Below are 72089 nucleotides of genomic sequence, written 5' to 3'. Positions count from 1 at the left end.
AGAATATAGAATAAGAACTCTTATGCTATTGAAGCTATATCAAATTATAGTCCGATTCGGACCATAAATGAATGCTGAACATTGTAGAAGTCGTTGTGTAATATTTCGGTTCATTCAGATAAGAATTGCGTCTTGTAGGGGCTCAAGAACAAAATCGGGAGATAGGTTTATATGGGAGCTGTATCAAGCTATTGATGGATTCAGACCCTATTAGACACGTGTGTTGAAGATCATGCCGTCAAGATCCCAGAATGGTTTATATGGCAGCTATATCAGGTTATTTATCGATTTACGCCATACTTCGCACAGTTATTGGATCTCATAACTTTGCGCGCTCTATTGGCTCAAGAAGTCAAGATCTAAGATCGGTTTATATGACAGCTTTACCAGATTATGAACCGATTTCGTACATGGCACGGTTGTTGGAAGTGATACCAAAACACCACGTGCAAAATTTCATTCAAATCAGACGAGAATTGCGCCATCTAGAGGTTCAAAATGTCAAGAACCCAGATCGGTTTATATGGCAGCTATATCAAAACATGGACCGAAACCATACTTAACTAAGTTGTTGGAAGTGACAACAACACACCACGTGCAAATTTCTGTCAAATCGGATAAGAATTGCGCCTTCTAGAGAGTCAAGAAGTCAAGACCCAAGATCGGTTTATATGGCAGCTATATCAAAACATGGACCGATATGGCCCATTTACAATACCAACCGACCTACACTAATAAGAAGTATTTGTGCAAAATTTCAAGCGGCTAGCTTTACTCCTTCGAAAGTTAGCGTGCTTTTGACAGACAGACGGGCGGACGGACTTTATAGGGTCTCAGACGCATATTTCGAGGTGTAACAAACAGAATGACGAAATTAGTATAACCCCATCCTATGGTGGAGGGTATGAAAATGTATATTCAATTAAAAAAAAATATTGAAATTTTTTGACATTTCCAAATAATGTTTTATTTGATCCAATTAAAAAAATTCAATAATTTTTTAATTAGATCAATCAAAAATTTTGTTGAAAATATTAAATTTTTGCTAAAGAAATGGAACGGTTTTTATTGTTCTCCGAATTATAAAAGAAAGAATAGCGAGGCAGTAACTTCACGAATTATATGCATTGGGGAAGTAAACTCCACAGAAAAACTATTTGGGGATAATTTTTTATATGACCATGCATGGCATGGTACCTCGCAAATGTCACCAGCATTAAGAGGGATAACCACCGCTTTAAATGTTGTCTGATGTTCTCACCAGGATTCGAAAGCAGGCGATCAGAGTCATAGGAGGCTACAGAGGTACGAATTCGATTTTCACATTCACAGATTTAAAGAAGACGAAGCGAAGCGGGCCCGGTTCAGCAAGTTTTAAATAAAATTAAAATTTTAAAAATTTGAATTTAAAATAAATGGGATTTTTCATAAAGTCGGCGTTGACAAATTTTTTCACAGCTTGTGACTCTGTAATTGCATTCTTTCTACTGTCAGTTATCAGCTGTTACTTTTAGCTTGCTTTAGAAAAAAAGTGTAAAAAAAGTATATTTGATTAAAGTTCATTCTAAGTTTTATTAAAAATACATTTACTTTCTTTTAAAAAATCCGCAATTACTTTTTGGGCAACCCAATAAATTCAGCATTCTTTTGACATTTAAAGTTATAAAATCTACTCTGTTTCCAATAAAGGATTATTTTAAATTTAGATTAAATTAAAATCCACTTTTACAGACAATTCCTACAATAATCAATTTGGAACCTAATTTTATAATAAACTAAAATTGAAATAAACTTTATAACCATCTAGAAAAATAAATGCACACAAAATTTATCTTAACTACATTTGTGTAAATTGCAGTTCACACATAACGTCCTTTGGTTAGATGCCAAAAACAAATAGTCTAAGCCATTTATGCAACCCTAATAGCGTGGCTAAAAAATTGCAATGAAAAAAAAAAAAAAAACAAACCAAACGCAAAACGCCAACTGTTAAGACCTTCTATGGTTGGCAAAAATTAAAATAAATTCACCACACCATCCTGTGGTCTCTATTATGGCTGCTCGGGTCAATAGGATAGCAGGGTGGGGGGGGGTTGAAAAATCAACTAAAAAATAACCCCAAATCGACTATTCTGGCTTTCACCATACAAATAGAGAAAACAAAGCACAATTGGCAATTTACAATTGAATTGGCTCGTAAAGTTTAAATTTTTTTATGTCCTTTGAATTGCAAATAGCAATGTGTGTAAACACTCACACACTGTATGTGAATGCGAGAGTCTTTTGGGTTTGCAAAAATTTTCGTTTATTGCATGTTTGCTGACTTTCTACCATTCCATACTTTTGCTTTATTTATTTTGATTTTATTTACAATAAAAATGAAGCGAAATCAATACGACCATCATTTTTCATCACAATCTGGATCCCATATGTTTTAATTGAAACTTCTGTATTGGTGCCAGCAGCAAGACAACAATTTATGTGGACATGATTTCCAAGGCCCCATGAGTAAAGGGGAAGACGAAAAGCTCTTATACACCCCAAAAAATGGGAAAATATTTAAGATAAGGATCGGAAACGGATTAAAGGCTGTGAGAACATATCTGTAGGCAAAGATGGGTAGGGAAAACCATTCTATCTATCCTTCTCCTGTTACTGTACTATCACAATGGACGATCACATATAAGTGAGTATGATGGCAGACTGCCACGTTAACCTAACCTAACCTATGCTACCTATTGAGGGTACAATTCTCCGTACATATTACGGGCTTCAACCATGGTCCACGGCTTAACTTCGCAATCGCCTTTTTAGCCTAAAATTCTCGAAGTTCACTTTAAAATTTAAATTCCATCATGAACATTGGATTAAGGAACATAACAATGAACGCTGTCCTTTTCAAGTTTTAGTTTAATGATAAGGGGCCTACTTTTTATAAACCGAAAGGCTTGCTGGACCGTACCATGTAGAGTAGCTCTCCTTCAGTAGTTAATCCCTCGAGTCAAAAGTCAAGCTATGCCATCTGAGGATCAAATTCAAGAATTAATTAATTTTTTTGGCTATTACTTCCCTAGGTTAGGTTAGGTTGAAGAGAGGGTTCAGAATCCACCCCATGACACTATGGGCATTCACGTAAGCCAGTAGTCGGCTTGTTGTGTACCCTAAGTACTATAAAGTAACCACTAAAAAGAAAATTTTAAGTTAGGAATTCCGTGCTACTTACAAAATCCTTAATTGTTTACAATACCACTCCCCTAAGTTGGTTCATGGCGGTATCTGTAAGACGCGAAAGCCGGGCAATCACAAAGAAGATGCTCCAAATGCTCCATCATCTTCCCCGCATGCCCAACACATGCTATCACTTGCCACACCGATGTTACATACGTGAGCTTGTAGTCCTATGTGTCCTATTATGATACCGAAATCTATACTGAACTCCTTCCTACTTCCTTTCAGTAATAGCCTTGTCTTCTCACGATCCGGATCCCCCCATAGGATTTTCGCCGTCCTACCGACCGTTTCGCTGTTCCAGTTTCAGTTTGGACATGGGTTTTTTAGAGAAACTTTCGGCGGCATCATTAACGCTGTCGACGCGTTCACAGAAAAGCTTACAGGCCGCTCCTGTAATCTTATTGTACTCCTTGAGTCGTGTGTAATACTCATCCCAAAAAACTTCCTCTTTCTTACGACGTGCTCTGTTAAAAAGTCTGCGAACCTCTTTCCCAATAATGCAAATCTCCCCGGTCATCCAGGATTTTTCTCTGGGCTGATTTCCTTTCCCGAAGAGGACAACTATCCTCGAGGGATCCCACCACTGCATTCGTAATCCTGTTGACATTTTCGTCAATGTCTTCTATGCTTGGACAGTCAAAATTTTCTTGCCCAAGTCTTTTTCTGAGTAGTCTTCCGAATTTTGTCCGGTTGGTTTTCAACTAATTCCGGAAACTTATCGGACTTGGCGCTGGCCGTGCTATTCTAAACCTAATGTAGTGATGGCCAGAGAAAGAGTGTTCCATGGAGACCCGGTCTGAACTTCATCGATTAGATTTTGCGAACATATCGTCACATGTAATACCTCCTCCCTTATCCCATGAACAAAGGTAGCGGTGTTACCAATATTAAGTGTTATTAGGTCGTTAGTATTCAAGATCTCTGCCAGAGCTTGGCCCCGCTTATTAGTGTTGGTACTACCCCACGAAATGTGGTTAGAGTTAGCATTGTACCCTATTAGTAGCTCGTTTCCTGTCTGTTTTGCTTTCCTCACCAGCCGTTGCAGCTCCGACGTGGGTGACGGTGTCGAAAGGCAGATAAAGTGATACCAGGTATGCTTCACCGTCTCCCTGTCTCACCACTGTTGCATCCGACGTTGACAACTCTGGCAGTTTTTATGACATATAATGCAGGTCCTCAGCCGAGTACCAGTGTTAGCATAGAATAATTGGTAGTTGATATGGTTCGGTAGTTGATATGGTTCAGTCCAGAAACTTTGAATCTTGCCCTAGCTGATTTTCTCCATCAGAGCATGTGTAGCAGTCTCGCTCCGGTAGAGGTTTATCTGGATTACCTCAATCATTGGTCCTCCATTATTTCCTTAACTAAATTGAAATTTTTTAATCAAATTTTTCTGAGTGTAACAGTATCATAATGGAATGATGCCAAAATACCAAATAGATATGCACCAGATAAATTCTGATATTCGCTGACAGACATGGCTGCAAGCAAGCACAAGTAGCTGGTCATTCAGCCAGCCAGTCAGCCATAAAGGGGGCCGGCCAACACCACATTCACTCACTCACTCGCATGTGCCAGTGAGTATGTCTGTAATGTGCCATGTAATGTACAAATTGTTGAAATACATAAAATCCTTGCAAATGTTTGTATTGTCCCTTTGGATAATTGTGTGAGTGGGTCTGCAATGAATGCATTGTGCTGTGCTTTGCTATTTAGTCTGTCTGTTTGTCCGTCCATACCACGCTGTCATTGTATTGAGTCTTTTGTTCATATTTTAAGCCATTTAGATAACCACATTCATTTGCAATTAAAATACATATCCTTACAAACACACACACACATATACACTCTCTTTCGCTCTCCCTCTTTCACTGAAAATTGCATCCTTTAAACGCGAATGCATCCGGGCACAAATTGTGGTGAGATGGCAGCAGCAACAACAGCAAAAAAAAAAGACCACCATGAACTTTTCTATAAAGCTGTCCATGAATGTCCATAATCTCTTCGGCTTGTTTTTTATTGTTCACTGGATTTTGTTTTTGACATCCTACAGCTGAACAACTCCCCTTCCATCCTCCTACTCCCATATTGATGCCAATGCCACATAGCTCCCCCCCATTTACCAAACAACCACCAGCGGCGGTTTTACTCCTTCTCTTTGGCCTTTTGTGAACGTGAATGCAATGGCATGAAGCCTGCGCTTATCTTGGAGCTCGGCTGTGCGCTTTTATTAATTAAACATTTTAATGGCAAAAGTTTTTCGCTTGTCGCTGCTGCCGTACTACCTACCCATCGAGCCCTCTCTATGCCAAAAATGTGGGGTTTCTTTCAATCGTCCTTGCAAAAACACAATCACTGAGGGTAGCACGCAGCACAGGAAAGTTGACTTGGAAAATTCTGCCAAAACTCATTTAAATTAAAAATTTATTTAACATTTGGTGACTTTCGAGAGATTCCATTTTTTTTTTGAGTGGCACTAACACCGGTGTAGTTGTGTGAAATGATTTGCGAAATTTTATGCTTTAATTAGCCTTTTATTATTCACTCAACTTTGGAATTATTATGATCACGTAATTGCTCTATTGCCAGGACATTTTCTTCGTCATATTAAAATTATTATTGACCAAGTTAGTTTATTTGCTGTGAAAATTAAAAAAATTGTTAAAGAATTTCAAGAGAGCAAGCAAAAGAGGTACTAAGATAAAATGTTACGTGACCAAAGTTGGAAAATTCCAAATAGCCTAAAAGGGTATGGTTTCATACTTTAAACGAAAAAAAAACTGAAGCGATTTGGCTAACATTTTGCGTATTGACTTCTGATACGTCTTCTTATATACAAGACAAGAATAATCCAAATCGGTCCATGAACTGCTGTAGATGGCATGGATCAGACTATCAGACTCACTTAGACGTTTTGGTCCATTATGATAACACAGCAACAGGAGAAGGAAGATGCCTTCTAGTTCTTACCGTTGAACTATCCAGATCACTTCATAAAACCCCAAATTGCGAATGTTCACATCGGCCAAATCTTAGGTAAGTTCTCAAAGAAATGAGAACTAAAAACGTAACTCCTTCTGACTGCTAGTGTGAGACACACACAGCAGATGTTCTATAGTCTCTTCTTTCTCGATGTACTCACAGCTTCTTCAGAAGCCGTTACTTGCTACCATCATCAGTCTGTCAGCATGTTTTCCGATCCGCCAATGACCTATCATGACGGACACAATGAACAGACGAGCAACCAATCTCCAGATTTTAATGCATGAGACCTTGGAAATTCGACAGGACGATTTCTGATACGACTATCAATATCCTTGTTACCAATATCCTCAACATTGTGGGTCAATCTATCCATGTCGGTCCGTCCGTCGAAATCACGATAGCGGTCAAACTGGTAAAGCTAGCAGCTTGAAATGTTGCACTGATACTTACTATTGATGTAGGTCGTTGTGGATTGCAAATGAACCATATCGGTTCAGATTTGGATATAGCTTCCATATAACTCGATCTCCAGGTTTGACTTCTTGACCTCCTGGAAGCCGCAATTTTTTTCCGATTTGGCTAAAGCTTTGCAGATAGTGATCTGATAAGACTTGCAACAACTCAAATCGGACGAAAATTGCGGCTTTCAGGAACTCAATAAGTCAAATCGGGAGATCGGCTTATATGGGAGCTATATCTAAATCTGAGCCGATATGGGCCATTTGCAATCCCCAACGACCTACATCAATATTAAGTATCTGAGCAAAATTTCAAGCGGGTAGCTTCTAAACACAAATTCATTTTCATTCGTTCAATGTTCACTTCTAGAGCCACGATTTTCAATCTTGCCAAAATTTTGTACAAAGATCTCCTAGTCAACTACAACAATATTTAAGAAGTGCGCTCGAAATCGGTTCAGATTTAGATATAGCTGCCATATATATATTCGTCCGATTTTGAGAAATATTGAAATAAAGTGCTCATTTGTTAACCCATTCTCTCGAAATGTGACAGGAAGATTTTCTTACGACTTTTAATTTTACTGTTGAATTTCGGTCCAGATTTAGATATAGCTCTCAGATATGTATATTGCCCGATTTTCACTTCAAGAGCCACTGCAAGCGCATTTCAATCTTGCCAACATTTTGCACAACGATTTCCTCAAAGACTACCACAATATCTGAGAAGTTTGCTCGAAATCTGTTCAGATTAAGATATAGCTTCCATATATGTGTTCGTCAGATTTTGGGTAATTTGCACTAATATTATCATTTGCCAACCGTAGTTATTACAGTTTGAACATATTTGGGAAAACATCTGTCGAGATCCTTCAAAATAGATTCAGAATTGGATATAGCTCCCACATTGTACTTATAGAGTAGGTGTAGGGTATTATACAGTCGGTACCGCCCAACTTTTGCCCTTCCTTACTGGTTTTTTTTTTTTTTGAAAAAATTTCCTACAGCTCTTAAAAAATCACCCCTCATATACTCGTACTTTGAAAAAAGTCCTTGCTCATATTTATTTTAAGTTTTGCTATCAGGAAGCTTTTACGTATGCATGGATATGGTAAATGAGACGACATGTAGTCACACTAACATATACATACATGCATGTATGAATCTTACTAAGGGTATCTGTTTGGCGGGGACAAGAATATATCTGCAGTAAGTGTTCATCTGTACAAACATATCTATCAACATCAAATGCCACTACAATAAAGATGGTGATGAGATATTGTACTCACATCCGTTATATTTTATGCTTACAAAAGCAACAGCAAACATTCAGTCACTCAGTTATTCATTCATTCATTCATGTCCTGCCAATGGGGATGTCCGTAATGTGGAATGATATGGTGAACACCCGCACTGGCACACACACACATGAATACACTAAAACAAATGCATAACACTGTTAATATGAATGTTTGAGTAAGAATATGGTAATGTGTGTGTGTGTGGGGATGTATGTTTTTGTCATCCTTCCTTACCACGCGGATGATATTTGATTGTTGTTGGCTGCCTTCGTTTCGCATTACCACAACAGCCGCAGACAATGCTCAGTAACACCATTGGGGAGCACTATAGTGGGATCCCTTGTACCCCAAACTAATTTCATGTGGATGCCGCCTGGAGTCCCCACGAAGCGAAGATATCAACCAAGCAGCAATTCATACGAACACAAATAAATCACACTGTGTAATGAAATTAAAAAAGAGAGAAAGAAGATACATCAACTATGCATACGCCTTTTTAAGGATGAAACCATGGATGGAAACCGAAACTTGGTCATTTTTTATTAAAGAGCCAAAGGACATAAAACATTTTATTAAATATGTATTGCAAGAAATCCTTAGAGCATAAGTTGAAAAACTAAAAAAGAATTTTGAGGTATCTTTGGAATACCTCACTCTGCTCATCTTTTCACAAGAACAGCTGTCAAAATGCATATAAAAAAGTTTTGAAATGAAAAATGTTTGAAAAAATAAACGTTTATTTGAAGCTTAGGAAATAGAGCTGGCGAACTATCGATAATCGCAACATTCGATATTTTCGATAGTTTTAATAATAAATATCGATAGTATCGATACTATAGTTAATTTGCCATCACATATATTTCAAACGGAAATGAATGAAGTAAAAATCAAAAGATCGATTTATATAGAAGCAATATCACAGACCAAATAAAACCAAAGTTAATAAATTCAGTTGGAAGTCATGAGTGAAATCCTTGTACAAAATGTTAGTCTAATCGGATGAAAATTGCGCCCTCTATAGGGGCTGTGTATCTTACATTCAGTGTCGGATTGTTTATTTTTGTTTAGTTTTGCAAAAAATATTAATCGATAATTAAAAAAAAATTAAATATCGATAGTATCGGTAGTGCCATCGATATTTTGCCAGCTCTATTGGGAGAGCACAAATTATGTTATTTGCTGGATGCTTAAATGAACAAAGTTCTGATAAATCTTAAATATGTTGAAATGAAATTCGGTTTGAGCACATTCTACCAGTTTCTCCCACAGCCTTTTTTTATTTATGTCTTTAGGTAATAAATATCCTTACAGACTAAAAAATATATTTAACAAGTAAAAGCGTGCTAAGTTCGGCCGGGCCGAATCTTATATACCCTCCACCATGGATCGCATCTGTCGAGTTCTTTTCCCGGCTTCTCTTCTTAGGCAAAAAATCAAGATATGGTCCGGTTTGGACCACAATTAAATTATATGTTGGAGACCTGTGTAAAATGTCAGCCAATTTGAATAAGAATTGTGCCCTTTGGGGGCTCAAGAAGTAAAATAGAGAGATTAATTTATATGGGAGCTGTATCGGGCTATAGACCGATTCAGTCCATAATAAGCACACATGGTGATGGTCATGAGAGGATCTGTCGTACAAAATTTCAGGCAAATCGGATAATAATTGCGACTTCTAGAGGCTCAAGAAGTCATGACCCCAGATCGGTTTATATGGCAGCTATATCAGGTTATGAACCGAATTGAACCTTATTTGACACAGTTGTTGTTAAAATACGTCATGCAAAATTTCAGCCAAATCGGATAGGAATTGCGCCCTCTAGAGGCTCAGGAAGTCAAGTCCCAGATTTGTTTATATGGCAGCTATATCAGGTTATGAACCGATTTGCACCATACATGGCACAGTTGTTGGATATCATAACAAAACACGTCGTACAAAATTTCATTCCAATCGGATAAGAATTAGAAGCTCAAGCTAGAGGCTCAAGAAGTCAAGACCCAAGATCGGTTTATATGGCAGCTATATCAAAACATGGACCGATATGGCCCATTTACAATATCAACCGACCTACACTAATAAGAAGTATTTGTGCAAAATTTCAAGCGGCTGCCTTTACTCCTTCGGAAGTTAGCGTGCTTTCAACAGACAGATGGACGGACAGATGGACGGACGGACGGACAGATGGACGGACGGACGGACAGATGGACGGACGGACGGACAGATGGATGGACAGATGGACGGACATGGCTAGATCGACATAAAATGTCGCGATGATCAAGAATATATATACTTTATGGGTCATTATTGGCATAGTTGGTTCTAAAGGGTGATTTTTTTGAGGTTAGGATTTTCATGCATTAGTATTTGACAGATCACGTGGGATTTCAGACATGGTGTCAAAGAGAAAGATGCTCAGTATGCTTTGACATTTCATCATGAATAGACTTACTAACGAGCAACGCTTGCAAATCATTGAATTTTATTACCAAAATCAGTGTTCGGTTCGAAATGTGTTCATTCACCGTAACGTTGCGTCCAACAGCATCTTTGAAAAAATACGGTCCAATGATTCCACCAGCGTACAAACCACACCAAACAGTGCATTTTTCGGGATGCATGGGCAGTTCTTGAACGGCTTCTGGTTGCTCTTCACTCCAAATGCGGCAATTTTGCTTATTTACGTAGCCATTCAACCAGAAATGAGCCTCATCGCTGAACGGTGAATGAACACATTTCGAACCGAACACTGATTTTGGTAATAAAATTCAATGATTTGCAAGCGTTGCTCGTTAGTAAGTCTATTCATGATGAAATGTCAAAGCATACTGAGCATCTTTCTCTTTGACACCATGTCTGAAATCCCACGTGATCTGTCAAATACTAATGCATGAAAATCCTAACCTCAAAAAAATCACCCTTTATAATAAAAAATGTTTAAAATATAAAAATATCTGATAGGTCTGATAGGAACGTTAAAGAAAATTCAATTCAAAGGAAAGCAAGAATCTTTGACCATGAATTAATTTAGGAAAAAACTTAGTATTTAGCATGGTTCTACGACTTTTTAATGTAGGAAGCTTTGTAAGATTTAATCAGTACTCGTACGAAGGTAATGAACTTCTGTCTCACCCATTTCGACGGAGACCAAATAATTGAAATTGTTTTTGAACCGATTCTATCAAAGCGGAATGAATATTGTAGTACGGATCCCATACCACTGAACTATACTCGAGTTCACTTCTGACTAGCGACGTATATAGGTTTTTCGTCACAAAGAAATTATTAATTTCTTTACTCCAGCGTTTCATGAAGCCAAGAGCACCACCTGCTTTGTTTACAACTATTGGAACGGAAGTTTAAGCGTTGGTCTAGAAGAAATCCAAGGTATTTAAAGCTATAGACTTCTTCATGATGATTGGAACACAAAAAGTAGCTAGTTTTAAGAGAGGTTATTCTTGAAGTTCCATAAAGTTCTGGTTGCACCCTTCCTAAAGAGTATCAAGGTCATACTGAAGATAACGCTGTTCATCAGAGTTTCTCATCGATCTGAAGATCTTTACATCATCTGCATACATTAAAGTATTCGATTGTTTTAAAGTAAAATGGAGATCGTTTATGAACAAACAAAACAGCACAGGGCCAAGATGACTACCCTGTGGAACACCTTGGATTTGGAAACTGCAGTATCAAATTTAACTCTTTGAGTACGTCCAGTCAGATATGGTCTGATCCACTTTAGAAGAGAGAGACTGAAAGCAATAAGGTCTATTTTTCTTAACAGAAGGTTGTGGTTGACTTTATCAAATACTTTACTAAAATCGGTATAGATAGTAACCGTTTACTAGCCATCGTTAACCAAACAAGTGATTTCTAAAATATTTGTTATCTTCGATTTCTGGAACCCATGTTGATCGGGAGACAACATAGAAGAGACTTGATGTGAAATACTGTCAGTCAAAATTTTCTCTAATAGCTTCGGAATAGCATTCAAAATTGAAATGCCCCTGTAATTAGAAACCTCATTGCGATTTCCGTCTTTAAATAACGGTCTTATATAAGATTGCTTCCACAATTCCGGCAGATATCCATGCTTTAATGAACCGTTGAAAAGTGTACAAAGGGGATATGAAAGTTCAAGAGCGCAATGCTTTAAAATGTTCGATGGAATTCCATCTGGACCAGGATTAAAAGTTATCTTCAGTGGCCTTTAATTTTCGAGTACCACGTTTTTGCCAATCCCAGACACGTCTATAAAAGCTGAATTGTTGATTGTGGAACATATGCATCCACATAAATCATAACAATTATCTGAGTAAGTAGTGCTATTGGGTTGCCCAAAAAGTAATTGCGGATTTTTCATATAGTCGGCGTTGACAAATTTTTCCACAGCTTGTGACTCTGTAATTGCATTCTTTCTTCTGTCAGTTATCAGCTGTTACTTTTAGCTTGCTTTAGAAAAAAAGTGTAAAAAGTATATTTGATTAAAGTTCATTCTAAGTTTTATTAAAAATGCATTTACTTTCTTTTAAAAAATCCGCAATTACTTTTTGGGCAACCCAATAAAAAAGTCTGCAAAGATGTCGGCAATACCGGAATCGTTATCACATCTTGCTAAAGAATACTTCGAAAAGTCAGACGTTGGCCCTGAGCGTTAAGACCTTTTATATAATTTATTCTTCTCGTTCTTCAGTCAAGAAAGATTGGTTGTAATCCATGAAGGACCAGATGCGTTGCAGAAAGTAGTTTTAGGCACAGATTGAGGAATACAGTCAAGTAGCACAGTATAAAAAGTTGAAAACATTTCATCGACATCTTTAGATCTGAATAATTCATTCCAATTAACAGATGAGAGTAGTGAGTTCAGTTTGATGTTATCAGTTTTAGCAAAACAGTACACTTTTTCAATTGCTACATCTCTTTTAACTTTAAGAGTGGGATAGGATATAAGTAGTTTCAGTTTCGGATGATGTCTATCCTCAGAACTTCAATAAGCATATTCTATGACTGAATTTCCTCTTAGGCTAGGTCTTTAATTTTAGGCTTTGAATTTTGGAAGCTCCTTTTCTTAGCACTTTGCACCATATCGTTGCCATAGAGAAATGCATTATTTCTCTATTACTTTCATCACTTCCCAGATGGCACCGTGGCACCCGCCCCCTTTCACATATTTAGAAATTCCAATTCATTTCATTAGCCCATCTAATGCACACATAATGCCTTCCTGGTTATTATATTCCATTATGATGATGTCCTCCCCCTCTCACACACCACCACAAATTTTTTTTGTTTTTCTTTCATAGTGTGAATATGACTAAAACCAACATTTGGGTGGAAAAAAGAGTCGGTAAGGAAAAACCCCATGGCATTTGGTTATACTGCCAAAAATGAACAACGAAAACAACAACTCCAATGGGTTGATGCAAAACAGTTTTCTCCATTTCCGTCTTTCCATTTTTATCCAAGAGCACATTTGTTATCCCTAACATCTCGGTGTAGTATATCCTAGGACATACAAAAAAACAAAACCCCACACCCACAACCACCGCCTACATAAGACATCATACGTATAAGGAAAGAAAACATCCATCGCACAACATTATGTACATGTTCAGTCATGTCTTATGAAGTAGGAACATTGAAGTAATGTACATATGCATGGCTGTAATTCTTTTGGACGTAATCAGTAAACGTAGTAAATATTTTCATCCTTTTTGCTTGTTTTTGTAGATGTTTGCTCTTGTCGCTGATGATGTTGTTGTTGCTGTATACATTCATTTTCTGTTTTCCATTTCGCATTCGTATGCTTCTGGCATAGTTGGGGGGCCCAGTACTCCACTGGGACTAACTGCAGGGTATTCTAATAAATTTGTCACATCTTTACGTTCATGCTTTGGTGGTCTATTCTTCTAGTGCAAATTCATCATGGCAGTCAATAATGTGATGGCATCTTAAATATAAATACCATCTAGGGATTAACTTATAATAGTAGTGTGGGGAAATTAATTTGAACGAAAAATTATATTCATGAAATTCATGTATCATGTTCTGGTATCACAAGTCATAAGCATCTATGATGTATTTTTAGGTTTGTTGTATTTGCTCAGAGAGTTTGCAAAAATGCAACAATTAGAATAAAATCTTAAGAATGCAAAAGATTGTTCCGGAGTTCAAAATTAGGGGAACTGTTTCCATTTTTAGCAACACGCAGGGGATGTCCCCTATATATGCAGTGCATTGCCTTGGAGAGGATATTTAAGGATAAAAAGGGGAAAAGAGGGAGTAGTGTTTATTGACATTTGCTTTGAATTTCTGTATGTCGTAAGTAGCGGGAAAAACATCCGCCGGAAGTCGATTCCATATACGAACCGTCCTTGCGAAAAAAAATTCTCTCTGTAGTGCATGGTCCGATCAACTGGCCAATCGGTTACAAACCGGTGCGCGCTTCTAGAAAATCTTGTATTTCTGACAGACAATCTCAAGTCAGGAATCAGAAGACTGATTTCCGAAGAACACACACCGTGGAAGAATCGATAGAACAGCGCCACACAACCCACATCTTTTTCAATAGAGACTAAAAAACTAAAAAAACATAATGAACAGTTTTCGATTTTTAAACTGTTTAACATATAACTGAACTATCGGATGTGGACATTCGCCAAATTTGGTCAATCGGACCACAAATGAAGATTTGGCAGCGCTTAAAGTTGTTCGGAATGCCGAGGTGACCAAATTTAGAAGAAGGCCAAGAAGCGCCGGACCACCTAGGGCTTTGAAATGTTGCGTATGAATTCGATAACACTTCACCTCTAACTGTTTCAAATAGTTATCTCTATCCGTGCTTAAATGATATATTTTTTAACAGTTTTTTTTTCGATTCTATCCCACTTTGCGTCGGATCTCTGTTCGTTACCCTGTATTGAGTCTCCCGTCCCTGCATAACCAGATGTTCCAAAATTAGGAACTTAACCTAACCAAATCTTTCAAATCATGAGTACATGGGGTTCATGAAAGTGGATGATGGTCTCATCTTCGGCTCCCTGTTCGTAAGGCAGTATTGAATATCCAGTCACTGCATTGCCTGAAGTCTCGAGATTAGGATCATTGCCTATCCTATTCTTACATCATCTTCGGCACCCTGTTCGTTAGGCAGTATTAAGTCTTCTGTCACTGCATTGCCTGAAGTCTCAATATTAGAATTTTTGCCTATCCTAGTCTTACCAATCTTGAAAAAACCAGCCTTGGTCTCGTAGAACGACATGCCTTTAGTCTTAGCCAAACTTATCACGGAGACTTGGTCAATGCCCACCAAGAGACACATTCTTCCTCTTTCTCCTTCCTGTGAAAGACCTCTCATTTTTCCGTGCCAAACCTTAGTTTTGCTTGCCATGCGTTCCATCCAGAATTTGCTGCCCCACCCCTTGATGAAGACTGGCGCCTTTGTGAGCTGGAGGATACCCATCTTTCTCAGCAGGTCAAGCTTTGCGTCCTCTCAGGGAGTGGGTGGATACTTTCAACTAGCTTTTTAACGGTATCAATAGATTCTGATGACCAAAGCGCAGCATCACGATGTTCCCCCTATATTTGCATTTCATAATTTGTATGGGTGGGCCCTCATCAGAGTTCCACACATGTTTGAAAATCTACCCGTTAACCTGGCCGTCCTCTCGGGACTGAGAATCTGATATTGATGACTGCATAATTCAGGTCATATCTTTTGTGCTTCCTTTCCACTCTGGCGTAAGAGGGCAGCTCCTTACGTTTTTCAGCGACCATCGTCCCTTTGCGTGATGGCTGTGCCGTTCTTTCGAAAGTCACAGTCTTTCATGAAGAATCGGGGGCAGTGCAGTCCTGCTTAGTTCTTGTTCCGACTTTGTCTCCCTCCGAAGGACTCTACCTGGAGTTTCCATTGAGAAAGGGCTGGTTTGGTCTTCCTAAAGTACTTGGTATTCTTATACTCTTCGGGAGATCTGATTCTCTTGCCAACTTCCAAGAAGTGCTTGGTATTGGAGGCCACCGTAGCGCAGAGGTTAGCATGTTCGCCTAAGAAGCTGAACTCCTGGGTTCGAATCCAGGCGAGACCATCAGAAAAAATTTCCAGCAGTGGTTTTCCCCTCCTAATGCTGGCAACATTTGTGAGGTACTATACCTTGTTAACTTGTCTCCAAAGAGGTGTCGCACTGCGGCACGCCGTTCGGACTGGGCTATAAAAAGGAGGCCCCTTATCATTGAGCCTAAACTTGAATCGGACTGCACTCATTGATAGGTGAGAAGTTTGTCCCTGTTCCTTCATGTTCATGAGCAAAATTTGCAATTTTGATTGGTATGTCAGTTCTATCCCTACCAGCACGCTGCTATAGCGCTGCCGGTGTATGCTGCTCAGTTTCATTGGCCGTGCCTCAGATTGCTTTCTGGGTCTTGTGAGTTTAGCAAACGGAATGACGAAACTAGAATTCCCCACCCAATAGTCGTATAAAGAGTTGTTTTTAATAGGAAATTAAATTAATTCCAATTTTTAGCTCCTAAAAGTATGCAGTATAATTGAAGCAAAATGTAGAAATTCTATTGAAACAAAAGATTTTTATATATTTCATTATTTAATACTTTTAAATTTTATTTATCATACCATTTGGAAAATATATTCCCCCCTTCACGGCAGGGTCAAATGAAATTCCTGAGCTCCGTAAAGTATGCAGTATGATTACAAAACTTTCTGCAACAAAAACATGGTCAGTAAAAATTTTAGAAATTTCGTTATTTCTTTCTTTCAGGAGACAAGCGAAGGAAGTAAACAAAAAAAAAAAAGGCAAACAGTTTTGGCACAAGTTCTGATGCTATTACCCCATATCAGCAGGTATTTCTACAAAAAAAACCTTCTGTTGTATCTTTTTTCATTTTCCATTTTTTTTTTGTTCTTCCCTCTGATCTGACACTAGTGAACGAAGAACAACTGTTTCCTTTCTATTTTCTTTTTATCTGGGCCATTTTAAAACATTCGACATTGTTCTTTGGAAAAACCATCATGACATTCCACCAAGTGAAAAAAAACCATAACTGCAACATAAAAACACCCAGGGAGTGGAAATACAAAAACGCAAATATTTTCCCAAGAATTTGCATATAATTTATGGCGTTTTCTTTTAGTTTCATGCAGGGAGAACGAGCAAGAGGGAGTTACTTTTTGTATTTCGACTGTTCGATGCGTTGTCGTCCTTGCCCCATTATGTGCGGGAGCTTGTTTTATGATGGCATTATGTTTTATATCGTGGTCTACCATTCGCGCGCATCGACGGCATAATGGCCTCTGATGAGGCACCACCCATCTAACCACCCATGCCCATACTCATGCTGCCTGTTGTGCCAGCTTAGAAATGTAATTCGAAATGGATTCATTAAAGTCTGCTCGCCAGTGACCATTTCCAGGGATATTATAATTAAAGCTTTCTCGTTCTAAGACCAAGTCAGTAATTACACTGAGGGATGCGTTAACGCCTCCAAAAAAAAAAGTTCATAAAACGAAACTGATATTGTTGCCATAAACATTTTCAACATCGCACTAATGGATGCCTTAAATGCATGGAGATGACTATTCCTTGAATGAAGAAAACATCGTATATGAAAAAATAGTCTATAAAAAATAAACTTCGAGAATTTTTTTAAATTCCTTAAAATATTGCGTAGACTAATGTGACGTAATGTCACAGTGGTGCTTAAATTCCGCATCCATGTGAGATGGTTATCAAACGAATCTTAACAGCCTTTGGCACTATAGCTCCTTCTCTTTAGCACTGGGATTCTGTTCTAATGGCTTCACGCTCTCACATGGCCTTCATTGTTAATTTAATATTCCCTATTCAATAAATTTTAAACAAGGCCAAAAACCGCTACAATTACCACCAAACGCAACTAAGGGAGAATGCTTTAATTTACTTTAGTTTGTGAGCCTACATAGTTTCCCCGCCCCAAAAGCGAACATGCCACAGCATACTACTGAGGCAGCAACTGCAAAGAATCAGCACGTAAATGTATCCTGTGTGCATTTTGTGCATTTTGCATAATGCGAACATTAATTCCATAGCAAAACCAGAAGCGAAACAAGCAGAACAACAACGGAAACAAAATATATATGCCATTACTCACAGGACACTGAATACAAAAGGCCTAGCTGAGAGTCAATGAAGAGCGATACAGAGGCAGGGGCAGAATAAAAAATAGTGAACAAACTCCTGCTGGCCATTTGTGGCAACAAATCACTACCATGGCCGTTCAAGGCCTAAATGAAAAAATATTTGCCTAAATGAACACTTACTTTTTGGGCCATTTGTAACCTAGCCATTCACAGCCGCAGCCTTCTCCTCCCCCCAAAGTTGCCCACCTCTATTCATTTCCATTTTCCCATGCCAACTACCAAGTACAGAAAAAGAAATTGCTCTGTTTAGCCTAGCAAAAAGTAACACAACTGGCCAAAGTTCTTCTCCACAACTGCTAATGAAATACGAGCATTAAGTCAAACACCAGAGAAACTGACTTTGCTGGCCTAGCTGCCTCCTTCTTTGTTTCTTGGCTATAATGGTAGACTTCCTGGCCGAAGGAGTGTTAATACTTGAGAATTTATTTCATAAATTATTTATCATAACTATAATGGGTGGTGAAGGCCTATTCAGCACTGTTTGAAACAAAGAAAAATGCTTCGAACAAAGGCCATGTTGAAATTCTTGGATTTTAAAAATACTACCTAATCCCAAGAAATTTTCTACGAAAAGTTTTTTTTCAACGCAAGAGAAAACATTTGAGACAAAACGAGAACATTACCAGAATCGAGATCGGAGAGATTCCAAGGATTGGGAAAGAATCGAAGATATAAAAGGAATCTGAGAGCTTCCCCAGAATCCAAAAGATTTATCTTTTTATTTATTGGGTTGCCTAAAAAGTAATTGCGGATTTTTTAAAAGAAAGTAAATGCATTTTTAATAAAACTTAGAATGAACTTTAATCAAATATATAATTGCCATTTTGTTCGATAACCTTTTGCCATCTTCCTGGCAAATTTAGTATTCCACGCTCATAGAACTTCCGGCCTTTATCTGCAAAAAACTGAACCAAGTGCGATTTTATAGCCTCATCATTGCCGAAAGTTTTACCATTTAAGGAGTTCTGCAAAGATCGAAATAAATGGTAGTCTGATGGTGCAAGGTCAGGGCTATATGGTGGATGCATCAAAAGTTCCCAGCCAAGCTCACTCAGTTTTTGGCGAGTGACCAAAGATGTGTGCCGTCTAGCGTTGTTCTGGTGGAATATGACACCTTTACGATTGACCAATTCTGGTCGCTTCTCCTTGATGGCTGTATTCAATTTGTCCAATTGTTGACAGGAAACATCCAAATTAATCGTTTGGTTCCTTGGAAGCAGCTCAAAATATACCACACCCTTCCAATCCCACCAAACAGACAGAATAACCTTCTTTTTGGTGGATATCAGCCTTTGAAGTGGTTTGAGCTGGTTCACCATGCTTGGACCATGATCGTTTTCGACAAACGTTGTTGTAAACAATCAATTTTTCATCTCCAGTTACGATTCGTTTTAAAAACGGATCGAATTCATTGCGTTTAAGGTGCATATCACAAGCGTTGATTCGGTTTGTTAAATGAAAATGGTACCCATATTAAAATTGACGCTAAACAAACAAATGTAAACAAAATTTAGCGCACTTTTTTCTAAAGCAAGCTAAAAGTAACAGCTGATAACTGACAGAAGAAAGAATGCAATTACAGAGTCACAAGCCGTTGAAAAAATTGCTCAACGCCGACTATATTACTACTATATTACCGACAATTACTTTTTGGGCAACCCAATATTTGAGTCTACATATTGTTATATTCAATCAAGGTGCGAGTAATATTCTATGTACTAAATTTCCCATGAACATTCCATTTAGGAACAGGAGATACTTCTCTCATATCAATGAGTGCAGTCCGATTAATATTTAAGCTCAATGATAAGGGTCTCCTTTTAATGCCGAGTCCGAACGGCGCTCCGCATAGCGACACCACTTGGTAGAGAAGTTTTAATATGGCAGGATGCCTCACAAATGTAGCCGACATTAGTAATGGGATAACTACCGCTAATGTTCGCGCCAAGATTTGAACCCAGGCATTCGGCGTCATAGACGGACATGCTAACCTCTGCGACACGGAGGCCTCCAAGTAATAGGCTCATTTAATCCAAGGAATCCGAGAGATTTCGAGGAATACGAGAGAATCCAAAGAATACGAAAGAATCCAAAGAATTTGAGAGATTCCAAGAATTCTGATAAATTTCAAGGAATCGGATAAACTCAAAGGCTTCGCATAGATTCCAAGGATTCGGATATATTCCAAGGAATCAGAAAGAAGACAAGGAGTCGTGGCGATTCCATGATTCGAAAAGATCGAAAGGATTCTAAGAATCGGAAAGATTCTAAGAATCGGAAAGATTCTAAGAATCGGAAAGATTCTAAGAATCGGAAAGATTCTAAGGATCTGAAAGATTCTAAGAATCGGAAAGATTTCATGAATCGGAAAGATTGTAAGGAGTCGGAAGTAATCCACAGAATCGAAGAGATGCCAAGGAAGAGAGATTCTAAGGAATCGAAGAGATTACAAGGAGTCGGAAAGATTCCAAGAAATCGAAAAGAATATAGGAAATCGTACAGGTTCGAGAAATCAGAAAGTTTCCAAAGAGTCGAAAGGATTCCAAGGAATCGGAGGTATGCAAAGAAATCAGAGATATTCCCAGGAATCGAAGAAATTTCAAGGAATCGAAAGCAAGAAATCGAAAAAATTCAAAGGTATCGAAAAGATTGAAAGGAATCGACAAATTCCCTAGAACATTCCCGGAACATTCCCAGGAATCGGTAGATTCCCAGGAACCGGAAGGTTGTCAGAAATTAGAATATTACCAAGAATCCTAAAGATTCTCAGGAACGGGAACAATTTCCAAGAATCTAAAAGATTCCGGGGAATCGGAAAGGTTCCCAGGAATCGGAATGATTCCCAGAAATCGGAAAGATTTCCAGGAATAGGAAAGATTCCCAGGAATCGGAAAGATTCCCAGGAATCGGAAAGATTCTCAGAAATCGGAAAGATTTCCAGGAATAGGAAAGATTCCCAGGAATCGGAAAGATTCCCAGGAATCGGAAAGATTCTCAGGAATCGGAAAGATTTCCAGGAATAGGAAAGATTCCCAGGAATTGGAAAGATTCCCAGGAATCGGAAAGATTCCCAAGAATCGGAAAGATTTCCAGGAATCGGAAAGATTCCCAGGAATCGGAAAGATACCCAGGAATCGGAAAGATTCTTAGGAATTCGAAGGATTCCCAGGGTTAAGAATGATTCCCAGAATCGGAAAGATTTCCAGGAATCGGAAAAATTCCCAAAAATCAGAGAGATTTCTAGGAGGACTCCACTGAATCGTATGGATTCTCAAAAATGGGAAGATTCTAGGATTCAAATTTCTCATAATTACTAGGAATCGGACAGATTCCCAGGAACTGGAAAGATTCCCAGGAATCGGAAAAATGTCCAGAGTCAGAAATATTAACGAAATCGGATAGATTCCCCGCACTCGGAAATATTTCCAGGAATTGGAAAGGTTCCCAGGAATCAGAAAGATTTCCAGAAATCAGTAAGAACCTCAGGAATCAGAATGATTTCAGGAATCGGAAAGATTATCAGGAATCGGAAAGACTCCCAGGAATCGAAAGATTCCCAGGAATCGATAATTTTCCTAGAAATCCATTAGATTCCCAGGAATCGGAAAGATTTCCAGGAATCCGAAAGATTTCCAGGAGTCCGAAAGATTTCCAACAATCGGAAAGATTTCCAGGAATGCGAGTGATTCCGAAGAATCGATAAGATTCCCAAGAATCGATAAGATTCCCAAGAATCGATAAGATTCACAGGAATCGGTGATTCCCAGGAATCGGAAAGATTCCCAGGAATCGGAAAGATTCCCAGGAATCCGAATGATTCCGAAGAATTGATAAAATTCCCAGAAATCCGAATTATTCCCAAGAATCGATAGGATTCCCAGTAAGCGATAAGACTCCCAAGAATCGATAAGATTCCCAGGAATCGGAAAGATTCCCTGGAATCGGAAAGATTCCCTGGAATCGGAAAGATTTCCTGGAATCGGAAAGATTCCCAGGAATCGGAAAGATTCCCAGGAATCGGAAAGATTCCCAGGAATCGGAAAGATTCCCAGGAATCGGAAAGATTCCCAGGAATCGGAAAGATTCCCAGGAATCGGAAAGATTCCCAGGAATCGGAAAGATTCCCAGGAATCGGAAAGATTCCCAGGAATCGGAAAGATTCCCAGGAATCGGAAAGATTCCCAGGAATCGGAAATATTCCCAGGAATCGGAAAGATCCCAGGAGTCGGAAAGATTTCCGAAAGATTCGAGGAATCCGAATGATTCCCAAGAATCGATAAGATTCCAGGAATCCGAATGACTACCAAGAATCGATAAGATTCTCAGGAATCGATACGATTCCCAGGAAACGATAAGATTTCCAGGAATCGATAAGATTCCCAGCAATTGATGAGATACCCAGAAATCGGGGAGATTCCTAGGAACTGGAAAGATCCCCAGGAATCCGAAAGATTTCCGGGAATCAGAAAGATTCCCAAGAATCGGAAAGATTCCCAAGAATCGGAAAGATTTTCAAGAAGCGGAAAGATTTCTAAGAATCGGAAAGATTCCCAAGAATTGGAAAGATTCCCAAGAATCGGAAATATTCCCAAAAATCAGAAGATTTCCAGGAATCGGATAGATTTTAAAGAATCGGATAGATTCCCAAGAATCGGAAAGATTCCCAAAAATCAGAAAGATTTCCAGGAATCGGCAAGATTTTCAAGAATCGACGATATTCCTGGGAATCAGAAAGATTCAGACCAATCGGAACGATTCCCAGAAATTGATAAGACTCCCAATCCAACGGATAGGAAAGATTATAAGGAATCGGAGAGATTTCAAGAAATCGGAGAAATCGCTGGGTGCTTGCAGTAATTTTTTGGATATGTCTTTAGTCCAACGGACATGTTTTGTTGGCGTATGTGGGGCTATGAGAAGCACACCTACTAGGACGATAGAGATGAATTTTAGCATCAGGCATAAAGAGATGCAGATAAATGAGCTATCACTGAGGGTAGTTTTATCGCCTGCCTGATCCGAACATGGTCCTCTGGGCGAAAATCCGAGTGATAATGGAACGCGCGAACTTTTGTAGTCTTAATACAAGACCTGCGATTGTGAACATGCTGACAGATAGTAAAATGACTATTGGTCGATAACAAGCAGGGCGCTAACGTAAAACAACCCTGCGGATAGCAAAAAGGCTACTAATGCTTACGCTACATATGGCGTAATCGACATTATTTGCCATCAATTCCCAGGAATCGATAAAATTCATACGAATCAGACAGATTCCCAGAAATCGATAAGACTTCCAGGAGTCGGCAAGATTCCCATAAATCGGGAGTTTTCCAGGAATCGGAAAGATTCCTAGAAATCGATAAGATTCCCAGGAATCGGAAAGATTTAAGGAATTGAAAAGTTAGCCTTGAATCGGAACGACTACTAGGAATCAATAAGATTACTAGAAATCGGAAAGATTCCCAGGATGCGGAACTTTTTAAGAAATTAGTAAGTTTTTCAGAAATTGGAAAGATTTTTAGGAAACGGAAAGATTCCTGGGAATAGAAATGGGAATGATTACCAGGAATCGCATAGAATTCGAGGGATAGGAAAGAATCCATCGGAAAGATTCTAAGGAATGAGAGAGATTTCAAGAAATCGGAGAGATTTCAAGCAATCGGAGAGATTTCAAGAAATCGGAGAAATCACCGACCGCTGGTAGTCATTTTTTGCTATGTTTTGTTGGCATAAGTGGGACTATGAAGAGCACATCTATTAGGATGCTAGAGTTTAATTTTAACATCAGACATGCAGATAAAAGGACCATCACTGAGACGAGTTCTGCCGCCTGTCTGATCCTAACACGGTCCTTTGGGCGAAAATCCTAGCGATAAGGGAACGCGTGAACTTTTGTAGATTTAATACTAGACCTGCGATTGTGAACATTCTGATAGATAGTCAAGTGACTATTGGTCGACAACAAGCAGGGCGGTAACGTTAAAGAACGCCGTGGATTGCAAAAGGGCGTTTGCTCTACTTATGGCGAAATCCACATCATTTGGGTATTGTGGGTAAGCAAAAATAAAGAAACAGACAACGTAGTAGTGTCATAATTTTGCCAGCTATAAACTTGGAAAAGGCGTTGTCTTCTGTGGTAACGCGGCCTAAGGTAAGGACACGGACGGGAGAACCGCATAGAAAAGAGCAGACAGCAAAAGTCATATAGGGGGAGAAGAACAGGAAAGAGGAGGCTGATACTGAAAGAAAGTAGAAGACGATTAAACAATCTGGGCTTACACCTATACAAGATAGATGCGGCTGTTTGCTGGGCTTTTGGCGAGGACCACGAGGCTTCCCGTGCAACTACACCCAACCTAACCTTAATTGTCACTATTTCCCGACAATAGTTTATCATTAAAGGTATTTTTTCATTTTCAGATTTTTTTTTTTTAATTTAAATTTTATGTTCTTGAAGATCAGAGCATGAGAGTACAATGTGGAGACAACATTTATTCGAAGTGTCGAAAAAAGCATCCAAGTGATTGGGCTTTCTTAAGTGGTGCAAGAACTTCACTTCATCTCATCTTCTTAATATCTGTACTACCTACACAAAAGGCCGAAGTTGGGCATCGTTGGAACTACTCGACCATTTGCAGAGAAGGGCAATAGTGTTGATAGGGAACAGTTCCGTATCCAACTGTATTGCGTGGCACTGTTCTATCGTTACTTTCGTGGTGTATATTCCACTTATATCCGCCTTCTTATTCCTGAAGTAAGAATGTTCGTCAAAAATACGAGACTTTCCAGGAATTTACACCCATTTGTGATTGATTGGCTAGCTGAACGAACAATGCAATTAAGAGATAATTAATTTTTCGGCCGAACTGTTCACATGTGGAATCGACTTCCGGAAAATATCTATCCCACCGTCTACGACATCCAGAAATTCAAGATTAATGTCGAAAAATACTAACCCCCTCTTTCCCCCTTCCCATTCCTTACTTTTCTTCTTCAACATCCCCTGCGTGTTGGTTAAATGAAAAAACATGATTCAATAGCAACTTGAGTTGGACAGAACTCTTACATATGGATATTTAGCGCACTAATTAACCCACATTTTGCAACTCATTTGTAAGCACTAGTTATGCAATGAGTAGGTAAGCGCTTTTTCATTTCATGGCCAATGATCTATGACTAAATTAACTTCCTACCAAATCACAAACCTATGTACAAGGTCAGATGATGGATGAAGCTAGTTATTACCATTTAATTTGTGAGAGGTCACTACACTGTGATTAATTTCGTAACTGACAAATTTCCCTTTGGACTCATAATGGTCATTTTGTGCAAATAGTATCTCTCATTAAAAATGCACCAACAATTTGCAGAACTTTTGCAAACTTTGCCACCATTAGAGAAAGATAGAGAGATGTTATCTGCCGTTCAAATCTAAAAATTGCATATTTTTGAATTGTGACACTCTTGAACATAATAAACACACGGCATTAAAAGTTTTACGTACGAATGTTGTTAGAAGTTTCATTTATCTGGTGTTAAATATGTATTGGCCACATTTGCAAAAGTTTCCAAGCGTATACCAGAACCAACAAACTTTTGTTGTAGCCACAAAAGTTTGTGGCATAAATGTGGTTTTCTGGGTGTGCGAGTAAATGCGGTGACAGTGGGTGTGTGTGTGTGTGTGTAGATATGCATAAATTAAAAGGATAATTAAATTCTCAAATGAGTATGTTGTTCTAATGCAAAATGCACACATACACATCTGGGCACACATATACATATCCAGGGGCATACATTAAGGTGTTACTTTGTGTATTTGCTGTGGCAATGTTTCGTCCTCTGGTACACCAGATGATAGAAGGACTTCTAACGAGAAATTTATTCTGTTATGGCTGGTACTATGTTCGATTTTCACCGCTAAAACCCATTTTTTCCAGATTACTTTTCTGAAACACTAAGCAAATAACAATGATAAAATGACAATTTTATTGAAATTCTACCATAAGAAATGAGAGAATATCCTGCTGAATGAAATCAGCAAATTTTTTTGCTTAAAAATCTATTATCTAAAAAAGTAATCGGCGAAAAATATAGCGAAAAGCGAATATAGTACCAACTTCTAGGGGGAACTGCCGCACAGTGGGAGAAAATCGAAAAAAAACTAATAAAAAAATATGCTGTGTGAAACGGAGATATATCTTTGACATTTGGAATGGTTAGAGCAGAGGTTTTAGCGAGTTTAGGTGCAAAATTTCAAGCCCTAGGTGGTCCGGGCTCGGTACTCCGAAAAATTGTTTTTTTAACCTATTTTTTTAGAATAATGCACCTCAGTGAATTTAAGGTATTCAGGTAAGCAGTCGAATATGTGACGCTGAACGCATGGGTTCGAATCCTGGCGAAATCATCATAAAAAATTTTTCAAAAAAAATTTCCCTCCTAATGCTGGCAACATTTTTGAGGTATTTTGCCATGTAAAACTTCTCTCCAAAGAGGTGTCGCACTGCGACATGCCATTTGGACTCGGCTATAAAAAGGAGGCCCCTTATCATTGAGCTTAAACTTGATTCGGACTGCACTAATTGATATGTGAGAAGTTTGCCCCTGTTCCTTAGTGGAATGTTCATGGGCATAACTTGAATTTTGCATCAGATGTTGACCGTTGTTGAGACAAAGTTGTTATAAATATTATCTCGAATCCAAATCATGTAAAAAATTAAAATCGAAACGCAAATGCCTGTGTAAATTACAAAATACAAAGCAGATCTCGGTCAAATTTGCAAAAAAAAAGAACTAAAAGTTGAATATCTCCAATACCAGTGGAGATATTGTATAGCTCAAGTGGACTTTTCTGTAGGGATTTTTGAGCAATATCTAGCAAAAACAGAATCTTGAAAATCGGACCACAAATGAAGATTTGGCAGCCCCAACAATTTTTCAGAGTACTGACGTGACCAACTTTAGGGGCCTGCCAAGAGGCGCCCGGACCACCTAAGGCCTTTTGCACACGAACTCGCTTACACCTTATCACTAACCATTCCAAATTTCAAAGAGATACCTCTGTATCTGTTTTCACACAGCATATTTTTGATTAGTTTTTTCGATTTTCTCCTACTGTGTGTCGCTCAAAATTTATGGGAATGTCCTTAAGAGGTCTTGGGGTTTGGGATAGGTAAACTAAAAGTAGTGTTTATCAGATACTCTTAAATACCTTTTTTATTTAAGTCTCATAAGTCTCATTGTAACGGTGTGTCTTCATGCCCATTTTGGGAGTTTTGGGGTAGGGCGTTCCCCTTAGGTGCTTAACCCCAATTTAAAACAAGTAAACGAGTGCTGGGTTCGGCCGGTCCGAATCTTATATACCCTCCACCATGGATCGCATTTGTCAAGTTCTTTGTCCAATATCTCTTTATAGGCGAACAAAGGACAATGGATAGGAATTGCTATGCTATTGAAGCTATACTAAGTTATGATCCGATTGGGGTCATACTTTGTTTGGCTGTTGGAGTCCAAAGTGAAAGTCATTGTGCACAATTTTAATTTCATTGTGCCAAATCTGATAAGAATTGCTTCCTATAGTGGCTCAAGAAATAAAATCGGAAGATCTGTTTACATGGGATCTGTATCAGGTTACACACCTATTCGGACCATATTTAACACGTGCAAATTTTCAGCCAAATCGAATAAGAATTGCGACTCAAGAATATAATCGGAATTTTGGTTTATATGGAAGTTATACCAGGTTATGAACCGATTTAAACCGTACTTGGCACAGCTGTTGGAAGTCCAAACAAACAGCTTCATGCTAAATTTGAGCAAAATCGGGTAAAAATTGCGCCCTCTTGCGGCTCAAGATGTCAAGTTCCGAGATCGGTTTATATGGGAGTTATATCAGGTTATGAACCCATTTAGACCATATTGACACAGTCATTGGATGTCCAAACAAACAGCTTCATGCAAATTTTGAACCAAGTCGGGTAAAAACTGCGCCCTCTAGCGGCTTAAGATATCAAGATCCGAGATCGTTTTATATGGGAGTTATATCAGGTAATGAGCCATTTAGACTGTAATTGGCACAGCTATTGGAAGTCCAAACAAACAGCTTCATGCAAAATTTGAACAAAATCGGGAAAAATTGCGCCCTCTAGCGGCTCATTGACATTTTGATCCGAGATCGGTTTATATGAGAGCTATATCAGGTAATGAACTGATTTAGACCAAACTTGGCACAGTTGTTAGAAGTTAAAACAAAACACTTCAGGCAAAACTTTAGCTCGGATGTTAATTGCGCTCTCTAGCGGCTCTAGAAGTCAAGATCCGAGATCGGTTTATATGGGAGCTATATCAGGTAATGAACTGATTTAGATCATACTTGGCACAGTTGTTAGAAGTTAAAACAAAACACTTCAGGAAAAACATCAGCTAAATCGATTGTTAATTGCGCCCTCTAGCGGCTCTAGAAGTCAAGATCCGAAATCGGTTTATGTGGGAGATATACAGGTTATGAACTGATTGGGACCATACTTGGCACAGTTGTTGAAAGCTAAAACAAAACTCTTCATGCAAAATTTGAGCCCAATCGGATAGGAATTGAGCCACGTAGCGGCTCTAAAAGCCAAGATCCGAAATCGATTTATATGGGAGCTACTATATCAGGTTATGAACTGATTAGGACCATACTTGGCACAGTTGTTGAAAGTTGAAACAAAACACTTCATGCTTAATTTTAGCTAAATCGCATAAGAATTGCGCTCTGTAGAGGCTCAATGAGTTAAGTTCAGGATCGGTTTATATGGCAGCTATATTAAAACATAGGCCGATATAGCCCATTTACAATTTCAACCGACCTACACTAATAGTTAGTATTCGTGCAAAATTTCAAGCGCCTAGCTTTCTACTTTCGAAAGATAACGTGATATCGACAGACGATCAGACAGGGCTAAGATCAAGAATATATATGGGATATACCTCAAAATATAGGGACTCAGTCTAGGGTTTAGGCCATATCCAAAGGTCTCTCAAAAAGATTGGCCTGAGAACTGTAAATCCTCTACTGACCTAATACCATCATACTAACTATGAATTTCCCATCCCCACATTGGCTCTTGTACAGTGTAAGTGCACGTAAGCTTCTGATTAAAAGATGGAGGTCTAAAAGAGAGATATAGAAGGTTAAGAATTAGGTTTCCGCCTCTCAAAGTCTAAAACATTCTCGAAGCAAGAACCCTTTTTTCGAATTTTTGAAAACATAGTTTTTAACCAGCTTAAAGCTTTAACTTTCTATAGCTAAATTTAATTTTAAAATGTTAATGTTTAAAATATTTTTCTATTTTCAGGTCGAGTTTACAGAATTTTCTTCAATTTGCATTCCCCTGACTGTGGATATATTGTTTAAGGAAGCCATAAACCATTTTTTTGGTTATACACAAAATAAGAACGCTCCCGTGACCTACCCTGTAGTTCCGGGCTTTTGTTTTAATAGCATTTCATTTTTTTCGATGAATGCATTCTTACGCTTATCAGAAGCTCGTCTCTACAGGTATCTCACAGGGTAGAAATGATCAACAAAAATATAGAACGTGAGTGACAAGTGAAGTGAAATGGAAGTAAAAAAGGATTTCAATAAATAAAAAGTTTTTAAAACAAACTACTTGTCTTGATTTTTATTGGGAAATGGGAGTGGTGGGAACTAAAGCTATAGGATCTTTGGCATATGTATTAGGGATATAGTCAAAATAAGATATATATTTTATAAGAATCAAAGTATGTTTCATATAGACTCGAAAACGGCTAAACCGATTTTCTGGAAATTTTCGCAGGTTGTGTTGAATGGTCTGGAATGAGTAGAAGCCTATATAATTTTCAATATTGGAAGTGACGAACCCTCCACCTTATCACAAAAGTCGATGCTATATAAGGATTGCTTAAGGAGTAGATATGGGGGATTGGCCTTCGTGATACACCATTCCGTGCAATATAGACCCATTTCACCTGCGCCTGGCGCTAGTGACCCCTACATGTATGGGAATAGTAGTCAAGTCCGGTACTGCCGATATAGAGCTATACAACGCGTTCATACCGCCGATTGGTAGTTGTGTCTCAATTAATGGTCAAGTTTACAGACCCGAGATTAGTGGCCTACTGTTAAGCCTGGTTCTAGGAGACTTTAATGTGCATCACACTTCATGGCATTCTCCCCTAGGCAAAGACCAGCGGGGCATAGCTTCCATTGCATCTCCTGATCTCGAAGGTGACGTATAATGGCAAGCAGTCATTTCTTTTGGATCAGATCAACTCTCCATACTGACCACCCGATTTCATAACCTCTGAGCGCCGGACGTTTATCAATCAAAAGAAGGCCGATTGGGTCGGCTTCAGAGAATACCCCAATCGTCGCTTCAGTGAACTGACACCGCCCTTAAACGTGCTAGTTTCCGAGAAGAAATTCCGGGACATTATTAACGCAGCAGCCGCTCGCTTTATACCAGCCAGAATACCCCAAGTGCGGCCCAATTTCCCGGCACAGGCAGTGCTACTCGCAGACGAGGATGGAATTCGTTGGACGGAACCCACTTATCCCAGAATCCACGAGCTGAATCTGGAAAGAAGCAGAATAGTCAACGAATATAAGCGGAATTTGTGGCTGAAACACTTGAAGCAATGTAAGCTATGGTCTACTGTAGTCACTCTCGAAACCCGGAAGAGAGATGCTGCGACCATAGTCACTTTTGGCGACGTTACTATGACTTATCCAAAAAATGGTACCTAGGAGTGTTTAGAGACAGGTTGAGGACAGTTGTAAGGTACTCGACTACAAGTAGATCCAGATTCTTTAACATCAATGTAGACATTCCATCGAAAGAAGAGATGCTGCGACCATAGTCACTTTTGGCGACGTTACTATGACTGATCCGAAAAGATGGTACGATAGGAGTGTTTAGAAGTGGGTGTGCATAGGGGTGTTTAGGGACAGGTTGAGGACAGTTGTAAGGTACTCGACTGTAAGTAGATCCAGATTCTTCAACATCAATGTAGACATTCCATCGGGGCCCAACGCTTTAGATGACTTGGCGCCACGAATGACATTCATAACTTTGTCCACGGTAAATTGTGATGGCTGTCCAGCAGTTTGGAGACCACGGATATGGCGAATCTCCTTCTAGCCCTGAAACTCTCGGAATTCACAATAACTTGTGTAGTTTTGGTCCGGCAGAGGCAGCCACCTCAATTCCTACAAAGCAAGGATTGATGCAAACGTGCAGGATGTATTTCCCGATTGTGTCCAGGGACCACACGTCAACTGTTTAACTGACAGTCAGACCCACTAGTCTCAGACCCAGATCCATCTGGACGCACCCCATCTTAGTCGCAGAGTTCTCAACAGAATCAACCAGAGGAAAGATAGAACACAACACACTTCTACAACAACATATTATTATGGGCAGGGGGTGCCTTCTCAGATGCTTGATCCTCAATATTTGCTTCAGATTCGTACACTACTTCCAAAGTCCATTAATTTGATATCTATATTTCCCCAAGCGGTAAACATGTCTGTTTGGATGGGACGTTCCTCCAGATTGTTTGACCCCAACATTCTTTAACCGAAGTGAATATCTCTAAAAGATAGAAATCGATCTGCGGGAGAAATGGAACGTCTAGTGAGCTTTTCATAAAGCTTTGCCAGGCCGAATGTTCTGAGAAAACGAAGAAGGCGGAGACTGCCCTGCACGAGGTTATGCATAAATTAGAAGAATCATTCCATGCCAAGATGTACACATTGTCGATATGCATTAATATCGAGGAGGCTTTTAACAATGTACGGACCGACACACTGATCCAATCCTTAGACCAGTACCGGGTGAACTGAGTCCCTAGAGACCCCATAAACCATATACAAGATACAGATGGATAAATGGTGTGTCCCATGACGCAATTATAAGGAACAAAATGGCATAGGGCTCGCCACAGTTGGCCATTTTGTCGCCACTCCTTTGGGCGACCACCATAAATAACCTTTTACGGTCTGCTACGCAGACAATGTTATAATACTTCTAAAAGGTAAGGATTCGAACCAGCTTTGCAGAAGGGCCGAAAGAGTATTGCAGATGGCATATGACTGCGCTAGACCTAGGGATCTCAATGTTAACCCTGTTCTCGAGAAAGACAAAAGTGGGCCATTTTGATGCACCACGTTTCCTCAATAGAACGATTTAGATATCTGACACGGTCAAATTCCGAGGAGTGATCTTGGACAGGAAATTGAATTGGAAGCGAGAAGACTCACAGATGTTGGGCACTATGTAGACGAGGATAGTGCACTAGCTCTACAGGAGCGTGATAAGACCAATACTTACTTACGCCTCAGTAGTTTGGTGGAATGCTATGGAGAAAAAGAGTAACATAAGGACCATACAACAGGTTCAGAGGACATGTTGTCTTGGCATAGGAGAGGCAGTTTGGACTACAACCACTGTGGCACTGGACACTATTTTAGATATCCGACCTATTTATATCTATATTTCTTAAAATCGGACGAACATATATATGGCAGCTATATCTAAATCGGTACCGATTTCAAGCAAACTTCTCAGATATTGTGGAAGTTGTCGAGGAAAGCGTTGTGCAAAATTTTGGCAAGATTGGTCAGTAAAAGCGCTTGCTATGACTCTAGAAGTTAAAATCAGGCGGTGTATATATATGAGAGCTATATCTAAATCTGAATCGATTTCGAAGAAATACATCAGTAATGTCAAGAGTCAAGAGAAAATCTTTCCTGCTAAATTTCGAGAGAATGGGTCAACAAATGACCATTTTATTGCATTATTACTGCAAATTGGACGAACATATATATGGGAGCTATATCCAAATCTTAACCGATTTTTTTTAATTTCAATAGGCTTCGCCTCTACGCCGAAAGATATGCCTGTACCAAATTTTAAGACGATCGGATGAAAACTGCGACATGTACTTTGTACACAAATTAACATGGTCATGGTCATGATCGAATCAGAAAGTGATTCTTGGTCGATCGGTATACTAATCAATGGATCTATCTCCCTTCTTTTAGCGAAATCGGATAATAATTGCAGCTTTTATGGCCTTCAGACCCTCTATCGCCAGATTGGTCTATATGGCAGCTATATTTAAATATAGTTCGATCTGATCCATGTTTGGATCGGATGTCGGGAGGTCTACAACTTAATTTTTCATAGAAATCGGGTAATAAATAAAGGTTTTATGGCTTCAGACCCTTTATAGGCAGATCGGTCTATATGGCGGCTATATGGAAATATGATCCGATTTGTCCTGTTCGAAAACATAACCTGCGTGCAGCAAAACGACGTAGCTGTGCCAAATTTCAGCTCAATATTTCAATTTCTGAAGGCTGTAGAGTGTACAATAGACGGACACACACACGGAAATCGTTAAATCGACTTAGAATTTTACGACGATCCGAAATATATATACTTTGTAGGCTCGGAAATGAATATTTCGATGTGTTGCGAATGGAATGACTAAATGAATATACCCCCTATTTTATGAGAACTACATTTGTTACAAATTCTTGAAAGAATTTATCGCAAAAAAACATGTACTTTTATCGTAAACAAAATTCAACGTTATGCAGAAAAGAAGTTTACTTGACAATAATTTTCTTTTCTCAATACCATTCCCCTAAATTGGTTCATGTCTAGTAGTGTTCCCACCTAAGTGCCGGTATCTGTTAGACGCGAAAACCGGGCACTAACAAAAGAAATGCTCCAACGTCTCATCATCTTCCCCGCATGGCCTACACATGCTATCACTTGGCGCACCGATTTTACATAAGTGAGCTCGTAGTCCTCTGTGTCCCGTTATGATACCAAACGCTATACTGACCTCCTTCTTACTTCCTTTCAGTAATAGCCTTGTCTTCTCACGATCTGGATCCCCCCATAGGATTTTCGCCGTCCTACCGACCGTTTCGCTGTTCCACAATGTTGCATGCGCATTCGTCGCCCACTCCCATAACTTGGACTGCGTCGACCCGAAAGGCTTCGGGTTAACCAAGTTTATCGACGGCAGTCCTCTGGCCTTCACCGCCCAATTCGTCTGCCCTTTCATTCCCCGTTACTCCGTTATAGCCCAGCACCCAAACGATGCGGATTTTGCCATCCTCAGAGAAGGTGTTAATCTCCTTCTTACACTGCAATACTGTTCGTGACCTTACCGTCCTGGTTGTTATTGCCCTTATGGCAATTTTACTGTCGGTAAAGATGTTCACATTCGACGTCCTCGCGTTAGCACCACACCACTTCACGCATTCCGTGATCGCCCGGATCTCTGCCTGCAGGACCATATTATGGTCAGGCAGTCTAAAACAGATTTCAGTCCCTGGGTTCTCAATGTAGACCCCCAAGCCCATTCTGTCCTCTAGCTTTGATCCATCCGTGTAACATGATCTTCCAGATGGCAATACTAGGGTTATGTCAATCCAAGACTGTACCGATGGCAGCAGTGCCTCGCACTCAACTTCAAGGTTCATCTCAGGTATGCGATCGGTATCCTCTTCACTTCCTTCCAGGTTTCCTATTGTCGCCTCGATTACACCGCTATGGTATGACCTGCTCCCATCCTCAATCCATTCTCCCATCGCCTTAAGTCTCATAGGCGCAGTGGCTGCCTCACACTTAATCTGTATGTCAATGGGTCGGATATCTAGAATAGTCTCCAGTGCCCCAGTAAATATGTTCTCTGAACCTGTTGTATGGTCCTTATGTTGCACTTGTTCCCCATAGCAGTCCACCAAACTACTGAGGCGTATGTAAGTAATTGTCTAATCATGCTCCTGTGTAGCCAATGGACTTTCTTCGGATTCAGGCCCCATTTCGAGCCTATGGCCCGACTACATAGTGCACAACATCTGTGAGCCTTCTCAGTAAGCTCTTGAATGTGACATTTCCAATTCAGTTTTCTGTCTAAGATCACACCTAAGTATTTGACCTTGTCAGATATCGAAACCGTTTTATTGAGGAAACGTTGTGCGTTAAATTGGCCCAGCTTCATCTGCCTCGTGAACGAAATGTTTCAGTCTTCTCTGGGTAAACATTGAGACCAGTCATATGCCATATTCAAGACCCTTTCGGCCCTTCTCCAAAGCTTGTTTGGATCCTTACCACTTAGAAGTATGGTAACATCGTCTGCGTAGCAGACGCTTTCAAGTCCCTCCGCAGTCAGCATCCGTAGTAGGTCATTCATGGTGGTCACCCATAGGAGTGGCGGTAAAATGACCCTCTGTGACGTGCCTTGTGCCACTTTCTCCCTTATATTTATGGCATGGGACACACAATTTATCCACCTGTTCCTTAGCATATGGTTTATCCCGTCTCTAAGGACCGGGCCCACGCGGTACTGGTCTAAGGATTGGATTAGTGTGTCGGTCTGACACATTACCTAAAAATTTTAGCAAAATCTGCTTTTTTATGCGCAATAATTGTTAAAGTTTTGAGAAAGTTGGTTAAATCCTAAATTTGTGAAAGCAATTCAATTTGGGGTAACTTTCATTCGACTGACAACCAAAACAGCTGATTTCTTTATGTTTTTGTCAGAAGGAATAGAGAGCGCTCTAATCGAAAAAAATGACATGTGCTATTTTGAAAAATGATTTTCATGTTTTAGTTTCGTTTGCATCACACGACATGTATAACTCAAAATGTGCTAAATTTGGCATGTCATAAGACAACCGCGTAATAAAGCCTTTAGCAATAAAATAAAATTTTCATTATATGGAATGGCACATATATAGCGGTTTCGTAAGTTTTTGTGGATCATCCCAGAAAAGTCATAACATTTCATTTACTTATTTTTCTGGGCTGTAATGTCTTTTGTGTTTCGGATATTTCGCATAAGTTGAGCAAAATTGATTATTTAGAGGTCCAGCTCTACCTCGCTAATGCAAAGCCATACATCTAATCCTTTAAGAGAAACTTGTACTATTTATGTGTACTTACCACTTTACACTACGATGATGATATTTTTTGAACTGATTCCATATGCCTTTGTTGGGTTGAGGTTCTTAACAGGTTTTGCAGATATCCGGATACATTTGGTTTTTACTTCACCGATGTTGGTAATATTCACAATTTTCCAAGTTTAATTTTATATAGAAATCTCTAATAATGCACGGTATTTACTGCGCGAACCACCATAAACTAATATAACACGTTTAAACCCGGCACTCGGAGCTGACCACATTTGTTTTGGGTTTCACAGGCAGTTTTCTATACATATATCCAGACAATTTAAATTGGGCCAACGTACACCACACTTCATTTTCACTTGGCCGCAGCTGGTAAAATAACCACACCGACAACAACTATTCACGTGAATTTACTTCAAATCGAACAAACGCTTAACTGCGAAGATGTTTTCCTCCTGCAACAGACCATAATACGCGAACCACAACAAACCGAGACGAGGATGTTCCAGCGTACACATTTTCACTTGGTCACAACTTATGCGACACCGACAACAACAATGCACACGAATTCGTTTCAAAGCTAGCAAGCACAATTTACACATACATGCATACAAAGCACCGACACTAAACTTCGACAATTAGCCATATTCAAGAGATTCTGCGACAACAAGCAAACCACGATCGAGACGACACTGAACCAATGTACACATCTTCACTTGGCCAACAACAACAATGAACGCGAATTCATTGCAAAATGAGCAAGCACAATTTAAACATTACCAACAAAACCGACTACGGCGGCAATTTGTTGCAAGTGTCCTCGTTTCTAAGACAATACGCGAACATAATAAATCGAGCCGATATTAACACATTTTCACTTGAACACGCCTCGTGTAATAAACCGCACCGACAATACCAATGGACTCGAATTCGTTTCAAAGCGAACAAGCACAATTTACACATACACACAAAACACCGGCGCTGAGCTTCGACAATTGAAACGTTACCGACACGACCGAGACTGCTGCGACAATGTTTTCCATTAGCAAGAAGATAAAGTTTCTTCGAACAATACGCGATCCACGATAAACCGAGTTGAATTTTTACAATCTTTAATGCTTTTAATTCAGGACTAGCTGCGCCGGCCACTGTAAACAGATCCAACAACGTTTAACACAACAAATACGGAAGTTGCTCTTTCAACGTTTCGCACTTTGTAGTCTACTGCAAATAGATTGCACTTGCATACACAACACATTACCACAACTTATGGAGGACAACACACCGGTAACAAGTTATTTCGCCAATTTGCTTCAAAACGAGCACACAATTTAACCCGGTAATCCGACATTAATTAATTGCAACCATTATTTGTTTTCCCGTCTTCACTTAAGAAGTCCAATGTTATACGAACTATTAGCAACAAGTCATCGCGAAACACTAACTGGTTTGCATAAAAAAGGGCGGGCTACAGGTGTTCATGTTTCCGAACAGGGCTGCCAGTCACAATATTCTACTTATCGATAAACATAACGGCATTTTGTTTATAGATCGTGTTCACACCACTCATAAAAACAAAACAAAAATCGATTCACGCAAAACCATCCATCGCGGCGTATACTCTTTAAGATAAATTGGAGGATTTTAGTAATTGCGATGTTTCTATTTACTATACAGTGAAAATCCAGATGTGTTGGTTATTACATATTTACAGTGTTTAGGTTGTTCTGTACAGTGCAAATAAGTTTCCCTGGATAGAATTTCAGTTCAATGTTGTAATGAGTATCGATATCATGCGATAACAGATAAATATGGATTTGTACTGTATGCAACTAAAACAATCAATTGTTGTTGTTGTAGCAAAATGTCTCATCCGCCTTATTTCGGCTGCTGCGACAATTTTTTCCATTTCAAGGAAGTTCAAGTTTCTGCTACAATTCGCTAACCACAATAAACCGAGTTGAATTTTTCAATCTTTACTGCTTTTAATTCAGGACTTTCCAACGACTAGCTACACCGGCCACTGTTAACAGATCCAACAACGTTTAACACAACAAATACGGATGTAATAGTTGCTCTTTTAACGTTTCGCCCTTTATAGTCTACTTGCAGTAGACTACATACAATGGATTGCACTTGCATACACAACACATTACCACAACTTATGGAAGATTCCACACCGTTGGCAAATAATTTCGCCAATTTACGCTGAAACGAACTCACAATTTAACCCGATCATCCGACACTAATTAATTGCAACCATTATTTGTTGTTCCCGTCTTCACTTAAGAAGTCCAAAGTTAAACGAACTATTAGCAACAAGTCATCGCGAAATACTAATTTGTTTGCATGAAAAAAGGACGGGCTACAGGTGTTCATGTTTCCGAACAGTGTTGCCAGTCAATATTGCACTTATCGATAAACATAACGGCATATTGTTTATAGATCGAGTTCACACCACTCATAAAAGAAACAATCGATTTACTTAAAGCCATCCAATGCGGCTTTTAGTTTTTAATATTAAATGGCAGATTTTACACTACAATACAGTAAATCACCATTTATTGGTTATTGTTACGGTTTTTGTTTTTAGTTCTATACAGAGAAGTGAAGTCAGTTGCTCTTATAGAATTTTAGTGCAATGTTGCACTGAGTATCGATATCATGCGATTACAGATAAATAGAGATTTGTGCTACATACTACCAAAACATAATACCTTAATCGTTGTTGTTTTAGCAGTATGTTGTCTGTTCAGTCTTATTTCGTTTGCCAGATTCTACAAAATATCCAGAAACGACATGGCTTTGATGAGTACAGAGGGATTTGGTATTAAGCTCACTAGAATTGGCTAAAAGGATGAACAATTGGCGTGCGTGGTGTAGTCGTAGCTCAAACTTGGGACACGCATTCAGCACTTTGGCTTCAATACTGTAGGAATTGAAACGACTGTATCTACCGGTTATGGGTGGCATCTGGTCTCCAAGAGCAAAATTCTTCGTTAGCTGCCTATCACTTCCGCTACTCTATCCTCGTCATAGCTTTAAGACTTACCTGATACACTGTTTGAACTGGAGGTTCTCTCTTGTAGCACTGAAGTAGATCCAACGGGACGGTTGATGCCTATCCACATGAATTTGATTTCGATGGCTGCTGCGATAACAGCCCAGAAGATACACAGCATATTCAACATGGTATATATGATAGCTAAATTATTGGCGCCTTTAAGTAACTAATGATTATTACGATCCTGCGACGATAAGTCGCTTGGACCGAAACAAGCTAGCTCAGTTATAGACTTGACGAGGATCGCTGCCTCCCATACGAATGTGGCATAGCATGTTGTGTCGTCGCACGGTTATGATCTTTGTCTCTTGATGAAGGTGGTACACATGAGAACAGACCGTTATAGTTCACAGGGCAGACCACACTGGCGCTGCATAGTTTATCACTGACCGGCCAATTGCTTTGTATGAAGTCAACACTTGGCAGCAACCCAAGTGCTACCGGTAAGTGATTTAAAGACCTACTTTTGACTTTGTAACAAATTGCAGTAGCATACGCGGAGGACAGTTAAAGGCTATGAAGTAGACTTTTAGCCGATCATAGGAATTTCGTTTCACTCTACGGGGAATGCTTTGACTTCTTATCCCTGAAATCCACATAGGAATAGCGACTAGAAATTCCCAATTCCACGATTCGGCCTTGGCTGAGAGAACCTGTTGGCAGTGTCTTCAAAATGCATGATATGGCCGACTGTATTGAAAGTTGATAGGCATCCTTCACTTTGTTTGCCTTTGACTTGTTCTTACTTTGCACGTGCGTACCTTTTACTTTATATGTCAAGATTCAGCGGAATCTACCTTATGAAATCCGAAGTCTCCGACACCTCTCCCAAGGTTACCGACCCTTTTTTTAGACTCGTCATGGCGGTGACATACATCTTCAGCGATAGAAATGTTTCCTGCTTTATCCAATTCATAGGTACTGGACGCTTTGTTTCCAGGTTTTCTGCATAACTTGCAAACAAAATCATTTTTTCTCACACCATTTATATGTTTTTTTTTTTTGTCTTCTTGTACAAATATTTCAAACATAGAATTTGTTTGCATTTACAAATTTTCAAAATATAAGTTTCACGCTTACAATTGCTATAATACTAAAAATGTACACATAATAAGCAGCATTATCATAATCTTGAGAGAATGCAACAACCAATTGTCAAAATTGTGTCTCTTATTAAAAATAAATTGTAAAAAAAAACGCAAGTATGTATGTATATAAATAGGTACTTATATATGTATAGATTAAAAAGTATTAAAACTACGCTGTATTTGTAGTACATCGTCCATCATGTGGTTGCGCATATGGCACAGGGCCTTAACTACATCATCCACATTACTGCTGGCATACCTGCCCAACCACTGCGAGGGTAGGAGATTCTTGGGCTTGGTTATATCTGCTGGGGTCAGTTGTGTCAAAGCCCTCTTCCAGTTAGCAGAGTTTTGGGCATTCTGTTGATGTGTGGTGCCTTGAAGGGAGGCAATGTATTTGATATAGGCTTCAGAATGTAAAACACGCTGCGGCCTCGGCGGTACAGTGACAAACAAGGGTTCCGGCGGTGGTGCATAGATATGCGTATGTTGATACTGCATGGCCATATTGTGATCCATGCCACCACCTCGAGGAGAGTGATTTGAGTTGGGTATCATGGTGTTGTTCATACTTGTGGACATGTGTTGCGAAACATTGTGGTTTAGTTTATGTTTACGTGCCACATAGTTCTTGCTGCGCTCATGTACCGGTATAACTTTACCCGATTTGGGTAAATGAACTTCTCGCACATGTTTAATGAGCCTAGTGAGTGAGGGAAAGGCTTGCAGATTCTTTTTCATGCGTATGCAGTTGCGCCACTGACAGTAGTACTCGGTGTCTGTCTGTTGGGCAGAGCGCTGCACATGGCCGGTGTTGTCGGCCAAACAATGCTCCATACAGTCGACTGAATCTTCAAACTGGAAGTCACACTTATCCCAGAGACACTCAAAGGTAAGGCCAGTTTGCTGCTCATTGGCAGGAGCAGGGCTGGCACAGTTGTTCAAAGCCAAGGACTCCTCCATAAGTTCACGGCGAGCATTGGTTTCTTCGTTTATGCGCTGAGCTCGATCTTCCCAGCTCTGCTTGACACTGGAGGGTAGATTTTTCCATTCATTGCCCACCATGCGTGATATGTCACCAAAAGAGGCATCTGGATTGGCGGTGCAAATTCCTGAAAAAAAACAAAATTAAATAATGCAAAATTTGCATCGACCATTTTTTATTGCTTACCCTTCCTATGCTCACTGGAATACAGAATATAACCGGTGAGACACTTCTTGGTGGTCTTGGTTTTCTTCGATGACAACGGTGTAGAGGACACCGAAGGTGCTGGCGATGATATTGTGGCTATATCCGAACTAACCGATGGTGGATTGCCATCCATAGAATCCTCCATAATGCCCAGACTGTCGTTCATTTCTTGTTGTTTGGTTTCCTTGGACGGTTTAATGGGCACCTTGAAGTACAGTATCTCGTCTTGTGTCACCTCGGGACTATGGCGAAATTTGCGTATCGAATTGGGTGCATTGAACTTACGCAGCGACTTCTTGAGCTCATCGTAGGCAGCTTCACAGATGTACACATCACTTTCAACAAACTCGGTGGGACGGCTGGTGATGTACTCCTGAAATTCCAAAACTGCACAACGGCCTACTATACCTATTACCGGACTTGCCTCCTCAACGGTGGACAGCAACAGCTCTTGCCTATAGAATTGCTTGCCCATAGGCGGCTGAGTGGGCAGGGCTGGCGATATTTCATTGGGCGCCAACAACCAGGGCCCTTTGAAATAGGACTTGTTATTCTGTTCCCATATCTGATGGATTTGAGCAATGGACTGTTTGCCACTCTGAGTGGCCACATACACAAAGTCCCCAGTCTTGACCACACCACTGCAAATGGTATTGAATTGCTGATAGTAGACAGCATTGGGTTCGGGAATTGGCGGTGGATCGCAGGGGACATTGGGCTTCTCCTTCTCCACCAGGCATTCTTGCATTTTTAATTCCTCCAATTCGCCTTTGTGCTTTTCCACACGCTCCTTGAACACGGACATGACCCGTTTTATTTCAATGGGCTTGCTGCGTGGTATAAACTTCACGGGATCGTTCTCCCTAACCAGAGGCCAACTTTTCAATTTCTTAAAAGACCTGCTGCGCACATGGTAACGAGATTCACAAACAAAAACATCCTTCTCCTCGAAATTCTCTGGCTGAGCTTTAATGTAGTCCTTAATATGCATGACATAGCATTTGCCCATTACCCTTTCCATGGGTATGTTCTGGGAAACATTGCTTTTGAAGACTTCTTTTTCGAAGAACTTTCTGGTCTGCACATGATACGTTTCATGAGGGCTAAGGAACACAGAGCCCAACATCATTTTTATGTTATCCTCATTGGTCCACAAACGCTCAATGTACGCTATGCTGGGCAATTTATGATCATTATGTTGGAAGTAGACAAAGTCACCGGGAGAGAAGACCTTCTGATTGTAGGTCATGCTCTCGCCTTGAGTAGCTGCCCGATCCAACTCCTCCTTCTCATCTTGATCCTGATCTTCTTGAGAGGATTTTTGCTGCTTCAAAAGTTCCACCTCAGCCAGCAGCTTGTCCAGAGTATAGTTTTGGGCAGGAGTGCTTAGAGTATCACGGCACACCTCATCTCTTTTCCTAATGAAAAATGTCTGCAATTCTATGGAATCTTGAAATATATCCGAATCAGTTCTTGACAATTTCCTGGCCCTCTCAAAGCAGGCAAAGACATCTTCCTGGAAGATATCCATGCGCTTATACACCCCTTTGTAGAGACGTCTTTTAACCACATCCAAAGAGATGCCTCGCACTTTTTGTTCCCCAGGCAATTCATCATATTCGGGCAACTCCAACAAAGAATCCGAATAGCAACGTCCAGCCTCATCCTGATGGTTATACACCGCCGAAAACATGGTAAGCAAAAGTTCCTGCACCGCCAAACCAACATCGGGTACTGTGTCACCAGCACTTCGCAAACTTTGCTTCAATTGCAAAGTTAGTTGTTGCAACACCAGCGCATCTTTGTAGATTTGTGAATCCGGCTCATTGTATTTGCAGGAGTTCTCCAGCATGAGAAGAAAATCTGCTGCCAACTCATCAATGGTCTCATAAAGGCCCTGCTTCAACTTATTGGCAATTCGCTCCATATCCATGGGCTCCTTAATGATATCGTAGTAATCGGGGTAGTCTGCTTTTGAAGGTAGCTTGGTGAAAATCAACGATAGCTGACGTTTGCCTTTGGGTTCTTGATAATCGCGTATAGACTCAAAGAATTGCCATAGTTTCTCAGACATTGGCATGACGTTGCTGCGACCACGGCCACATTTGTTAAGTTTTTGCAGGGGTTTCTTGATTTCATTAAGACCAGGAAATTCTTTAAGTTTTTCGTTTAATGCCTTCTCTAGCACATTGGCATCTTCGTAGATGTTGGAACCTGAAAAAAGAGGAAAGAGAGGAAGAAAGAAAATTGGATTAGATATTGTAAGCTTCCAAATATCAATAAAATATTTTCCACTCGTAGTGCTTTGTTATGGTCAGAGAGAAAGGCTTCTACGTCCATTCCTTGCATCTATTGAGTGAATTTCTAACGCCTTCAGTCTTTTTTGTATTTAAATAAAGTTGTTGTTGTTACAGTGTGTTGTACTCTAAGGCGGCAGCCCTTGCCGATGAAGGACTTCATCGCGTCGATCAGGTACGTACAACCGGCTGCTGTGGGATTGCATCTAAATAATCACAAACAGAAGCGAAGAAGAAGATTTTTCGTTTGTTTCTCTTTCGAGACGATCTCAATGATCGGAGAATGGAAAGGGAAGGCCAGAGGTCACAACACACACCAACCACAATGGTACGCGTTTCCTCCGTTTCGCAGTAGTGTTGGTCAAATCGTAATCTACGACAAATTCTAAGAAGTTTTGTCCAAGAAACCATTGGTTTAAAATTGGTGGATATGAGGATTCCTCCTTCTGGTGGATATGAGGATTCCTCCTCGCCTGTTAAATTAAGTTGATACTGATGTGGTGTTGCATAGAAGGAATTTGACTTGACTTTGGAGGCCTTATTAACAAAAGGCTTGGCAATACACGACTCTCTGGTAGACAAGAGGATCCCTCCTTTGCTTGATACGATGCTGATGGGCAGGATCAATGGATAGAGGAACCACAATGGGGTTTGAGCCCCTATTCAGTGACCCTTGGCAAACAAAGAGCTTCCCAAGTCTGTTGAGGAGGAAGGTTTTTCCCCACGACGTTTACTCTCTACTATTACAGAACTTGTTGAGGGGTAATAAGAAAGCCTTCTATAAATGGGCGATGGATAATGTGCGAAAGACTGTGCTTAAACTATACACCGGAATGGTATCGTCAGCTACGCGACATACAGCGGAATTACGTTTAAATTTGTCAGAATGCCGCACTTCGAAATACGGCGGGTTGTCTCCTCAAATCTAACGTGGGCCACCTTCATCGAGAGACAAATTTCCTAAACGTGCAAAGACATAACTATATACCGTCCAAGAAATACTTTTTGGGCTGTTATCTCAGGGACCATCCAAATCATATCTTGTGGATAGGTACCCATCGCCCAGAAGCCTTAAGATCTACATGATCTAGAGCGAGAGGTACAGTGCTAAAAGAGAGAGCCTTAGGATCAAGCGGCATATCAAGCAGGTTTAGACAACATTCATGCAGACACGGTAACAGATGCGGTGAATAGCTGCTGGTTGAATATGGTCCTCGAAAAACGATAACTTTCCGGCAGATGCAGCCGCCTCAACTCCTACATAGCAAGGATTGATGGCAATGTGCAGGATGTGTGTCCCGATTTTAGCCAGAGACTACTCGTCATCTGCTAAACTGTTCAACCAGAGTAATCGCAGTAATCATGGCTGCACTTGGGATGCTGAAAAAGAAACATTGTTGGCCAGTCTGTGGTAAGTTATGCAGCACCAGTTGGGTCTCGTCTTAAGATGGATGTATATGATCTAGAGCAAGAGGTTCAGCTGTACAAAAGAGGTCAAGCAGGACTAGACAACATTCATGCAGACACGGTAGCAAATGCGGTGAATAGCTATCAGGTGACCTTGGAGAACGACCGCCTTCCATTGTACCTGAAGAAATTCACTTCCCCCGGCAAAACAGAGTAGTTCTGGCTCAATTACGATACTGCAAATGCAGCCGCATCAATTCCTACAAAGCAGGGATTGATGCTAAAGTGCAAGATGTGTGTCCCTCGACATACCTCACCTGTTTAATTGCCGAGCCAGACCCACTTGACTCAGACCTAGATGACTCTATGCGCACTTTTCTTTAGTCAATATTCAACAGAAACAAGCAGACGAAAGATAGAGCACTTCTACAACAACAACAACTGGAATGAGGAACCTTGGAATTTTTGCGCTGGTCAAGAATCTGAGTACCTTTGCGCGATTTCTCACCAGACTAACCTGGAGAAGGAACGTGAAGGTACGTAAAAGATATTTAAGAATTTGGGATCTTAGATAGTTGTTATTGTAGCAGTGTGTTGTACACCGAGGCGGCAGCCCTTGCCGATAAAGGACTTCATCTGGTCAATCCGGTACGTACAACCGGCTGCCTTGCGATTGTCTTGGGTGGTATACAGTGTGAGGCGCTGTTTTGACACAATGGATGTCTGGCATCATCCTCTGGTTGGCTGTGGCCTCCGCAAAATTATCGCGGTAGAACGTTCCGCGGTGGTGTTGATCTCGCAGAAACGGAGTAGTGATCTCCACTTCAAATGCAAATTTGTCCATGAATATTTCATTAAGGAACAGGTGAAAACTTCTCACATATTAACGAGTGCTGTCCGAGTCAAATTTAAGCTTAATGGTAAGGGCATCCTTTTTATAGCCGAGTCCGAAAGGCGTGACGAAATGTCTCACCTTTTTGTGGGTAAGTTTTTTTTATTCTCACTGCAGTCCGGGTCGACTTACTGAGACTGACCCATGATAATTCCCGCCCGAAATTTAATCCAAAACCGTAAATCTGTGCTGGTGATGCTGTTTTTTTTTTTTGTTGTAGCCACATTTGCAGGTGCGTTCCTGTCAAGCTTCTACAGGTGAGTAAGCTCGTTCCGATCCAGAGGACCAATCGGCGCGGACATTCAATTCAAAGGATATTCAAAGGTGCCAATAACTCGCCTTGTCATATGGAGCATCGTAGGTACTCTGTATTCCGGCAAAAGACGGTGGCGCCCGGCTTCCACTAGGAGTCTCCACTCAGTTACCGCTGATTGTCCGCGACTGTAATTACATTTACTTCTATGCAGCATTCCATTATGTGTAACCTTTGCAAGCGCCCTACAGCTTCCAACTAAGCTTATCGTGTTAACGATGAACACCACACAGACCGGACGTCAAAGTTCCAGCCCGTGTGGTGCTCATACTTATCCCTTGCCATACTTACACTATCCCGCGGTAGTGGTGGAAGCAAAGTATATGCGACTTGACGTACTCTCTACCATGAGGGACTTCGTTTTCCCAGAAAGGGAGCTTAAGATTGAATTCATCCCGCCTTTCCCTTTCTGTATACACAGATGGGTCAAATTGGACGGGAGCAACGAGAAAAAAAGTCTTATTTAAGCATAGTAGTTAGGGAGTCGTATATCAGGCCTATGAAAGCACGTAACATCAGACCGGAGCTTTTGGCCGGAGGCATCACGACTTTCCCTTGAACTTCTGTATGCACGGATATGCCCAGTTTGGAATGTAGACCACAGGGCAATGGTCTTCACTGAACACAGGAATTAGGGAGCCATATATTTGGCTTCTGGACGTGTGTAAAATCTTTCAAATTTCGATGTAGAAGTTGCTACCCAATCAGACTATAATTATATAAGTAGACGGCCGGCACGGGATAGCTGAGAGCATTACACAGGCTGAAACATTGAGGTCCAATCTGTGTGGTGTTCCTTGCTTTCAAATTTCGACGTAGAAGTTAATACCCAATCAGACTATAATAATATACAATAAGTAGACGGCCCGGCACGGGATAGCTGTGAACACCACACAGGCTGGAACATTGAGATCCGATCTGTGTGGTGTTCATTGCATTCACGAGAAGCTTAGCTGCGAGCTACCGGAAGCGTCCACAGTTTGCGGATAGTGGAATGCTCCATACGGGGTAGCTGTAACGGCAGTCGCGGAGAATCAGCGGTATTTGAGAGTTTCAGAGAGAAACCGGGCGGCACCGACTTTTGCACAAATACTGAGTGCCTATGATGTTCGATATGACAAGACGGGTTATTGGCGCCTTCACACTGTTCCCGTGGCGATCGGTCCTTTGGAACAAGCTTGCTCACCTACAGGAGCTTGACGAGGATCGCCGCACATAAAAATATGGCTACAACAATAACAACAACATAAGTAGACGGCACTGAAGTCTCTGGCATCGGGCCATGTGAGGCCGAGGCTAGTTATAAAATCCAAGAACACGCTTGAAGACTATCAGGCCCTGGATGGCCCGGGATTTAGCAAAGCATAGCAATATAAAGTCTAAAGCGTAGCGTAAGACACAAGAAAATGCGGCCATCTTATAGGATTTGTGGTGGTGAGGAAGAATTGAAAACGGTTGAGCATATTTTGTGTCACTGCCCTGCAATTGCAGATGGTGGACAACTCGTTCCATACCTGGATTCTTTCCAGTCACACCTCTTTCATTCTAGCCATCTGTAAGGATTAAAAATAACTGACTGGACAAGTCATTCCGAAAAATAACATGTTGACCTACGTTTTAGGACTTCTAAAATAGTTATCCCGGCACGAGCAAAGTATGAGCACCAAACGGGCTGGAACTTTGAGTTCCGATCTGTGTGGTGTTTGATCGTTATCACGAGAAACTTAGCTGGGAGCTACTGGGCACGACCGCAGTTTGCGAACAGTGGAATGCTCTGTACGCAGAAACTGTAATTGCAGTCGCGCACAATCATCGGCATCGAGTAGAGAAATTCAGTGAGAGGCGGGCGGCACTCTTGCTTAAATACTAAGTGGCTATGATGTTGGATATGGCAAGGCGAAATATTGATGCCATTAAATAACTAATGGCCATCACGATCCCACGGCGATAGGACCAACCGATACGAGCTTGCTCAGCTATATTGCAGAGGATCGCTACCTCCACATGCAAACGTGGCTACAACAAATACTTCCAACATGAGTTTAAAAAAAAAATCAGTTCCCTGAGGCAAATTGTTTATACTGAAAATGTTAATGTATTCTAAAACTGCGCCCTGTAGATATTGAGTTAAATTTCTAGGTGCACGATGATGTGCTGCCGCTGTCGAAAAAAGTTGATGTGTTGCAAAGAGTAGATACTTAACGTCCCCTTTTTTCTAATTTGAGCAATTGGCAGTATTTCATCGAGGAGCATGGCACATATTGTCTAGGTTCTCTAAATTTCTAATGATCTTCCACTTCCACAAATTTTATAAATAATTTCTAAAGCAAAAGGGAAATATGTAACATCAGTATTTTATAAAAAATGAATCTTATAATAAAATCCAATTTTTTTTAATATACCAGCTTACCTTCTTCATTATACTGACGGCAATTGGCAAACATTAGACGATAGTCGGCCACCACATCTTCAACATCACGATATTTTTCAGCACGTATATTATGTTCAATGGTGTTCATATCGATGGGATTCTGTATGATATCATAGTAATCGGGATAGATTTTACGTGGCGGTTTTTCCATAAACAAGTCAATGGGTTTGCGTGTGCCCAATGAAAAATCCAATAAATACTTGTGCAAGGCCAAAACTTTTTTCCTTAATGCCGCATTAATTGTCATACGCTGAGGCTTTGGTGTACTAGTTGCACTGGTGTTCAATGCAGATGGATTTGCAATGGGATTAAGACGAGGACGTCCCTTTTTGCGTTTTTCAGGTACCGGTTCAGTTGTTGCCACTATAGTCTGGTCTGCTTCGTCCTCATCGGCTTCTTCTTCGTCTTCCTCTTCCTCCTCCATTTCACTTGTATCTTGATCTGGGGCATCCTCCACCAATTTGGTATTCATAAGCTTTAGCATTTTTACTGCGTCCTTATGAGTTCTATGTGTGGGAGGATATGCCTTTTTGGCATTGTCAAGCATTAAATACAAATCTGCCGTAAGATCGCTAATATTGGCGTATTCTCCTTTATTGAGTTTAGTTTGTATTTGACACATCGAAATAGGCCTTTTGATTAACTCAAAATATTCAGGATGAAATCTGCGTATGGGCAACTTCCATAGGGAAGTACCCAGAGGGGGACCGGTGGCTCCTGGATGTTCGGAGAAACCCGGCGCATTGTATAGGTGATCAAACAAGGCCCACATAGGACCTTCGCCCTTTTTGCTGGTCTCCTCATCGTCCGAACTATCGACTTCTTCCTTAAGGGCCGCAATGGCAGCACTTGAGACGCTTTTCGGTCTTTTTGTTGGCTTAACTTTACCCGTGTCCAGCTCCAAACGTTTTTGGGTAAACATTTTCTTCAATGTCTTGGCATCCTTATAGATTTGCGAGCCAGGCTCATTGAATTGGCAGGCATTTTTAGTCATCTGCAACAAGTCCTTTTCCATTTCTTGCAAATTTGAATAGGCATTGGTTTGAATTTTTGTGGCTATGAGTCTCAAATCAATTGGATGTTCAATGACATCATAGTAGTCAGGATACATCTTCTTAGAGGGCAAAAGCAAAAACATTCTATGCAATGGCCTATCATTCATGGTCGCATCCACCGAAGTCATTACGGAGGCAAATAACTCTTCGTACATATTGCACTCATCATCTTTCGAGTCATCGTCTGCAGTACAGGTCAAGCGCCTTCGTCCTCTCTTGCTTCTTGGTTCATCCTCAGCCATGCCCATGGAATCTAACAGTTTCTGTTTGTTAGTTGTTACATATTGCCACAAAGCCACTGCATCCTGATGCTCCATGGTGTCTGGCTTATAAAATGCCTTGGCATTGTTAACCAACAATTCGAAATCCTGCACTAAATCATCCAAATCGTCGTATATGTCGGTCTTTAGCTTTTGCTGTATCTTAAGCAAATCAATAGGATTGTTGACCACATCATAGTAGGAGGGCTCTTGGCGTCTTTTCGGCGCCCTTATAAAAGTGTCACACAACATTGAGCCATCTTCCTTTTTGATGTTACGTATGGAGTCATATAACGACTGGCACATTTCACTGGGATCCAATTTTCTTTTCTTTCTCACCGAGGACATTGTTGATATCAACGTGTTTGATGATGCAGTCGCCAAAACCGGTGATTTTTCCGGCGTGGAATCATCCATTTGCAATGTCTCCTCATCGTTCTTGCTGCTGATGGAACTGGCGCGTCTCTTTCGGCTTAACATGGTTTACTAACAGTGAGTATTCTGATTAATCTGAAGGCTAGAACTGTTCTTCTTATATCTACAAAGTTTTATTAGCAATAAAAATCAATAAATCTAACTTTCAATAATTTTATTACTTCACTTTGAGACAGACGCCGAAAATGCCACCTTTATCTTTATGCGTGTAGTACAGGGATGTTTATAAAGACAGAGTTGGTATTTTCATTGAATGCATTTTTTATTTAGAGTTGCCAGAGATTTGGTTCAATTATTAAGGTATCTTCCCACATAACAAATGCTGGCATTGCCGTTTGTTTTAGTTTTATCTAATTATGCACTACACATAAGTTGTAATGTACAGTATCAGGGGACACTCAAGTACACAAGCACTTGAGGATAGAGTGAAGTGCACATTTGATTTGTGATAGTTGTACAAATGGGACCATCTTTAATTGTTTCGCCATGACAGCACGTATTATAACGTCCAATAACGTGTTATCGACTGTTATAATATCGATAGCAATTTTAAGTTAATTAAGAAGTGTTTAATTGTCCCCCGAGCGGAATTTGCAGCAATCAAATGTGTTTGTTTCCATAACAAAGCATTTTTTTATCTGCATTTATTGTTTTCATAATTAAATTTACTTTTTGCAAATAAAGAAAAACGAACCATGGAAATCGATAAAACATACAAAAATTATGCCGGCAATGGTTTAAAGAGTTGCCACTTTGCTTTCTTGTAGTCAATTTCCGCACGGTAAGCAGAGTACTATTTTTCCCCCTATTTTGATTGTTCTTGTACAAATGAGACAACCTTTAAATAAATTAGCCTTGAGTTCAACGTTTTCATGGATAGTTATCGTTATATGCGATAACAGATAATTGGGTCGTTTGAATTACCGGTTAGCGGAATCGCTAGATTATGGATAAATAAAACACTCCTCCCGCATATATGCATACAAAATCATCAAATATCAACAAAAGAAGTCATTTTGATTTTAAATAAATGTTTCTCGGTGTTCATAAAACAATGCAAATAATAACCCATTTACTGTGATACCCTATATAGCACTCAGCATTTAAGCAAGATCAGGTGCCACCGGGCACCTCACTGAGACTGGCCACTCGTTTATCGAGCATCCCTCTATCCGCAACACAAATCATATGGTGCAATCCGCTATCATGTCATCAAGCTGATTGACGTTTTGCCAACACACACAAAGAAATTTGTTTGCGTGTATACGTGTGCGTACATGAGTAGGGAATATGCGTGAAAGAAGATAACAACAAAGAAGACAACAAACATAAATCTGATATCTTAATATCGTCAAACCTGGCCGGCTGTTAACAGCTGTTAGCTTGAGACGACCTTTTTAAATCCGCCTTGACAGCAGTAGCAAATTTGACATACAATAGACTGTTGTTGTATACAGTGCAAATCACGTGTCGAATGCATGATATCGATAGTTTTTGGGCTGGAATTTGTTAGTATTTAAGATAAATTAGATATATATAAATATGTGGCACATAAAATGATGTATTCAGCGCTGAAAATACTACAGCAATCCCACAATCAAATACTTCTAATGAATTTTAATCTATCAGTGTTTTCAAATACCGTTATTAGCTTACGACGTTTTTGCCTTTTATTTCATCGGCTTTGTATTTTAAATCCCAATTATCGAAAAATCGATTATCGGCTGCCATTAGCATTGTTGTGAATCTCACAAGCTTTAATTCGCATTGTTCAGGTAAGGTCTGGGAATTTTTTGATTTCTTTTCCTTTTGTTTATTGTTAAACAGTAAATGCTTATAATTTTACACTGTGATAATTGGTAATTCATAAGAAATATTTTATTTTCAGCTGTATAAACACCTAAGGAAAGTTCTTAAACAATGACCGGTCGTGGTAAGGGAGGAAAAGGTTTAGGAAAGGGAGGCGCAAAGCGTCACCGAAAGGTACTACGTGATAATATCCAGGGTATCACCAAACCAGCCATACGTCGTCTGGCTCGTCGTGGAGGAGTAAAACGTATATCAGGATTGATATACGAAGAAACTCGCGGTGTATTAAAGGTAAGTGTCAACAATAGCGATATATGGAAGGGGGTGACTACAGCTTATTTTGGAAAATTCCATTCCATTGTTTATTTTCTTCTTCTTTCAAAGGTATTTTTGGAAAACGTCATTCGCGATGCAGTCACCTATACTGAGCACGCCAAACGCAAAACTGTCACCGCTATGGACGTGGTCTATGCCTTGAAACGTCAAGGCCGTACTTTGTACGGTTTTGGTGGTTAAGCAGTTCCGGTAACCACATTGCATCTTGCTGTCATCTATACAGTTATTAAATCACTGACAACATAAAAATATATGACCATTTTTTAAGCCTTCTTGTTTGTAAGCTCATGAGAGTGTCAATTCTTTGTTTCTTGTGTGTGAAAAAATTTGTTTAATATTTAGAAACATTCCGACAATGATGTATAGATATAGAAATAAGACAGCAAATAAAGAGAAATTCTTTTGAGAGCATAAACAGATTTTGAAAACCTTTCTTCTTTGTTCACCAACTATTTTAACTATGGTGTACCACCGATCTTCGCGGACACATGATGGTCATTGGTTATTTAAAGGTACCAATAACTCACCTGCTCATATCGATCATCATAGGCGCTCAGTATTTAATTAAAGAGAGCCGGTGTCGGCTGGCATCTCACTGAGACGCTCCACTCGATGCTGTTTATTCTTCGCGGCTACATTTGTAGCTACTACGTATGAAGCATTCCACTATCCGCAACCTGTGTACGCGTCCGATAGCTTTCGGCTGAGATGTTTAGAAATTTATTAAAAGATCAGAAATAGACGAGCATATAATTTTCCTAATTTTTTTTTTTTAATAAAAGTAAACAGAAGAAAATACATATTTAAATGAGGACAACCTGGATAAATTTGAATTAACAGAGCCTGGTAGTGTTACAACAAACAATCACATAAAAATTTAAGACAAAAAGTGGCAACCTACCCCTAATCATTTCTTAATCATCACCGAATCCAAAAAACAAAGAACGTGGCGACTTTTCTCTGTTCTTTTGTTTTCTTTCCTTTTTCTCTGGCATGGGAGTCAAAGGCAATGTTGCCTTTTGTTCACGGCGTCGCAGGAATAACTTCATTGGTTGATTATCTATCTCATGACGCAAAGTATCCAAATCTGTGGAATCATTAACATCACTCCTCACACTGCTTGGGGTACTCATTGACAAACCATCTATCTCCGAATTGTGTGGAGGGACATTGGGGTATTTTGAATTTTGCAATTGTAAACGAGTATTGATGACAGTGGAGGCCGTATTGGTGGACCAATTGGTGTTATTGGACAGTGTGTCTCCCACGTTACTTTCAATGTACCCTGTTATTGCCATATAACCCTGAAAATAATGTGGAATATTAATTACTAATTGCCTATAACGATTTGAGGGGTATGTTGTGGAACAGTAGACATCTCGCAACTTCAAGGGATACACTGGGACAGCAACAGAGAGGTTGCAATATACATACTGTCCGTTCTATTGGAAAAGTACAAGGCTAACATTAAAGCCTTACAAGCAGTGCGATGGATTGGGAGATGTGTCACTACAACACCGAAGGGCAACGCGTTGTACAATAGCTGACATTATACAAGACATGAATTTGGTAGTGGATTTGTGGTTAATCACAGACACATTTTTTCCAGATTTACTCCGGTGGATGAGAGTCTAGCCACCATCCACATAAAATCTAATATTTTTTATAACGTAGACCATCTCCCTCAGGAGACAAAGATCCTCCCCTTGCGAAGGTACAATTACATGCTGTCTAAGCAGTATCTACAGTGGTGCTATTATAGAGACCATTCCCTTTAACATCTTGCGGATAGGCATCCACCGCCCAGAAATATAAGGGTGGTCTTGCAATCCCATGGCAGCCGGTTGTACGTATCGGATTGAAGTGCTTCATCGTCAAAGGCTGCCACCTCAGTGAACACCACACTGCTTCAACAACAACATCGGGGTGGTTTTACACGATTTAGAGTGTGAGATTCAGCACTTCGTCAGCTCGAAAAGGGATACCGCAGAAGGGAACGCCTAAAACTCAAATTAAAGTGAGAGGTAAGAGTCATTCCTTTAATCGATGTTATAAAATGCAGTAAAAAGAAATAAAAAGAAAAAATTCTTAGAAAATTTGAAATTATTTTTTTTTCGAAATTCTCCAACATAAGATGAGGGCACCAAATTTCGTCATTCTCTTTAAAAGACCCTGAAATGTCGACCTACATGTTCCTTAGGTTAGGGTTAGGTTAGAATGACAGTCTATTTTCAAAACATACTCAATTAGACTACTTTAGCCAATTGTATTACCACAGTAGCCACAGACCAGTCATCTTGTGGGAATCGAACCCAGGAAACTGGTAGGATAGGTTTGGTTACAATATCAGTCTATTTTCAAAACAGACACATTAAGACTATTTTAGACCATCGAAATACCTCAGACCAGACCTCTAGTGGGAATTCGGATACCGATGCAGTCAAATCTTTCCGTCCCTATGCCTGTAGCAAGCACCCAAACTTCGTGACTAAAAAGTCTGAAGTTAGATATTTTGCACCAAAGTTATCTGTTCTGATTGAAATGGGACAAACCAGTTCCTATTGTGATGGAGCTTCTAAGGGAACCAATATCTTTCATAGGGAACTAAATTTTTATAGGATTTGGCTAAAATATTCAATTCTTATTTTTTGTTATGACTTTTACTCTCCATGCTAAGTATGAACCAAAGAGGACCACAATCTGGTATAACACCCCTATAGATATCTCGAAGCAGGCCCTTGCCGATGAAGAAATCCATCGGGTCGATCCGGTGCGTACAACCGACTGCCATAAGATTGGTCAGAAATTGTAGAAGGAGGGAGAAGATCAAGCCGCTAAGAAATCTGTTGAGTTAAGCTAGTGGCACAAACGTTGTGTGATAACAAACTGAGCAAGTATGGTCCAGAAAGAGATTCAAGGAGGATATCTTGAGTAACTAAGAGTTTTGGGACACTGCTGCCCCTGAGCCTTGTTGAAGAAGAAAAAAATGCCAACAAAACTGTGTTGAGCATCAGCATGGATTTCATTAAATTAAAGCAAAATTAGCCAAAGTCTCAACGAGTGCAAAAAGGCTTTCGATACAGTCACCTATGCCACGGCAACACGTAATATTTATGTGGTCGCCAGTCATATGGGAAATTTAGGACTAAGAAGAAGTAAAAAGAAGTAAAACGGGGAGTTCCTAAGGTGGGGTGGTATCTCAGGCACTGTTTGACCTCTACATATCCTCATTTAACACCAGACAACCCTGAGATCGTATCATATGCGGTCGATGGCATCATCATGGCTTTAGGTCCTATGTTTAAGACGTCCAGGGTAGACATGATTCTTTGTATATATTGTACATCGCAGACCGAGGGCAAAAAGTCTTTCGATACAGTCACCTATGTCACGCTTTTTAAGGACATCAAAGGCCTCTAGCATTGGATCGCGTGTTATTTGTGTGGCAAATATTCAAAATTTTTTAAACGTGAAAAGTTAAATATGAATTTAAATTGCTTTGCTCAAATTCATTTTACTTACATCACTTTCATTGGAGAATTCCTGATCGGATTTGGAGATCTTCTTCTTAGCTGGACCCTTTGATGGAGGTTCAGTGTATTTTGTTGCACTCTTCACTTTGCGAACTTTATGTGGTTTTCGTTGACGAGACAAGCAACTATTTGGAGGGACCTCGCCTATCACGCTTTCTGGTATTGTAGACAAATTCGATACGCAATTCTGAGATGAGGTTTCAGAGCTCGACATATCCTGAGCAGGCGTTAATTCATCCTCGCTAACCACAACGCTGCAGGCCAGTTTTTGGAAATTATTTCGTCTAGTCAAGGTGTGAAACAAATGATTAAATCAACAAACAAATGTATTCTATATCCCACTTACTCTGTTATAATGGATTGCAATGACTCATCTCTGACTAGAATAAAGCCCTCGGGAATATTCGATTGGATTTCTTTCTGCAATTGTGCCTCATAGGCTAGCAACTGTTGATTGAGTTTAGCATTCAGAGCATCGGCCTTTTTCCTCAACACCCTTTCAAAGGCCAATTTGTCTTGTAGTCTTTTCAATTGCTCATCGAGAGCGGCCACAGTCTGCTTGCGTACTTTTATCATGGTGCCATTGGGTCCTGGTACTAGGTCCTCTTGTTGCTCTGACATCAACTGCTGATCCTCATCCACTTTGCCCAATTTTTCACGTATAGTGCGTTGCATGAATTTACTCATATCTGTGTTATTGCGAACGCTGAAATCCACTATATCATTGTTCATCTCCAGGCAATCGAGGATCATATTGGCGCCCCTATCGGTTAGACCACAATTCTCCATATCAATGACTACAGTAGGAAATGGAACCTTTTCACCATTCTTCAATTTTCCAATGAGTATATCTTCAACTTACATTTAATCCAAACATTTTCCTTTAGCTCTTCCACAATGGTCTTAAGACCCTCATCTCCTATTTGGTGATTGCGAGCCAGTGTAAGAGATCTCAGTCCTGGCATTTTGTCAGTATCCACATTACGATAACGCAACGAATTTTGCCAACTATCTGTAAAGCGAGTGATTTTCTGAATTTTTATCATATTAGCCACAAAGTCTGCTCCCTTTGGGGTTAAACCACATTCGGATAAATTTAACTTTTTCACATTTTCCAAATATTTGATGGCATTGCATATGGCCTCACATCCTTTGTCACCGATATTCGATCGTTGGAAGCTTATGTCCTGTAGCCCACGATTCGACGAGATGGCCTTGGTTTAGAAATGTAAATAAATTTTTTGCTGCAATTAAATATTTTTCTCTTACCTTCCCTACAGTTTCCGCATATATGCCATTCAAGGGTAACCCTTCTAGGTTTAGTACCCGCAAATTCTTACTGAACTCAATGCAATTCGATACTGCCTCCACCACACCAGAGAATACGAATTTGGTGAACAGTACGGGTTTTTGTCGAAATAACTTGGCTTTCTTTTCGGTGTCCAATTGTTGCAAAACTGTAAATGAATAAAAAAAAAATAAAGAAATGAAAAATGTGACAAACAGAGGAGATTTTAATGCGCATCACGTTTCATGGCATTCTACCCTAGGTAATGACCAGCGGGGCATAGCTTTGGCAGGGCAGAATGAAAGCTCCACATTATGCGCAGTAAATGAGGAAGCCCCCACTAGGATTACGAGGAGATGCATCCCCTGATCTCCTGAGTGACGTATTCTGGCAATCTGTCATTTCTTTGGGATCAGACCACCTCCCCATAATTCTTACCTTCGACCGATCACCCGACTTCATTACCTTCATTCCGTCGGCTTCTGAGAGTACACCAATCGCCGCTACAGTGAACTGACCCCCCCCTTGAATGTGCTAATTGCCGAGAGGAAATCCCGAGACATCATTAACGCAGCCGCTCGCTTTATACCATCCGGTCGAATACCACAAGTGCGACCCAATATCCTGGCGCAAGCAGTGGTACTCGCAGACGAGCGTGATGGGATTTGTTGTACGGACTCCACTAACCCCAGAATTAATAAGACCCCCAGGCCCACTCTGTCCTTGAGCATTGATCCATCCGTGTAACATGATCTTCCAGATGGCATTACTAGGGTTCCGTCAGTCTAAGACTGTGTCGCTGGCAGCAGTGCCTTCTACTCGACCTCAAGTGTCGTCACAGGTATACGATCGGAAACCTCTTCCCTTCCTTCCAGGTTTCTTATCGTCGCCTCCTGCTCCTTTCCTCAATCCATTCTCCCATCGCCTTAAGTCTCGCAGCCGCAGTATAGTCTCTCGTGCCCTTGTGGGCATGGTCCTCATCGCTCCGCCTATGCCAAGACAACATGTTCTCTGAACCTGTTGTATTATCCTTACGTTGCACTCTTTCTTCATCGCAGTCCACCAAACTACTGATGCGTAAGTAAGTATCGGTCTAATCACGCTCCTGTAAAGCCAATGGATTTCTCGAATTCAGGCCCCATTTCGAACCTACGGCCAGTCTACATAAATTGTACCCAGCATCTGTGAGCCTTCTCGGTACGCTCCTGAAAGTGATACTTCCAATTCAGTTCATATCCAAGATCGGATATATAAATCGTTCTATTAGCCCACCTTCGTCTTCCTCGTGAACAGGCATATTTCTCTCTTCTCTGGGTTAACATTGAGACCCCTAGGTCTAGCCCAGTCATATGCCATATGCAAGACCCTTTCGGCACTTCTGCATAGCTGGTTCGGATCCTTCGGATCGTGTGCATAGCAGACGGTTTCAAAACCCTCCTCAGTCAGCATTCGTAATAGGTCATTTATGGTGGTCACCCAAAGAAGTGGCGATAAAACGCGCCAGGTAGTTTCCACCGACCTTCCCTTCACATAGGCATGCTGTTTGTATTTGAACAGTTCGCTGGATGTCCTACTTTTTATCATCATACCATATCCACAATGCGTTCCATGGTTTTGAGTAGAAAACACGTAAGGCTTATAGGTAACGTAATCGGGTAATAAGTGCGCCGTTGGTGTGATTAAGCGCTTACTCGAATGATCGATCTATATGAAAGCTATATCTAAATATGGTCCGATCTGGACCATATTCGGGTCGGATGTCGAGGCGCCTAGTGCAACTCACTGATTCAAATCTGAGAATAAATGCGCTTTTATGGTCTTTAGATCCTAAATCTGAAGATCGGGCTTTATGACAGCTACATCTGAATATAGCCCGATCTGGACCATATTCAGGATTGATGTTAGGAGTCTTAATACAACTCACTGTTCCAAGTTTCGGCGAAGTCGGGTAATAAATGCCTTTTATAGTCTTTAGACACTAATGTTGAAGATCGGGCTCTATGGCAGCTATATCTGAATATAGCCCTATCTGGACGACATTCAGGATAGATTTTAGGAGTCTTAATACAACTCACTGTTCTAAATTTCAGCGAAGTCGGGTAATAAATGCGTCTATTATAGGTCTAAGACTCAAAATCGGCAGATTGGACTATATGGCAGTTATATCCAAATATGTTCCAATCTGGACCATCACTATGCCAAATTTAAGCGAAATCGGGTAATAAATGCCACTGTTATAGGCTTAAGACCCTAAATCGCCAGATCGGTCTATATAGCAGCTATATCCACATATAGTCCGATTTGGTCCATTCAAGGACTTAATCTGCGTATAAAAGAAATACGAGTCTGTACAAAATTTCAACTCAATATCTCAACTTTCGAAGACTGTAGCGTGATTAGAACTGCCGGACACACGGACGGATGGACAGACTGACGGACATCACGGTATAAAAAGGCGGAGCGACGGGCTTAACCTACAAACTTTCAACCGTTTCGGCTAAGCGTAGATATAGATTAGTTATACACAAAGTTCGTTAACAATCGGAACCTCGATTTTCATTTTAGGACTGTGATGCCTTGGGTGAATTTCGATTTTAATAACCGCTTGATATGTATTTTTTTAATCTACACAAATTGATCGCCTAAATAGATAGGGGACAACAATTTGTAATCGGTTTATATGGGAACTGTATCAAGCTATAGATCGATTCAGACCATTTTTCACATGTATGTTGAAGGAAAATTCAACTATGGATAATAACTGCGCCCTCTAGAGGCTCAAGAAGTCAAGATCCCAGATCGGTTTATATGACAGCTATATCAGGCTATGTACCGATTTGCTCCGTGATAAGCATATTTGTTAGACGTCATCACACAAAACACATCATGCAAAATTTCAGTCAAATCGGATGAGAATTGCGCCCTCTAGCGGCTCAAGAAGTCAAGATCCAAGATCAATTTATTTGGCAGCTATACCAGGTTATAACCGATTTAAACCATACTTAGCATAGTGGTTGGAAGCGACACCAAAATTAAAGCCAAATCGGATAAGAATTGGGCCCTCTAAAAGCTGAAGAAGTCAAGCCCTAAGATCGGTTTATATGGCAGCTATATCAGGTTATGAACCGATTTGAACCATAATTAACACAGCTGTTGGAAGTAATACCAAAGCACCATCAGTCAAATCGGTCGAGAATTGCGACCTCTAGAGGCTCAAGAATTCAAGACCCAAGATCGGTTTATATGGTAGATATATCAAAACATGGACCGATTTAGCCCATTTACAATCCCAACTGACCTACACTAATAAAAAGTATTTGTGCAAAATGTCAAGCGCCTAGCTTTACTCCTTCGAAAGTTAGCGTGCTTTTGACAGACAGAGGGACAGACGGACATGGCTAGATCGACTTAAAATGTCATGACGATCAAGAATATATATACTTTATGGGGTCATAGACGCATATTTCAAGGTGTTACAAATAGAATGACGAAACTAGTATACCCCCATCCTATAGTAGAGGGTATAAAAACTGGTGTTCTTATATGCATCTGGGACAAGTTCACTTACTGGGTTTATCATTTCTATGTTTATACCCTACACCACTACTGTCGTACAGGGTATTATAACTTAGTGAATTTGTTTATAACACCCAAAAGGAAGAGAGATAGACCCATTGATAAGTATACCGATCGACTCCGAATCACTTTCTGATTTGATTTAGCTATGTCCGTCTGTCTGTCTGTCCATGTTAATTTGTGTACAAAGTACAGGTCGCAGTTTTTATCCGATCGTCTTCAAATTTGGTACAGGTATGTTTTTCGGCCTTGAGACGAAGCCTATTGAAATTGGTAAAAAATCGGTTCAGATCTGGATATAGCTCCCATATTTGTTTTTTTTTCATTTTCAGTAATAATGCAATAAAATGGTCATTTGTTAACCGATTCTTTTGGCAGGATGGATTTTTTTACGACCCTCAACATTACTGGTGATTTTCATGGAAATCGGTTCAGATTTAGATATAGCTCTCACATATATATCGCCCGATATTCACTCCTAGAGCCACTGCAAGCACATTTATTGACCAATTGCCGAAATATTACACAACGCTTTCCTCGACGACTACCACAATGTACATAGAGTTTGGTCAAAATCGGTTTAGATTTACATATAGCTCCCATATATATGTTCGTCCGATTTGCAGTAATAATTATCTACCGATTCTCTTGAAATTTGGCAGGATGGATTTTTTTTACGACCCTCGACATTACTGGTGATTTTCATGGAAATCGGTTCAGATTTAGATATAGCTCTCATATATATATCGCCCAATTTTCACTCCTAGAGCCACTGCAAGAACATTTGTTGACCAATCTCGCCAAAATATTGCACAACGCTTTCCTCGACGACTACCACAATATACATAGAGTATGGTCAAAATCGGTTCAGATTTAGATATAGCTCCCATATATATGTTCGTCCGATTTTCAGTAATAATGCAATAAAATGGTCATTTGTCAACCGATTCTCTCGAAATTTGGCAGGAGGGATTTTCTCTTGACTCTTAATATTACTGAATTTCATGGAAATCGGTTCAGATTTAGATATAGCTCTCATATATATATATATATATATATATATATATATATATATATATATCGCTCGATTTTAACTTCTAGTCACAGCAAGCGCATTTATTGATCCATCTAGGCGACATTTTGCAAAACGCTTTCCTCGATGACTGCCTCAGTATCTGATGAGTACGCTCGAAATCGGTTCAGATTTAGATATAGCTCTCATATATTCGTCCGATGTGATCATTTGTTACCCGATTGTGTCGAAATTTTGCAGGAAGGATTTTCTTATGACTCTCAATGTTACTGGTGAATTTCATGGAAATCGGCCCAGATTTAGATATAGGTGTCATATATGTATATCGCCAGATTTTCACTCCAAGAGCCACTGCAAGCCCATTGTTTGACCAATCTGGCCAAAATTTTGCACAACGCTTTCCTCGACGACTACCACATTATTTGAGAAGTTTGTTCGGAGTCGGTTCAGAATTAGATATAGCCCCCATATATACGTTCGTCAGATTTTGGGTAATTTACCATAATGTTGTCATTTGTCAACCGTAATTTTTACAGTTTGAACATTTTTGCTCGCCGAGGTCCATCAAAATTGGTTCAGAATTGGATATAGGTCCCACATTGGGTAGGTGTAGGGTATTATACAGTCGCCCGATTTTTGCCCTTTCTTACTGGTTGAAATAATACTTTTATGAAATTTCTCATTTAACTCACCATTGGGGAATGTTTTGCGCATGCGTATGGCCAATGTTTGCAACACTTGGTCATTGAACAATGCTTCCACAACCAACAACCAATCGTTGACACACAATTTATCACCAAAGATATCGAGAATGGTGGTGCAATTATTCTTGGACTTAATATCTGGCAAAGGGGAGAGATTCTTGGCACGACATAATTCCAGGTACCGAAAATGAAACGAACGACAACGGATCAGTTTCTTAGTGGAATTGACACCAGTCACATCCCGCAATTCGTAATTATTACATTTATACATTTTCCTGTAAAATTATTTGGGAAAAGTTTAAAAAAAGGAGTTGGTATCAATCGCGGAAAAAATCCTTTTTACTTACATGGCTTTTAGTTCTTTTTACTTCTTTTTTAATTGTTTGTATAGAATTGGTTGTCCTTTTTAGTGTTTTTTCGTCCGTTGTTCTGGGAAGGAGATGATAAGATAAAAATATATATTTGTCTGGTTTATATGATTGTGTTGAGAGAAATGTTGAAATATTATGAATACTTGAAGTTTTTTCTTTGTAATTTATTTGTCAACGATATTTCGATTTTTTTTTTTGAAATATTTTAAAGTGTTTAAGTGGTAGGGTGTCTTCTTTAAGGCAGTTGTTTTCAGTTTTTTGGCACTATTCTTTATTCATCTAATTAGGGGTAACTGCAATTATGCAGCATGCCGTACTCCCTCAATGGTATATTGGATAAACCCCCCTTAATCTCTGGTGTGTGTTCAAACCATCTCAGCAATGATTGGGGTTTTACTTGGCGATATGTAGCATAAACACCCGACAGGTGTGTTTCACCCGTCCTGTCATCATCACCGGGTCGAGGCCCTTCTTCTTCAGGCAAAATATATCTTCGACGAATCTTCCTATAGCATTCCAGCTATCATCGTCTGCTGAAATTTTTGCTTTTGCATTTTCCACTCGTGTCTCTCCGATGTGTGCGGCGGGTTAGGTTAGGTTTAAGTGCATTGTAATACCACAGGGACAGAAGAAGGAAGATGCCTTGTAGTTCCTACCGTTGAACCATCCAGATCGCTTTGAAAAGCCCAATAACTTGCGAATGTTCACATCCGCTAAATCAGACACGTTCTCAAAGAAATGAGAACCTAAAGTGAAACTCCTTCTGACTGCTAGTGTGGGACACACACACAGAAGGAGTTCTATAGTCCCTTCTTCTTCGATGCCCTCACAGCTTCTGCAAAAGTCGTTGCTGGCAACCTTCAGTCTGTCAGCATGTTTTCCGATTAGACAGTGACGAGTCATGACGGACACAATGACTGAGACGTCTATTCTTGCCAATGACAGTAAAGCAGTAGACCTCTTCAAGTCTAGATTAGGCCACACAGTTTTGGAATACACCCAGCCGACTCTTTGTGACCATGTACTTTCTGGAGAATCTCGGCCACAGGACATTGGCATCCCTGCAGCCCCCAGCGCCAACCCACCACAAATCTACGCATTCGTCGAATTAGGCATCCACTATTCCAAACAGCCAGCATAGAGGGAGGGGTTCATTATCGGTGTCGCAGCCACAAAGTCCATCCGCGATCCAAACCTGGCCAGGTCGTCAGCCGCTTCGTTCCCCTCGACCCCTTGATAGCCCGGAACCGGGCACAATCTGACAGCAGCCCCCAAACTTCCGAGACGCTCCTTGCATCTCCCGATAAGACCCGCTATCAGGGCCTTCAGCGCCGCCAGACTGTCCACATAAAATGTGACACCCAGAGAGGGCCACCGATCCTGATTCAGGATCATATCTAAGGTCCTGAGGATCGCAAAAACCTCAGCACCTGTCCAGAAATCTATGTGACACCCTTATGCTTACACTCAATCAAATTTGTTATTCAAAACAGCAAAATTGTTTGCTAAAAGAGCAGTTTTTGTCTGCTGAAAAGGGGAAAGCAGACATTACTGGTGTTTTAGCAAACATTGGGCTGCCGTATTAGCAAACATTTTGGTCAGCTAAATCAGCAAACAAAATCTGCTGTTTCAAGTACAAACAAACATGCACATTTGTATTTTATGTTTTCTTCTAACATCCCTTTCATTATTAAGCACCAGTCATTTTTAGCAAACAACAGACTTTTCAGCAGTAAGCCTGCTGCTCTGAAATTGCAGAACTACAGTTGTAATAGCAGAACTACTGCTACAATAGCAGCAAAATTAATTAATAATATTGAGCAGACACTGTTTGCTATTTTCAGCAAACTTGAGTGTAGGACCCCTGGCTCGGTGCAGCTTGGCCCCCCCAGTATAAAAAGAGGGACTCAAGAATGACGGGACGTCACTAGTCCAAAACTCCCTCCCTGGGAAGACAAACTACAGGTCGTCGTCGAAGAAAGATCCGCCCGGCACATAGTCCGTCGCGTCGCCAATCGTCCCACGCCAGCGACATTCCACAGAACAAACGAATGCCCGAAATCCGAAGAGCGCCATGTACTTGACTTCCTTAGTCTGAGGGCGGTAGTCCTCAACGCCGCTCACTCCACATACAAGTGCAAAGGTCTCAGATCAAGTATCGCATTCTGTGCCGCAATCCTCCTTGCCCCCGATATCAGCAGCATCGAAAAACTCTGTACCTTCTCCAACTTAACGAATAGACCGTCCCTCTCAAGGGCCCTGAGCACACATAGCAGAGGATCGGTCATACATGGTGCTCTGGTGGACATTAAGGTCCACCCTTTTTTGGTATATTGGGTTGATACGATGCTGAAAGGCCGGATTATCTTGTTACGTACCTCAATTAGGGACCTTTGGGGAATCTGTCCGGATGGTGGCCCTCGCCCATCAACCGGCCTTGGCATAAATCCCAGAAAAACTGTACTGGACCTTTTCACCAGGAGGAGGAACCTGGTTGTTTTTAAGAGATCTGTCCTAGATGGGGTGGGGCTACCGTTCTCTTCGGAGGTCAAGTACTTGGGCTTGAGTCTTGACCAGAAATTAAGTTGGAGAAGAAACGTTGAAGAATGGCTCAAAAGACGACTGAATGAGCTCTACTTCAATCGCAACATGATAGGAAGTACTTGGGACCTAAGGCAGGGGACGGTTGTTTGGCCAATTCTCACCCATGATTGTCTGTTGTGGCACAAGGCTCTGGACAATTGAGCCCTTCGCAGGATGATTGAGAAAGTACAGGGTTTCGGGGCAGTACTAATCTCTGGGGCAAGTAGAGAAGTGCCCCGAGAGAGTCGCTGAAAGCCATTCTCCTTTACAATTATGTAGGGTGAGTGGCAGCAAAGATCGCCATCAGACTGCGGGTGTCAGCTACATGGCGCTCCTCTAAGTTAGGCCATACTTCTGTTCTATAGGGGAATGGTGTTGCCGCGTAGCGCAATGCTATATACATCTCGACTGATTATATACCAGGGGAGTCCTTCTTTCTTGATGGCTTGGAAGTCGTTTTTTCGAAACGGGATCTCTGGACTTGGTGTTACTGCGTGGCGCCATGATATATACATCTCGACTGAGTCCTTCCTTGTTGTTGGCTTGGAAGTCGTTTTCCCGAAAAGGGATGTCTGGGTTTGGAGATCCCACCCTACCCGGAACCGTCTGCATACATTGATGGATCTAAATTGGATGGAGGCGCTGGAGTAGGAGTCTTCATTGAGTTCCTTGGCATCAGGGAATCTTATAGGCATCTGGATGGCTGCAGCGTCTTTCAAGCGGAGGTCTTTGCGATCCTGAAGGCGCTCGAGACGATGTTGTTGCGGGAGCGGCAACCCGGTCACACGTTTATGATATAAGTTGCGCTACTGAAGACGTAAGTTCGAAGCTGGTTAGAAGATGCAAAGAGCTACTTCGAACCTTGGGAAAAGCTGTCAGGCTCTGCTGGATGCTAGACCATCGAAGTGTGGCGAAGAACGAAGCGGCAGACGCATATCTTGCTATGGAATCCGCACGAACTCCATGAGTCATCATTGCATCCCGAAAAAATTATGGTTTGGTGCGGTTTATGGGCTGGCGGCGACATTGGGCCGTACTTCTTCTGTGATGATAAAGACCGGCACGTTACCGAGAATGGGAATCGCTATCGTTCAATGATAACAGAACATTTTTGACCCATATTGAATGATATGGTCTTGGAGGATATGTGGTTGCAACAGGACGGCGACACAAGCTACACAGCGAGTGTCCCAATCAATTTATTGGAAACCAAGTTTGAAGAACGAGTTATCTCACGAAATAGTCCAGCCGATTGGATGCTTTGGTTGCCGTTAGACTATTTTCTGTGAGGCTACGTCAAGTCTATGGTCTCTGCCAAGAAGCCAGCGACGATTGATGAACTTTGTACGAATTTGGAATGTGAAATTGCAGCAGTAAGATTGAAAACCATCGAAAATTGGAGTCAGCGTCTGGACTGCTGGAAGCGTGTCCGTGGTGGCTCTTATTGAAAGACCCTATGTAAGTGTTGGGGACACCGGCAATTTTACATATGGTCGGACTGGAAATGCGTTTGCTCCCTATCCTCCCCGTACACCTAATTAGGAATTCCGCCCACCCCATAACTACGTACCTGGTGTGCCAATTTTGTCGGTAATAAAAAATTACAATTCCATATAAAAGTAACACATGTCGACGGCTACAAGTTCATTCGAACAGTTTCATTTTGGCAGTGTTACCTAATAAAGCATTATCTATTATATTCTAGGGTTTTTTTTTTTAATGGTCTCTTGCTTTGTTTTGTTAGCCATGCAATGACCTTAAGTAGAGAATTTGGCTATAGGTATCGTTGGGCTATGTTCATGCGTACCGCATCATCATGACATTAGAACTTTTAATGTACCCAGTCGAAATCATAGACATGAAATTTACACTGAATTAAATTAATTTATGCGAAAAAATAAACTTTTCTACAACTGCCTGTCTGTGTACCTCTATCCATAGCCTCATTGTACGTGTATTTGCCACTCTTTTGTAATGGTTGATATGGGACCTCATATGGAACGAATGATAGCTGGAGTTATAACTGGAGGTTACCAAAATTTGAACTTTGGCATGAAATTATGACACATTTACACCATGAGTTCCACTTAGCTTACATTGGGACAATGGCAATGTGTAGCATGGACAAGAAAGATAGAAAGAAAGAAAGAGAGCCCAACGAAACCAGAACTATGGCGAAATTTCTCAAAGGTAGGTGACCACTTAGGCAACCAACCGATTTAAAAGGTGTCAGTGGAATATGGCATTCATGCTTGCATGTGAATTCACCGCAAAAGCCATAAAATAAAACGGAACTGGATTTTGTAAAATTACCGTTTTGGTTTAAGGTGAAACAGAACTACATATTAAGAATTTTTGTTTTTTTCTTCTTATTATACACATAGGAAAAGAAGAATTTTATGGTTCATGGTAATGTTCTTTGGAATTTTGTGTCAAAAACAGCTACCAAAAAATATATTTTGAAGTTGAGTTTGAAAATTTTACATTTTATTAATTTTAATTTTATATTTTATTAAAATTGAATTTTTCTTTAATACTTTAATTTTTTGTTAATATTTTTTAATCTCTATTGTCACTACTAGGCAACAACTAAAAAAATTTCTTTGAAAAACAAAAGACTTAGGAAACAAACTTTTCAATTGAATTTATTTTTATACCCACCACCAAAGAATGGGGGTATATTCATTTTGTCATCGCGTTTACAACACATCGAAATATCCATTTCCGACCCTATAAGGTATATATATTCTTGATCAGCGTAAAAATCTATGACGATCTAGCCATGTCCGTCCGTCTGTCTGTTGAAATCACGCTACAGTCTTTAAAAATAGAGATATTGAGCAGAAATTTTGCACAGATTCTTTTTTTGTCCATAAGCAGGTTACGTACAAAGATGGGCTATATCGGGCTATATCAAGATATAGCCCATCTTACCGATCCGCCGATTTAGGGTCCTAGGGCCATAAAAACCACATTTATTATCCGATTTTGCTGAAATTTGGGAAAGTGATTTGTGTTAAGCCTTTCGAAATCCTTCCTCAATTTGGCCCAGATGGGTCCAGATTTGGATATAGCTGTCATATAGACCGATCTCTCGATTTAAGGGTTTGAGCCCATAAAAGCCACATTTATTATCCGATTTTGCTGAAATTTGGGACAGTGTGTTGTGTTAGGCCCTTTGACAACCTTCTTCAATTTGGCCCAGATCGGTTCAGATTTGGATATAGCTGATATATAGACCGATCTCTCAATTTAAGGTTTTGGGCCCATAAAAAGTGCATTTATTGTCTGATGTCGCCGAAATTTGGAACAGTGAGTTGTAATAGGCCCTTCGACATCCTTCTTCAATTTTGCCCAGATCGGTCCAGATTTGAATATAGCTGTCATATAGACCGATCTCTCGATTTAAGGTTTTGGGACCATAAAAGGAGCATTTATTGTCCGATGTTGCCGAAACTTGGGACATTGAGTTGTGTTAAGCTCTTCGACTTTTTTCTGCATCTTGGCCCAAACCGGTTTTGAAATTTGACACAGTGACTTATGTTAGGCTGTCGATATCCATGTCGTATATGGTTCAGATATTTTGTTATACCCAATTGAACAATGACTTGTAGTTATTAGTATTTGGTTCAAATCGGAACATATTTCGATATAGCTACTATGGGGCATAAGGTATACATTTATCACCGGATTTTGACGAAAGGTGATTTTCATATATACCCGAGGTGGTGGCTATCCAAACTTCGGCCCGGCCGAACTTAACGCCTATTTACTTGTTTTTTATTTTATAGATTTAAATGAAAACGTTTTTTAATTAAAACTTAATTTTTACAAATAGTTTTTAAATTTATGATTACGATTTTTGTACTATTTTTTTCGCTAAGTCAATGTTGTTGAAAAACAAAAGACTTAAGCAACAAACTTGCTCCCAAAGCAATACATCTTTAAAATAAAATTAATTGAAATACTTGTTTTCTAAGCAAAAGCCGGGACATGCATCGCAGTCTCTGTACCTATAAAGGTAAAGTTGTCTGTGTTTGTAAACATTGGGCTTGAGTAAAAAGACCTATTGGAAAGTTTTTCAAAAATAAAAACACATAAAATTCAGATAAATGCATGAAATATTTATTTGAATCGATAGTACGGTCCATATAATTTAATCTTTGAAGATTATTTCATGCCAATGTTGACCGTGACAGCGTCTCAAATGGTCCATGCGTGTAGTCCAATTTTGGCATACTATTTTCATCATTTTTGCTGGTGTCTCAAGAATAAATGCTTCAACGTTGTCTTCCAATGTGTCAAATCAAGCGGGCTTGTCTGTATAGACATGAGCTTTAACATAGTCCCACGAAAAAAGTATAAAGGCGTTAAATCGCACGATCATCTTTAAAGAAGTACGGTCCAATGATGCCAACATCCCATAAACCGCATCAAACTGTGACTTTTTCTTGAAGCATTGGTACCTCTTGCAATGCTTCTGGGTCATCTTCACTCTAAAATCGACAATTCTGCTTATTTACGTACGCACTGAGCTAAAAATGAGCTTCGTCGTTGAAAAGAGAAGGCCGCGATGAACTTTTTTAGCAGAGCACGCATTTTGATAACAAAATTCAATAATTTGCAAGCGTTGTTTGTTTGTAAGCCGATTCCTAGCTAAATTATAGACCTAACTGAAGATGTTCGACAGTGAAACAAAACACAAAACGTGCGTGAGCTGTTTAAACCAGTGTTGCCAAAAAGATAATAGCTAAAAAATCACCCTTTATATGCATTCGTATAATAACGCAAGGTCGTTAGTTGACCGCTCACACTCGTTTACAATTATACCATTTTTCAAGTCGTATCACACAATCAATAATATATCGTTGCAATAAATAATCGTTGCTTGTTGCATAGAAAGAACACTTGCACAATGCTCATTTCCGCCTAAACATAATTCAACTTCCGTTCTGAGACCACACCCGCACACAGGTACACTCTGGCGTTTATTGAGACACACATGCTTTATTATTATGTATTACAACTTCAACAAAAGAAGGAAATTATGCACATAGCACCAAAGCAAACTTCATTGCATTGTAAAAAAATAATTGAATTACAGCACAGTGCAATCAAAAAATGAAAATAAGTCCACAACTTTTGATCGAAGCAGGCCTTTTTTTTGTAGAGGCATGATACGAGATAACTATGAGCAACACACAACCTAAAACTTTGAGCCCCAACTTGTGTGATGTTCATCGTTATCACGGGAACCTTAGCCGACAGCTTCCAGGCGCGTCCACAGGTTGCGGATAGTGGAAAGCTTCTTTAGTTTTTATGCAGAGTAGCTGCAAATGCGACCGTGGGCAGTCAGCGATTTCGAGAGGAGAGTCTCAGTAAGTGGTCAGGTGGCACTGACTCTTACTTAAATACTGAGTGCCAATGATACTCGAGATGACAAGACGAATTTTTGGCGCCTTTAAATAACCAATGGCCACAATCACAGTCTGTTCCCATATTAGGGGCGGCAGGAGGCGAACGTTGAATCTTGGAGCAAGCGACTCACGACATCCAGGGCTACATATGCGATCCCACAAAACCCATGCGGTTGGGGCGCTGAACCAGTAACCCGCCACCGGAAATTTAAAAGGAATACTCTGTGAAGCAAAGGAATAGAAAAAAAGGACTAACGTTGACGACCCACGCAAACGAAAAAAGGTCATAACACGAGGCATGAATTTGGGTCTGAGATTTGTAGACTGCAACACGTTGTCTCCAGCTTTACCTTGGATAAGTGGCTAGCCACAATCCGCATTAACGCCAAATTTTCCAACATCAGCCATATTTGTGTCCATACGCCGACGGAAGACAAGGACAAGCATACCAAGGATATTTTTTACGAGCGCGTAGAGAGAGACACGGGATAACTATGAGCACCACACAGACTGGAACTTTGAGCCCCAACATGTGTGGTGTTCACCGTTATCACGAGAAGCTTAGCTTAGCGGATAGTGGAAAGCTTCGTTTTTTTGCGGATTGGCTGCAAATGGGACCGCAGCCAATCAGCGATTTCGAGAGGAGGGTCTTAGTGAGGGGTCAGGTGGTACTGACTCTTACTTAAATACTCGAAATGATAAGATGAGTAATTGGCGCTTTCAAATAACCAATGGCCAACATAAGCGACGGATCTTGGACCAAGCGGCTCGAGACACACAAGGATATATGTGCGATCCCGGGAGCGCTGGGCCAGTAACCCGCCCTTGTGAAATTACAATTACTCTGAGAAACTGATTTCCCGATATAGAGTATTGAACCTATA

The 72089-nt window shown here is 40.3% G+C and overlaps 3 protein-coding genes across 4 annotated transcripts; 1 reads left to right on the top strand and 2 right to left on the bottom strand.

Moving 5' to 3' along the window:
* Positions 1 to 40230: 40230 nt before the first annotated feature.
* On the bottom strand, positions 40231 to 50785 carry LOC106093769 (protein polybromo-1). 2 transcript variants are annotated; one of them, XM_013260922.2, is made up of 4 exons: positions 50717 to 50785; positions 48785 to 50658; positions 41445 to 43679; positions 40231 to 41385 (listed from the first exon to the last, which is right to left on the bottom strand). In XM_013260922.2, exons 2-4 carry the CDS (start codon positions 50598 to 50600, stop codon positions 40427 to 40429), a joined length of 5010 nt encoding a protein of 1669 aa, XP_013116376.2. In that variant the 5' UTR covers positions 50601 to 50658; positions 50717 to 50785; the 3' UTR covers positions 40231 to 40426. The 2 variants fall into 2 exon arrangements, with proteins under 2 accessions (XP_013116376.2, XP_059218686.1); XM_059362703.1 differs by having other exon boundaries at positions 48785 to 50772.
* Positions 50786 to 52240: 1455 nt separating this feature from the next.
* On the top strand, positions 52241 to 53115 carry LOC106093762 (histone H4). The gene is made up of 3 exons (XM_013260911.2): positions 52241 to 52330; positions 52444 to 52655; positions 52749 to 53115. Exons 2-3 carry the CDS (start codon positions 52476 to 52478, stop codon positions 52878 to 52880), a joined length of 312 nt encoding a protein of 103 aa, XP_013116365.1. The 5' UTR covers positions 52241 to 52330; positions 52444 to 52475; the 3' UTR covers positions 52881 to 53115.
* Positions 53116 to 53438: 323 nt separating this feature from the next.
* LOC106093755 (protein Cep78 homolog) lies at positions 53439 to 63302 on the bottom strand. Its single transcript, XM_013260898.2, has 7 exons — positions 63182 to 63302; positions 62823 to 63109; positions 57503 to 57690; positions 57096 to 57447; positions 56580 to 57030; positions 56223 to 56517; positions 53439 to 54004 (listed from the first exon to the last, which is right to left on the bottom strand). Coding segments are annotated over exons 1-7 (1965 nt in total). The 5' UTR covers positions 63184 to 63302; the 3' UTR covers positions 53439 to 53614.
* Positions 63303 to 72089: the final 8787 nt, after the last annotated feature.

The sequence above is a fragment of the Stomoxys calcitrans genome, chromosome 2 (assembly GCF_963082655.1).
Source record: "Stomoxys calcitrans chromosome 2, idStoCalc2.1, whole genome shotgun sequence".
NCBI classification, from domain to species: Eukaryota; Metazoa; Arthropoda; class Insecta; order Diptera; family Muscidae; genus Stomoxys; species Stomoxys calcitrans.
The sequence above is the reverse complement of the archived record's forward strand: the minus strand, read 5'-3'. Positions and strand labels throughout refer to the sequence as shown.

Coding starts and splice junctions, on each gene's coding strand:
- LOC106093769 (XM_013260922.2), bottom strand. CDS start 50,600: ATGTTAAGCCGAAAGAGACGCGCCAGTTCCATCAGCAGCAAGAACGAT. Junction 43,680..48,784: donor CCGTCAGTATAATGAAGAAG/GTAAGCTGGTAT, acceptor CTCTTTTTTCAG/GTTCCAACATCTACGAAGAT. Junction 41,386..41,444: donor TTCCAGTGAGCATAGGAAGG/GTAAGCAATAAA, acceptor GTTTTTTTTCAG/GAATTTGCACCGCCAATCCA.
- LOC106093755 (XM_013260898.2), bottom strand. Junction 56,518..56,579: donor TTGCAATCCATTATAACAGA/GTAAGTGGGATA, acceptor CACCTTGACTAG/ACGAAATAATTTCCAAAAAC. Junction 54,005..56,222: donor AATTCTCCAATGAAAGTGAT/GTAAGTAAAATG, acceptor CATTATTTTCAG/GGTTATATGGCAATAACAGG.
- LOC106093762 (XM_013260911.2), top strand. CDS start 52,476: ATGACCGGTCGTGGTAAGGGAGGAAAAGGTTTAGGAAAGGGAGGCGCA. Junction 52,656..52,748: donor AAACTCGCGGTGTATTAAAG/GTAAGTGTCAAC, acceptor CTTCTTTCAAAG/GTATTTTTGGAAAACGTCAT.